Source organism: Panulirus ornatus, chromosome 58 (assembly GCF_036320965.1).
Source record: "Panulirus ornatus isolate Po-2019 chromosome 58, ASM3632096v1, whole genome shotgun sequence".
NCBI lineage: Eukaryota > Metazoa > Arthropoda > Malacostraca > Decapoda > Palinuridae > Panulirus > Panulirus ornatus.
In genome coordinates, this window is record NC_092281.1 from 32,965,791 (window position 1) to 33,037,879 (window position 72,089).

The window sequence follows — 72,089 nt, forward strand, 5'->3', positions numbered from 1 at the left end:
ACAGGCGTCACTAACCCTCCAGATACCCAGGCGGTTAGTACTGGTAATATACCTCCCTGGTTGTTAGCTTCCTACAAACTACTACCTACTCCCATAAATTACACACATCGTAAAGTAAAGAAACCACCTTACACATAACCACTCACCATTGATAGAAATCAGAGATCAAATCAATATTCTTAAATAAATCTATCATTAAACTAATTATATAGAGGCAAACAGAACTGGCACTCCCTCATCAACACAGTGAACCGAAAGACCCACATCACCACTCGTCTCACCAGTCCTCACTCATGAAGCACACCTGACTCATCACAGTAAAATCCATTGTCCCAAAGAACTTACAGACATACTCATGAGACATTTCTCAAAAATTACATACAAACCAATCTCGCCTTTAAAAAGGAAAGTTGTGAAAAATCTACCCAAAATCCATTGAGACAATCGCCCACGTACCCTTCACTCCCACTGATACAAACAGTGCCCTTAAAATCTTAGGGAACTTTCCTCCTACAGACCCTAATAATGTAACAGACTTTCACATGAAACACTACGGTCCATTTGCTAATGGGTTTGGAAGCCTCTCACCAACATGCTCTTGAACTGACCCAAATGCAGCAGTCACACAACCAGTCTTCCACCACTTAAAACAGTGTACACACAGCAAAAAAACTATCGCGCGTTTTTTGTACGAAACAAAATGACGCACCAGACGTGGAATAATGGAACAGTCAACATTTTCCTGTGAGATGGTGGTAGCCCTGATGTCCCTGCCTGTGGGTGTCCTCACCTATCTAATGGCAACGATATATCCTTCCGTATGTAGTACAGTAGATGGCATACGTAAATTGAGCATGTCAATGTAATATTCTGCACAGTAAGGCATATTGAAGTAATCATTATCTCTTGCAAAGTGTCAAATTCGTGGTGTAGAATAATATACTACATGGTAACTACGACACCCTGCTTCATACCGGCGGTGATTTATCTGTCTGCTGGTTTAGATTAATCAGCAACCTCACGTAATATGTAGTATTACCTGTGTGATTGATAACAGTATGTCACAAACCTGGCACCACATCATAGTATTTAGTAAACCAACATGAAAAGTAATGACTCTTTTCATGGATCTGCATTAGTTAACTTCCCTTTAACAGTGAAAATCAGATTTCTATATAACATGACCATAGACATGTTGTTGGAGGTTAAGAAAGTAATCTTTGACTGTAAATTTTATTATTTCAATACTTGGTATAACCTCGTCCCGTTGCCAACACTTCATTGAGCCTTCGAGGCATGGATGCCACTAACGTCTGCGTTAAGTTCCTACCAGAAGGGCTTCGTAGATGTTGCCATGCTTGTAAAGCATCATTTACGACTGTAGCACGACATCGATGTTGTCGGTCAGGCATGCCTTTCTGCATGGCCGCCCATACGTGCTCTATCGGGTTGAGATCAAGCGATTTTGCAGGATGTGGCACACTGTTATACGTGGATGGCGAGCATACCACGCCTTTACAACCCTGGATGTGTGAAGTGGGCTGTCATCTTGGACGAGGTAAAATGGCTCCGGCTCTGGAAACAGCATAGCCCCCACTGAAGGTAGCAGGACCTCTTCCAGTATCTCGACGTATTTAGGTCCGGTCAACTGGCCAGGCCCGACATCCACCAACTCACCGACACCAGCACCATGGATGGATCCAACCAAATAGTCCTGCACTGACGCGCGCGCCCACTCCTCCTGCTGCCCACCACATGTTGTGTCTCGTATCTGGTTATACAAAATGTATAAAATTACATAAGACACACGTGTGTCTTAATCATATTAGTGCAACTGTTGCTGCAATATAGATTAAGATAATAACTAAGTGAATTAAAAAACATTAACTAACTTGATATATAATAATTATTTATTATGATATTACATCGTAAATGGAGATTATTGCTACAGTATTTACATATGCCGTATAAAGTGATCATGATCACTGTTATTCACTTAAAAAATAATGAGTGTGCATAACTCAAATGTAATACTGCAGCACAACAGGACGTTTCAAGCAGCAAACCACTGTGGTGGCCGTGGCACCATGGTTTCAAAGCACTTCCGGAACGGTTGTTCATGTTGGCCTCACCATAAATTGTCATTATAAAATGGAAAATATGTTACATAGCATAACCTCTGTGTGTGTGTGTGTGTGTGTGTGTGTGAGACAGACAGACAGAGAAAGAGCTAACCTGGTGTTAGGATGCCGCCAAACATGTTTGTTTGCAGGGGGACCATCGCTGCAGAAGGTTTTTTCATCACAAAAGATGACGTTCTCCCAAAACTGATGTGGCTTGTCCGCATACTCCAACGCATACTCCACCCTGCTCTCCATGTTTGCCTCACTTAACACAGGTTTTGTTGCTGGTATGCGACCACGTAGCCCCTCAGAGTGATGTCTGTTTCGGACAGTTTGAGGCGTGCACTGCAGACCAAGAGTATCCCGAATGTTGCTAGCGGGCGTGAAGGGGGCAGCAGCAGCAATGACAGCTGCTATGGCCAAGGGAAAGGATGACATATTGCAAATATAACATGTGATGTGGTTGTTTACATAACATCAAGTGGTCCAGTATACCTATATATGCAACATCATTACCTGATCATCTACCGGGGTTGTGCAACGTGGGCGCCCACGCCGATGCCTGTTGTCTGTGTTGCCCAACTCTGCCTGTCGGCGAATCCATCGTGCTACGGTTGACCGGTGAATACCAAGACGTCTGCCAATTTCAGAGTCGCTGTAGCCCTCATTATGAAGCTGTAGAATAGCTTCACGTGTCGCTTGTGAGGTCTTCATAGTAAAAATTGATATACCACAAAAACAACCTTTCCACATTGGCTCGCAGTGAACTATACCCGCGCTGTTTCACTGTTTCATAAATATATCGCATGTCTCATTACATCTCCTGCATGGACACGAAATGGCGGTGTAAGATAACCTTTATGTACTGCCACGAACCCAGATGTGCTATAGAATAATACAATATCAATAGTAAAACATATTCTTCCCAAATTACACCTATACAATATGAAGGTATTGTGTTTACCTGGCATCACATTGAGGTATGCTGCAGCTACCACATGCCCCCGGGGGTTGCCGCATATAGCTGTGTGTGTCTCACAGATATATTACACACACCAATTCAAAAGTAGGGGTTCGTACTGCCTTGTATGATGTAATTTTATTTTTAATAATATAATGCCGCTCTTGTGGCACGTAACTTACATGGGTCTAGCATAGGACTCTGGAAACCTGTGGCTTCCAGGCACGTATACCAACCCTACCGGCATAGTACATCAGGTAGGTCAATGATCATTACACACGTCTTCAGACCCCCTCTGCGCGATAGTTTTTGTGTTGTGTGTACAATATTGATCACTGTATTAGAGTGTACAAAACTTCCTCCGATATTATTGAGCGAAGATGACAACATTGATAGCAATCCTCCCTTATGATGAAGATAACAAGACTTGTAATGGGCGATATGATAGAGGTTTACAACACCAGGTATGTTTACTGATAATGATGATGCTACATCTTACTTACACTGTGGTTGTATACACAACTTCTCTCCTTCTCTTACCTGGATTTATCACAGTGGATGAATATCCCACTGAGTTCCATCTTGTCTTTAAGTTTCCTGTCTTGCGTCTGTGTGTGTGTGTGTGTGTGTGTGTGTGTACAAGTAACTAAAAAACACGATACATACACATAAGGTTAAGAAAACGGGCAACACACATAACAGTCACAAAAGATGAGCTCACACACACACACACACACACACACACACACACACAGAGCGGCGCCAGGCTGGAGGCGGGGCATCGTGACGTCACAGGCAAGTCCCTCCCCCCGCCAGATCCAAACATGTGTTGTGTCTGGTGATGGCGGTTCAAGATTTCCCACATTTATATTGATCTTTATATCATCATCCACTCCCAAAGTCACCTGGCATTCTTGTGTTTCAACAACAGACGTGATATATGCAACACCAGGCAAACATTGTACCATTATCTGATAGGTTAATTGGTGCAGAATCAAGAACCAGTGAATTTCATCGCCGCCATAAGTAAGTAAGGAAGGTGACTTTAATGAAGATGAAAGCCGGCAAGGCAGCAGGTTTGGATGGTATTGCAGTGGAATTTATTAAAAAAGGGGGTGACTGTATTGTTGACTGGTTGGTAAGGTTATTTAATGTATGTATGACTCATGGTGAGGTGCCTGAGGATTGGCGGAATGCGTGCATAGTGCCATTGTACAAAGGCAAAGGGGATAAGAGTGAGTGCTCAAATTACAGAGGTATAAGTTTGTTGAGTATTCCTGGTAAATTATATGGGAGAGTATTGATTGAGAGGGTGAAGGCATGTACAGAGCATCAGATTGGGGAAGAGCAGTGTGGTTTCAGAAGTGGTAGAGGATGTGTGGATCAGGTGTTTGCTTTGAAGAATGTATGCGAGAAATACTTAGAAAAGCAAATGGATTTGTATGTAGCATTTATGGATCTGGAGAAGGCATATGATAGAGTTGATAGAGATGCTCTGTGGAAGGTATTAAGAATATATGGTGTGGGAGGCAAGTTGTTAGAAGCAGTGAAAAGTTTTTATCGAGGATGTAAGGCATGTGTACGTGTAGGAAGAGAGGAAAGTGATTGGTTCTCAGTGAATGTAGGTTTGCGGCAGGGGTGTGTGATGTCTCCATGGTTGTTTAATTTGTTTATGGATGGGGTTGTTAGGGAGGTAAATGCAAGAGTCTTGGAAAGAGGGGCAAGTATGAAGTCTGTTGGGGATGAGAGAGCTTGGGAAGTGAGTCAGTTGTTGTTCGCTGATGATACAGCGCTGGTGGCGGATTCATGTGAGAAACTGCAGAAGCTGGTGACGGAGTTTGGTAAAGTGTGTGGAAGAAGAAAGTTAAGAGTAAATGTGAATAAGAGCAAGGTTATTAGGTACAGTAGGGTTGAGGGTCAAGTCAATTGGGAGGTGAGTTTGAATGGAGAAAAACTGGAGGAAGTGAAGTGTTTTAGATATCTGGGAGTGGATCTGTCAGCGGATGGAACCATGGAAGCGGAAGTGGATCATAGGGTGGGGGAGGGGGCGAAAATTTTGGGAGCCTTGAAAAATGTGTGGAAGTCGAGAGCATTATCCCGGAAAGCAAAAATGGGTATGTTTGAAGGAATAGTAGTTCCAACAATGTTGTATGGTTGCGAGGCGTGGGCTATGGATAGAGTTGTGCGCAGGAGGATGGATGTGCTGGAAATGAGATGTTTGAGGACAATGTGTGGTGTGAGGTGGTTTGATCGAGTAAGTAACGTAAGGGTAAGAGAGATGTGTGGAAATAAAAAGAGCGTGGTTGAGAGAGCAGAAGAGGGTGTTTTGAAATGGTTTGGGCACATGGAGAGAATGAGTGAGGAAAGATTGACCAAGAGGATATATGTGTCGGAGGTGGAGGGAACGAGGAGAAGAGGGAGACCAAATTGGAGGTGGAAAGATGGAGTGAAAAGGATTTTGTGTGATCGGGGCCTGAACATGCAGGAGGGTGAAAGGAGGGCAAGGAATAGAGTGAATTGGAGCGATGTGGTACACAGGGGTTGACGTGGTGTCAGTGGATTGAATCAAGGCATGTGAAGCGTCCGGGGTAAACCATGGAAAGCTGTGTAGGTATGTATATTTGCGTGTGTGGACGTGTGTATGTACATGTGTATGGGGGGGGTTGGGCCATTTCTTTCGTCTGTTTCCTTGCGCTACCTCGCAAACGCGGGAGACAGCGACAAAGTATAAAAAAAAAAAAAAAAAAAAAAAAATACGACCTGGTATGGCTGTGTCTACACACTACCACCATCTGGTCAACCTGGTACGTACGAACCTTAACCTTAAAGTGGCCTACGTAAACGCGAACTTAAAATCTATCCATTTAACTGTCATTCATTAATTAACATTTAAACACGATCTTTTAAAAGTAAACCTTCCACTTGCATTATATTAACAAGTACTCTAAGATACGTCATACAAACACAAGGTTTAAAGCTGAAACTCGAATTTTTAAGTCCGTCAATTTAACACCTACTTTAGAATTAGCAAAAAATGCGAATTTTTAACTCCGCCAAAAAGCAGCTTGTGTATGTAATGCTTCATTTAATTGAACATTTTTAAAGTCAGTTAAATTAATGGTATCCTTTGATGCTCATCATTAAAACATAAACCTATGAACTCTGTCTCTAGAACTAAGCACAAACTTTTACGTTCCATCATAGGAAAGGAAACTTGCAAAATCCATCAAAATTCGTCACATAACGCGAACTTTTCAACCCTTCCATTTACCTGGGCCGCTCTTCCCTGGCTGCCATTCATATTTTGTCCTTTTAAACTATGACTTTATTACACTTTCATTCATTCATCATGACTTTATTACACTTTCGTTCATTCATCATGACTTTATTACACTTTCATTCATTCATCATGACTTTATTACACTTTCATTCATTCATCATGACTTTATTACACTTTCATTCATTCATCATGACTTTATTACACTTTCATTCATTCATCATGACTTTATTACACTTTCATTCATCATTCATCAACTAGTTCGTCTCACTGATATTCCATTCATCAACTTCATTTGTGCATCTCATAGTTTGACCGCCATGTTGCATGTTTCCTTAAGGTTCATAATTCTTTGTGTATTTAATAATAGAAGATTCAGTGATATTTCTGGTGGTACTGGAGTTAGAGTTAATAACTGAGATGGCATTATAATCTCTAACTCCAGTACCACGAGAAATGTCATTGAATCTTCTATCATTAAATACACAAAGAATTATAATCTTGATATAAGTGATTGTCTATACAAATTGCATAAATTTAGTGTTGATAAAATTTGTAAGGAATTCATCTTGTCCACATAATTAGTTTATGATACGCTTGTTGTCTGTCTCGGACAATCACATGTTTACCATATGGCGTCCTAGCTACGTTTCTTCGTTGTATATCAACTGACTGTTATATTTCTCTCTTGTGTCTCCCCTGATGATGTGGCTATTACATGAAAGTGCACTTGGGAACTTGTCATGTTTCATTTTCCCCGTGGACTCATAGGAATATACTTGATCACGCGCAAAATTGTGATCCTTTCCAATATATATATATATATATATATATATATATATATATATATATATATATATATATATATATATATATATATATATATATATACATATATATATATATATATATATATATATATATATATATATATATATATATATATATATATATATATATATATATATTTATATATATATATATATATATGTATATATCCTTCAATATGTTTACTTTCGATAATGAGGAACAGAAGAATAAGCCAAGCAAGTAAATTTCGTCAAAGACATCTCTCTTTTCTAAACGCTGCCTCGCAAAGATTTTCATTAATTCAAATTGAAGAAACAGACGTATTTTTCTATTGTCTGGTTAGCTCAGTGGTAGAGCGTGAGTCTCACACACTCAAGGTCGTGGGTTCGAGACCCACACCAGACATATTTTTTGTCTTTTTCTTTTTTCATTTTGTCCGCATCACATGTGTGCAACATTCAGTATGTTCGTCCAACGTTATAGTGAAGATCTTCACAATAAATTGAGGTTTTCGACCTTATCTGAAAGGGTCAGGTCCACCAAGACGTCCTTGAAATCTTCCAGAAGCTTCTGGCGATCCTCCTCCAACTGCTGGGCACATCAGAGTTAACATGGGCCGGACATCGGTTGTGGAACGACTTAATCTGCTTCCGGTAGTTAGCAGGGATGATAATGAGGGCTCTGACCTCATACCAGGTCAGCTTAGTTCCAGTCTATTGCTTAGTTCCAGTCTATTGCTTAGTTCCAGTCTATTGCAACGACAATAAAAAAGTAAAACATTTCTTCGTGGAAAATTGAGAGGAAAACACGACAGCAACATGGAGATTTACCCTGTGGTTATTTTGCCGGCAAGTCGGCAACGGTCGGTAAAACACTATTTTGCCGTGGTAATCTCAGTACTTCATATAATACTATGTCACAAAATATGTTCTTGGGGGCGTAGCTCAGTGGTAGAGCACTCGCTTGGCATGCGAGAGGACCCGGGTTCAAACCCCGGCGCCTCCATTTTTTATTTGGGAAATTCATTGTTTTCAGTCTTGTGTGTGTGTGTATATATGTATATATATATATATATATATATATATATATATATATATATATATATATATATATATATATATATATATATATATATATATATATATATATATATATATATATATATATATATATATATATATATATACATATATATATATATATATATATATATATATATATATATATATATATATATATATATATATATATATATATATATATATATCGTTCGATTAGTCAAGTTAAGCAGCGTTGGGTCTGGTCTGTACTTGGATGGGTGACCGTCTGGGAACACCAGATGCTGTTATCCCTGGGGACAGGGAAGAAAGAATACTTGCCACGTATTCCCTGCGTGTCGTACAAGGCGACTAAAAGGGGAGGGAGCAGAAGGCCGCAAATCCTGTACTCATTTTCAATTTTTCAAAAGACGGAACAGAGAAGATATAAAGATATTGTAAAGATGTAACTAATATAAGATATAAAAATGAATGGAAGATACGGATGTAGTTCAAACAATGAGTAATGAAGATTAAGGTGCAATGAAAATTATTCTGTAGTGAAGATAAATATATAAGTTGAGATTTTGTATTGAACATCAAGAAGTAATGATGATGATGAGAGTGTAGTGAAGATGAGGGTTTAGTTAGGGAATAGTGACAATTGCCTTTACAATGATAATAAGGGAGTAACACAATGAGGAACACAAACTTTCCAAAGCTACGTTCAAGTCAGACTTTGAACCAAGTTCGGTAAACAGAAGGATGATGTTAAGATGAGAGTGTAGTGAGGAAGAGTATAGTGATGATAAGGATATTGTCCAGATAGCTTGTACTGAAGAAAAGAATGTAGTCAAGGTAAGAACGTAGTAGATATAAGGGTTATCAAGGAGTAAGGTTTACTCAAAATGATTATGTAGTGAAGATAAGAACTATTTTTAGTGAGGATTAGGGAGTGCAATGATGATGGTATTGTAGAATTAACGGTGTAGTGAAGAAGAGAGTATAGCGAAGATATTATTTAGTGAAAATACGTTAGTGGTGAGGATACACGTTAGTGAATATGAAGTTGTAGTGAACTTAACCTTATTGACCTGATCCCCCAAATCCTCCAAACTACGTTCAAGGGAGGATCCAAAGCCGACCGAAGAGGTTATTTCTCTGTGTATTGTTAGTGGTGGTGGTGTGTGTAGGTGTGTGTAATCATCTATCTGACCTCGTGGGGCCCCATGTAAGTACGTTGTTTGTGTGAGCGGGTAAAATCTAAAGCCTTCCTTGAAACCAGCCCAGTCAAGATAAGGTCATATGAAGATGAGGTTGTAGTGAAGATTATAATGAGCCTTGCATAGTGAAGATAAAGGGATTAAGGAGAGGAGATGTAGTAAAGAATTATAGTGAACACAAAAGGATTCAAGCTACGTGCAGAGTCGGCCTACGGGCTTGAACTTACATTTTAGGTCAAAGGCATCACCAGTACACCCTGCCCAGGCTTAAAGTTTATCCTCACACACACACACACACACACACACACACACACACACACACACACAAATATATATATATATATATATATATATATATATATATATATATATATATATATATATATATATATATATTTTTTTTTTTTTTATTTTTTTTTTATTATACTTTGTCGCTGTCTCCCGCGTTTGCGAGGTAGCGCAAGGAAACAGACGAAAGAAATGGCCCAACCTCCCCCCCATACACATGTATATACATACGTCCACGCACGCAAATATACATACCTACACAGCTTTCCATGGTTTACCCCAGACGCTACACATGCCTTGATTCAATCCACTGACAGCACGTCAACCCCGGTATACCACATCGCTCCAATTCACTCTATTCCTTGCCCTCCTTTCACCCTCCTGCATGTTCAGGCCCCGATCACACAAAATCTTTTTCACTCCATCTTTCCACCTCCAATTTGGTCTCCCTCTTCTCCTCGTTCCCTCCACCTCCGACACATATATCCTCTTGGTCAATCTTTCCTCACTCATTCTCTCCATGTGCCCAAACCACTTCAAAACACCCTCTTCTGCTCTCTCAACCACGCTCTTTTTATTTCCACACATCTCTCTTACCCTTACGTTACTCACTCGATCAAACCACCTCACACCACACATTGTCCTCAAACATCTCATTTCCAGCACATCCATCCTCCTGCGCACAACTCTATCCATAGCCCACGCTTCGCAACCATACAACATTGTTGGAACCACTATTCCTTCAAACATACCCATTTTTGCTTTCCGAGATAATGTTCTCGACTTCCACACATTCTTCAAGGCCCCCAGAATTTTCGCCCCCTCCCCCACCCTATGATCCACTTCCGCTTCCATGGTTCCATCCGCTGCCAGATCCACTCCCAGATATCTAAAACACTTCACTTCCTCCAGTTTTTCTCCATTCAAACTCACCTCCCAATTGACTTGACCCTCAACCCTACTGTACCTAATAACCTTGCTCTTATTCACATTTACTCTTAACTTTCTTCTTCCACACACTTTACCAAACTCAGTCACCAGCTTCTGCAGTTTCTCACATGAATCAGCCACCAGCGCTGTATCATCAGCGAACAACAACTGACTCACTTCCCAAGCTCTCTCATCCCCAACAGACTTCATACTTGCCCCTCTTTCCAAAACTCTTGCATTCACCTCCCTAACAACCCCATCCATAAACAAATTAAACAACCATGGAGACATCACACACCCCTGCCGCAAACCTACATTCACTGAGAACCAATCACTTTCCTCTCTTCCTACACGTACACATGCCTTACATCCTCGATAAAAACTTTTCACTGCTTCTAACAACTTTCCTCCCACACCATATATTCTTAATACCTTCCACAGAGCATCTCTATCAACTCTATCATATGCCTTCTCCAGATCCATAAATGCTACATACAAATCCATTTGCTTTTCTAAGTATTTCTCACATACATTCTTCAAAGCAAACACCTGATCCACACATCCTCTACCACTTCTGAAACCACACTGCTCTTCCCCAATCTGATGCTCTGTACATGCCTTCACCCTCTCAATCAATACCCTCCCATATAATTTACCAGGAATACTCAACAAACTTATACCTCTGTAATTTGAGCACTCACTCTTATCCCCTTTGCCTTTGTACAATGGCACTATGCAAGCATTCCGCCAATCCTCAGGCACCTCACCATGAGTCATACATACATTAAATAACCTTACCAACCAGTCAACAATACAGTCACCCCCTTTTTTAATAAATTCCACTGCAATACCATCCAAACCTGCTGCCTTGCCGGCTTTCATCTTCCGCAAAGCTTTTACTACCTCTTCTCTGTTTACCAAATCATTTTCCCTAACCCTCTCACTTTGCACACCACCTCGACCCAAACACCCTATATCTGCCACTCTGTCATCAGACACATTCAACAAACCTTCAAAATACTCATTCCATCTCCTTCTCACATCACCACTACTTGTTATCACCTCCCCATTTACGCCCTTCACTGAAGTTCCCATTTGCTCCCTTGTCTTACGCACCCTATTTACCTCCTTCCAGAACATCTTTTTATTCTCCCTAAAATTTACTGATAGTCTCTCACCCCAACTCTCATTTGCCCTTTTTTTCACCTCTTGCACCTTTCTCTTGACCTCCTGTCTCTTTCTTTTATACTTCTCCCACTCAATTGCATTTTTTCCCTGCAAAAATCGTCCAAATGCCTCTCTCTTCTCTTTCACTAATACTCTTACTTCTTCATCCCACCACTCACTACCCTTTCTAAACAGCCCACCTCCCACTCTTCTCATGCCACAAGCATCTTTTGCGCAAGCTCTCTCATCCCCAACAGACTTCATACTTGCCCCTCTTTCCAAAACTCTTGCATATATATATATATATATATATATATATATATATATATATATATATATATATATATATATATATATATATATATATATATATTTATATATATATATATATATATATATATATATATATATATATATATATGTATGTACATCATACAAACTTCCAACAGCCAGGATCGAGCCCGGGACCCCTGTGGAACAGGCGGAGAAAGAGCGGTGTAGCCACCGTTGCTCACCAACGTGAGACGAAGGGTATTCGAGTACATAGTATTCGAATAGTTATTTCTCTATTAGGGGTGATCATAGCCTAGCGGTAGCGTTCCCGCCTGTTGCACAGGGGTTCCGGGTTCGATCCTGGCTGTTGGAGGTTTGTATGTTTCATGAAAGTGCGCGTTCATAGGCACTTAGTTCGTACATATATATATATATATATTTTTATATATATATATATATATATATATATATATATATATATATATATATATATATATATATATATATATTCCTATGAGTCCACGGAGAAAATGAAACACGATAAGTTCCCAAATGGACTTTCGTTTAATAATGGCAAGTTAGTATGAAAGATAAAGTATGAAAGACAAAGACAGTGGACAAGTGTAATGTGTTCTGTGTCCTTGATAACCATTTGATCTGACTCATTCAGATAAGGTCCAAAACACCAGTTGTGAAGATGTACAAAGGATAATAGAACAGTGTACGTACGTACGTAGTGTGAGTATCTTGACTGATAGAAAGTATTGAAAGCGGCAGGAAGTAGTGAGATATTGTATTGTGCTTCGTACAAGACTGGCGGGCGACTCCGTCCTTCGTGGTGTGCCACACACAGTCTGGTGATTGTCAGGATGTGTAGCCATAATGTTTGATCTTATGACCATTAGTGATGCATCATGTGATGTTTACTATCACAACATCGTCTTCTTCCTCCTCCTCCAGGAGAGTGGCAATCAGGTGGCGGTTATTGTGGTAGCCCGGCACGTGCAACTGTAAGATCTGAAGCAACGTTGTGATAATGAGACACATTATAAAGAGTTCCATAATTTCTCTAATTCTTCCCCAAATTCATGTGGACCTGCAACACTGAAAATGTTGAAATACCGCTGGTGCAGAGGGAGGGAGAGGCAGGCCTGGGATGAGAGTGAGGCTTTGTAGGAGAGAAAGGCTCGGGATGAGAGAGGCTGAACACAAGATGTTTGGCCGGAGAGTGAGGCTTTGAAGGAGAGAGAGGCTTGTATGAGATAGGCTGGGCATGAAAGAGGCTTGGCAGGAGAGTGAGGTTTCGAAGTTGAGAGAAGCTCGGGATGAGAGAAAGCTAAACATGAGAGAGACTTGTGGTGGGAGATGCTGGACACGAGAGACCTTTGATAGAGAGTAAGGCTGTGAAAGAGGAATAAATTTTGTATAAGAGAGGATGAAAAGGAAAGGAAGGCTTGGGATGAAGGTTAGGTTGAACACGAGAGAGAGGCCTGGGATGAGAGAGGCGGGAAAAGAGAGAACCTTCAAGGGAGAGGGAGGCAGTGAACGAGAGAGAGGCTTGGAATGGGAGATGTTGGAAACGAGATAGGTTGGGAGAGAGAGAGAGAGAGAGAGAGAGAGAGAGAGAGAGAGAGAGAGAGAGAGAGAGAGAGAGAGAGAAGGGAGACTGTGTGAGAGAGGCTGGACACGAGAGAGAAAGGCTTTAGATGTGGAAAAAGCTGTGAAGGAAATAGAGGCTTAGGGTAAGACACTGTGACGGAGAAAGATAATTGTCATTATAGTTAGGATGGACTCGAGAGAGAGGGGCTTGGGACGAGAGTCAGGCTGGACAGGAGAGAGAGGCTTGGGACGAGAGTCAGACAGGACAGAAGAGAGAGGCTTTGGACGAGAGTCAGGCAGGACAGGAGAGAGAGGCTTGGGACGAGAGTCAGGCAGGACAGGAGAGAGAGGCTTGGGACGAGAGTCAGGCAGGACAGGAGAGAGAGGCTTGGGACGAGAGTCAGGCAGGACAGGAGAGAGAGGCTTGGGACGAGAGTCAGGCAGGACAGGAGAGAGAGGCTTGGGACGAGAGTCAGGCAGGACAGGAGAGAGAGACTTGAGATGAGAATTAGTGTGGACACGGGAGAGAGGCGTGGGATGAGGGAGAGGATGTGAAAGAGGCTGGAGACGGGAGCAAGATTTGGGCTGAAAGTGAAAGTTTACAAGAATGAAAGAGGCTGGTGATGAGAGCGAGGCTGGACGTGAGAAAAGCTTGGAATGAGAGCGATATTGTTAAGATGAGAGAGAGGCTGATCTTGAGAAAGAAGCCTGGGTTGAGGGTTAAGTTGGATACAAGAGAGAGAGAGAGGCTGTGAAGGTGATGTGGGCTTGGTATGAAGGAGGTTTGACACGGTAGATAGAGACTTGGAATATAAGAGTTAAGGTGGACACGAAACGAAGGCTTGGGGTGAGACAGGCTATACGTGAGAGAGAGAGAGAGAGAGAGAGAGAGAGAGAGAGAGAGAGAGAGAGAGAGAGAGAGAGAGAGAGAGTGGGTGGGTCATGGGTGAGAGTTAGGCAGGACACGAGAAAAAGGCTTGGGATAAGCTTAGCTGGTTCATGAAGCTTAGATGTGAGTCCAGTAATGAGTCACGTGACCACATTGTGTTGACCTTGCCATAATGGACCATTGGATTGACCTGGACATTACAAGCACTCCTAGTTTTCTGCAGGTATTATCAACATATATTAGGCTCACTCAAACGATGGAAATTCTACAGTCCATCATGGATGGACTTACGTTGAAGATGACATTAAACTCTTAAATGAAACATATATCATTTTCTTGTCGCATTAGATGAAGGAATATTTTCCTATTATAATAAGACGATCCATCTTAAATCTACGGGATTTATGAAACTTGATTTATGTCTCACAAGAAATAGGAAATGTCACTCATTCTTCATAACTGCAGGAGTTGTTTAATGTTGTTATTGACAAGTAAGGTTAACATACAGATATATCAGGTCAATAATAGTGAGCTGCAGCCTTATATGATGATGATGATATTGTCATGTGTAACGGGCGGCAGTACCTGCCTGATCTACAAGACACTAGACTCGGTTTATTCAGGTGTGTTGTTAAGAATAAACCACAACTGATATCTCGCACTGCCATGTGTCCGAACTCCGCTCTGGCAATACAATGGACAAAACTACATGATTGATCACGTCTGATATTCAGTTATAAAACAAAAAATATCTAATTGTGAAAATAACGAGGAAAGTATAATACTAAGAAAAATAGAATATGATTATGACCAAAAATCTGCTAAGTAAAGCCATGGTAATGTTTTCGAAGGATGCGCTGCTTCCACTGCCGGGTCCTAGACCTAGCGTTGCCATCAACCGTCACCAGATCATTTTTCCCGTAAGTAAACAACTGTTTCTTGCTTACCTTTGCATCGTAGCAATGGCCTTGATTTCACAAATAACTGTTTAACATTTACAAAAATATACGCTCACTATTTCTTTGAAAAAATAATGAAAAACAAGTAAATTGTGCATGTACAAGTGTGATATATTTTGTGACGTTCTCATACACGATACACTATTTTTCACACGCTTTAGAAGCGTATTTACTGTGTAGTGTTTACATTTGTTTTCTTGTCAATGATAACGATTTTGACTCATGAGGATTATACCCCCACCCCCTCATTCTCACTCATTCCTAATGAATCGTAACAATAATAGAGTTGACAATGGTTCATGAGCAGGGGCGCCATGCCACGTATTTGTAAACTTCTCTTAATTTGGAAGAATTCCCTATTGTGATCATTGTTTGTGCAAGTGTATCATGTGGCAGACTGTGTGCCTCATATTATGAATGTGAGTGTAGACAAGTTACACACAAGCTACAACGTCTGCTGCAGTTATCATTTTGTATCAAGAAATTATGTTACTGGACAGATGACATCCTCCCAACAGAAACAAGATCTTCCTGTTTTGTAAGGTGTTCAGTGGGTGCAGGATTGTGAAACTTACAGTGTAGGTGTATATGTCTGCACTGCTTATGTGCAATGCTATATCATACATCAAAGCTAATCTTTGTTATGCATCATTCATGCAGATGGCGACTGCAAATCCTATTTATATACTGGTGATTGGAAAGGTCTGTGTGTTTAACATGCTCTTATTTGCACTATATTAGATAAATGTGTACCTGTTGTTGATCTATTAGATAATTAAGAAATATTTGAAAGAGAAGAGAAATTGTGAGAAAATAGAAAGAAATATCCAATACATAGATTGCGGATGAGCGAAAAATGATTATGATCATGTTACTGAGCAACCACATACAAGATGATACACGGAGAACAGACAGTTGTGATCAAAATATCTTACATAACATCAGGATGATAAAAATGTATATACTATTATTAACAGATAAATGATAAAGCAAAATGGAAGAAAAGCAAATAGGTTAAATTTCTGCTACGTCAGTTGAATGAAGGGAAGTATAAGAACTTTTACTCCTGTTATTGACCATATGTGTGCTAGGAGAAAATCTGAAGGTGAGATAAACATGACAACTACATAACATCAGGATGAGTGAAACTATATACTGCCGTTTATATTTAATAAAGATTAATATTAGTGACCCATGAACAATAAGGTTATGCGTCATGACTATAGAGGGCGTGAGAGAGAGACCCACAAAGTTGCCAACACGTATTTTGGTCATCCATTTTTGTATTGGTTGGAGCAGTGGCTTTCCTATCATGGTGTATATAGTCATTGCTTGGGACACAGTGGCCAGAACTGCTGCTGCCCCACACGGCCTCCTCAGAGAGCAGCGAGGTGGATAAGATGGCAGTAGGAGAGGTCGGCTCGCACCAGATCACCAAGTGGACGACCCCGGTGCAGGACGTGTGAGGAGGATGAACGGCTGGAGCAGGTCGTGCGGGACGTGTGAGGAGGATGAACGGCTGGAGCAGGTCGTGCAGGACGTGTGAGGAGGATGAACGGCTGGAGCAGGTCGTGCGGGACAGACTCATGAGGTCAGCTCTCCACGTCAGCCACAGCCGCAGTGTCATGCAGGCATCACCAGACGCCGTCTCCAGGAACAACACCTACACTGCCACACTCCTGCTGAGGAAGAGCAACTGAACCAAGCACACAGGCAAGCACGGGCGCCTGGGATCTGCCCTACAACATTTAGGAGTGGGAGAAGGTGACTGGGAAGACGTTATCATGTTTACATATGAAAAATGTTCTCCTCTGTTGAGGTATGTTCAAGACTGTGCTGGAGGCGCCCTCACAATACCCGTTATAGTTCTGAACATATCTGCCAGCTTCAACACTGAGGCAGAGTACAAGGGTCATGTTGGGGATGGAGGTGGAAACCTGGGCCTGGCCAGCTGGTAAGGTCGCTGTAACAGCCAGCAATACAGGGAAATATTAGATGTTCTTCATCCTCCTGTTCGCACCATGACCGTCCCACAGTCAAATGTCATCCAGCTGGTGCAGGATAAGTGCTCAATACACACCAGTAGAGCAATGTGTGGTGGTCTAGTGCCCGCATGGAAATCCAAGTCTTGGACTGGCCCACGAAGGGTGTGACATGATCCCTACAGAGAAGCTGTGGGCAATTATGAGCCGGGAATGGAGGGTGAGTGAGGCCAGGAACCAACAAGACATCATGGACACTGCACGCGAGGTATGGTACAGCCTTCGTCGCCGCCCCCAGTGTCTGCACAAACTTCGTCCATTGTGTTGCCACAAGGTATCACCAGGTTGTTGATGGCCGTGGCTGGGGGATGAAGGTCACATTAAATGTAATTAAGGTTAATCTGTCATGTTACTGCAATAAACTAATGTTCCTGTCCGTCCTGTATGGTATTCTAACCACACAACCCCATCAGGTTCTCTCTCTCTCTCTCTCTCTCTCTCTCTCTCTCTCTCTCTCTCTCTCTCTCTCTCTCTCTCTCTGCTGGAAGCAGTATAACGGATCCTTATAATACTGATGTATGAGGGATATAAACTCAGTCTCCAGTGTTTAGTCTCGATTCCCAGAAACCTTGGAAAGGTAAAGACTCACTCAGTTCCCCGGGGGCCTGGTTCTGTGTTGTTGTGTAAGACAAACGTAAAGTCTATCATTACCTATAGCTATACCGCAGTCATTTTGGCAACACTACTACCATAACCACTTCCCTCCAGGCCGGCTACCTGACACGCACACCTCATTGGTTGTTGCTATTTTGGCCGGCAATTGTATCGTTAATATTTAAATCGATACTGTATCAGTTTTATATCTCTGCGTACACAGTATCATTATATTGCGGTGAACATCTACATTATATTGATTATTTAAGATAACAAGTAGGAGACAAAAAGAAGTATCCAGAGCGAAAAAAAGAAAGTAACACTTGATATTGACAGACTCCAGATTGGAGCGCCCCCCCAGCCGGCCAGGGGGGAAGTGGAGTCGCCAGGTCTAAGCCAACACGAGTGACCAGCGAGAAGTGGAGTCGCCAGGTCTAAGCCAACACGAGTGACCAACGAGAAGTGGAGTCGCCAGGTCTAAGCCAACACGAGTGACCAGCGAGAAGTGGAGTCGCCAGGTCTAAGCCAACACGAGTGACCAACGTTGCTAACATCTCTGCGGGCGGCAGAGTAGCACATAAATAGTCAAGCTCAAGTTGCCTAGTTTTTCTGTTCCTAATCTAACCCTTAACAATTATTTCATTATGTGACACTCTGTGTCCAGGTAGTTGCCATTATAACAATATAATCTGGAAAATAGATAGGCTGGAAACAACCCAAAATCGTGATCTAAATGAGTATTAAGCACCAAACAAGTGTGGCAGTTGTGACTGAACGTCATTAAACCCGTCCAAAATGATGCCATGGGTGATAATTCACTGTTAAGTCCGTAGCCGTCACCTCCACCTTCACCAGAACAGCTATGTTACCACACCGAGGCACCTGGGTTCACTCACTATGAATCATAGGTACGAGATTCACAACGGTTCCCATACCATCATGATTCATAACGGTTCCGATACCATCATGATTCATAACGGTTCCGATACCATCATGATTCACAACGGTTCCCATACCATCATGATTCATAACGGTTCCCATACCATCATGATTCACAACGGTTCCCATACCATCATGATTCACAACGGTTCCCATACCATCATGATTCATAACGGTTCCGATACCATCATGATTCATAACGGTTCCGATACCATCATGATTCACAACGGTTCCCATACCATCATGATTCATAACGGTTCCCATACCATCATGATTCACAACGGTTCCCATACCATCATGATTCACAACGGTTCCCATACCATCATGATTCATAACGGTTCCGATACCATCATGATTCACAACGGTTCCGATACCATCATGATTCATAACGGTTCCCATACCATCATGATTCATAACGGTTCCCATACCATCATGATTCATAACGGTTCCCATACCATCATGATTCATAACGGTTCCCATACCATCATGATTCATAACAGTTCCCATACCATCATGATTCATAACGGTTCCCATACCATCATGATTCATAACGGTTCCCATACCATCATGATTCATAACGGTTCCCATACCATCATGATTCATAACGGTTCCCATACCATCATGATTCATAACGGTTCCCATACCATCATGATTCATAACGGTTCCGATACCATCATGATTCATAACGGTTCCGATACCATCATGATTCACAACGGTTCCCATACCATCATGATTCATAACGGTTCCCATACCATCATGATTCACAACGGTTCCCATACCATCATGATTCACAACGGTTCCCATACCATCATGATTCATAACAGTTCCCATACCATCATGATTCATAACAGTTCCCATACCATCATGATTCATAACGGTTCCCATACCATCATGATTCACAACGGTTCCCATACCATCATGATTCACAACGGTTCCCATACCATCATGATTCATAACGGTTCCGATACCATCATGATTCACAACGGTTCCCATACCATCATGATTCATAACGGTTCCGATACCATCATGATTCATAACGGTTCCCATACCATCATGATTCATAACGGTTCCCATACCATCATGATTCATAACGGTTCCCATACCATCATGATTCATAACGGTTCCCATACCATCATGATTCATAACAGTTCCCATACCATCATGATTCATAACGGTTCCCATACCATCATGATTCATAACGGTTCCCATACCATCATGATTCATAACGGTTCCCATACCATCATGATTCATAACAGTTCCCATACCATCATGATTCACAACGGTTCCCATACCATCATGATTCATAACAGGTTCCCATACCATCATGATTCATAACGGTTCCCATACCATCATGATTCATAACGGTTCCCATACCATCATGATTCATAACAGTTCCCATACCATCATGATTCATAACGGTTCCCATACCATCATGATTCATAACAGTTCCCATACCATCATGATTCATAACAGTTCCCATACCATCATGATTCATAACGGTTCCCATACCATCATGATTCATAACATTCCCATACCATCATGATTCATAACAGTTCCCATACCATCATGATTCATAACGGTTCCCATACCATCATGATTCATAACGGTTCCCATACCATCATGATTCATAACGGTTCCCATACCATCATGATTCATAACGGTTCCCATACCATCATGATTCATAACGGTTCCCATACCATCATGATTCATAACGGTTCCCATACCATCATGATTCATAACGGTTCCCATACCATCATGATTCATAACGGTTCCCATACCATCATGATTCATAACGGTTCCCATACCATCATGATTCATAACAGTTCCCATACCATCATGATTCACAACGGTTCCCATACCATCATGATTCATAACGGTTCCCATACCATCATGATTCACAACGGTTCCCATACCATCATGATTCATAACGGTTCCCATACCATCATGATTCATAACGGTTCCCATACCATCATGATTCATAACGGTTCCCATACCATCATGATTCATAACGGTTCCCATACCATCATGATTCATAACGGTTCCCATACCATCATGATTCATAACGGTTCCCATACCATCATGATTCATAACGGTTCCCATACCATCATGATTCATAACGGTTCCCATACCATCATGATTCATAACGGTTCCCATACCATCATGATTCATAACGGTTCCCATACCATCATGATTCATAACGGTTCCCATACCATCATGATTCATAACGGTTCCCATACCATCATGATTCATAACGGTTCCGATACCATCATGATTCACAACGGTTCCCATACCATCATGATTCATAACGGTTCCCATACCATCATGATTCATAACGGTTCCCATACCATCATGATTCACAACGGTTCCCATACCATCATGATTCATAACGGTTCCCATACCATCATGATTCATAACGGTTCCCATACCATCATGATTCATAACGGTTCCCATACCATCATGATTCATAACGGTTCCCATACCATCATGATTCACAACGGTTCCCATACCATCATGATTCATAACGGTTCCCATACCATCATGATTCATAACGGTTCCGATACCATCATGATTCATAACGGTTCCCATACCATCATGATTCATAACGGTTCCCATACCATCATGATTCATAACGGTTCCCATACCATCATGATTCATAACGGTTCCCATACCATCATGATTCATAACGGTTCCCATACCATCATGATTCATAACGGTTCCCATACCATCATGATTCATAACGGTTCCCATACCATCATGATTCATAACGGTTCCCATACCATCATGATTCATAACGGTTCCCATACCATCATGATTCATAACGGTTCCCATACCATCATGATTCATAACGGTTCCCATACCATCATGATTCATAACGGTTCCCATACCATCATGATTCATAACGGTTCCCATACCATCATGATTCATAACGGTTCCCATACCATCATGATTCATAACGGTTCCCATACCATCATGATTCATAACGGTTCCCATACCATCATGATTCATAACGGTTCCCATACCATCATGATTCATAACGGTTCCCATACCATCATGATTCATAACGGTTCCCATACCATCATGATTCATAACGGTTCCCATACCATCATGATTCATAACGGTTCCCATACCATCATGATTCATAACGGTTCCCATACCATCATGATTCATAACGGTTCCCATACCATCATGATTCATAACGGTTCCCATACCATCATGATTCATAACGGTTCCCATACCATCATGATTCATAACGGTTCCCATACCATCATGATTCATAACGGTTCCCATACCATCATGATTCATAACGGTTCCCATACCATCATGATTCATAACGGTTCCCATACCATCATGATTCATAACGGTTCCCATACCATCATGATTCATAACGGTTCCCATACCATCATGATTCACAACGGTTCCCATACCATCATGATTCATAACGGTTCCCATACCATCATGATTCATAACGGTTCCCATACCATCATGATTCATAACGGTTCCCATACCATCATGATTCATAACGGTTCCCATACCATCATGATTCATAACGGTTCCCATACCATCATGATTCATAACGGTTCCCATACCATCATGATTCATAACGGTTCCCATACCATCATGATTCATAACGGTTCCCATACCATCATGATTCATAACGGTTCCCATACCATCATGATTCATAACGGTTCCCATACCATCATGATTCATAACGGTTCCCATACCATCATGATTCATAACGGTTCCCATACCATCATGATTCATAACGGTTCCCATACCATCATGATTCATAACGGTTCCCATACCATCATGATTCATAACGGTTCCCATACCATCATGATTCATAACGGTTCCCATACCATCATGATTCATAACGGTTCCCATACCATCATGATTCATAACGGTTCCCATACCATCATGATTCATAACGGTTCCCATACCATCATGATTCATAACGGTTCCCATACCATCATGATTCATAACGGTTCCCATACCATCATGATTCATAACGGTTCCCATACCATCATGATTCATAACGGTTCCCATACCATCATGATTCATAACGGTTCCCATACCATCATGATTCATAACGGTTCCCATACCATCATGATTCATAACGGTTCCCATACCATCATGATTCATAACGGTTCCCATACCATCATGATTCATAACGGTTCCCATACCATCATGATTCATAACGGTTCCCATACCATCATGATTCATAACGGTTCCCATACCATCATGATTCATAACGGTTCCCATACCATCATGATTCATAACGGTTCCCATACCATCATGATTCATAACAGTTCCCATACCATCATGATTCATAACGGTTCCCATACCATCATGATTCATAACGGTTCCCATACCATCATGATTCATAACGGTTCCCATACCATCATGATTCATAACGGTTCCCATACCATCATGATTCATAACGGTTCCCATACCATCATGATTCATAACGGTTCCCATACCATCATGATTCATAACGGTTCCCATACCATCATGATTCATAACGGTTCCCATACCATCATGATTCATAACGGTTCCCATACCATCATGATTCATAACGGTTCCCATACCATCATGATTCATAACGGTTCCCATACCATCATGATTCATAACGGTTCCCATACCATCATGATTCATAACGGTTCCCATACCATCATGATTCATAACGGTTCCCATACCATCATGATTCATAACGGTTCCCATACCATCATGATTCATAACGGTTCCCATACCATCATGATTCATAACGGTTCCCATACCATCATGATTCATAACGGTTCCCATACCATCATGATTCATAACGGTTCCCATACCATCATGATTCATAACGGTTCCCATACCATCATGATTCATAACGGTTCCCATACCATCATGATTCATAACGGTTCCCATACCATCATGATTCATAACGGTTCCCATACCATCATGATTCATAACGGTTCCCATACCATCATGATTCATAACAGTTCCCATACCATCATGATTCATAACAGTTCCCATACCATCATGATTCATAACGGTTCCGATACCATCATGATTCATAACGGTTCCCATACCATCATGATTCACAAGAGTTCCGATACCATCATGATTCGAATGCGAGAGGCGTGAGCTCGGCAACAAACCTTCTAGACTTTAATCAATGACTGTACAACATACAGGTGGCTCCGTCACTGTAGACGTCAGTCACCATACATTACTGGTTGTCTGGTACAACATACAGGTGGCTCCGTCACTGTAGACGTCAGTCACCATACATTACTGGTTGTCTGGTACAACATACAGGTGGCTCCGTCACTGTAGACGTCAGTCATCATACATTACTGGTTGTCTGGTACAACATACAGGTGGCTCCGTCACTGTAGACGTCAGTCACCATACATTACTGGTTGTCTGGTACAACATACAGGTGGCTCCGTCACTGTAGACGTCAGTCATCATACATTACTGGTTGTCTGGTACAACATACAGGTGGCTCCGTCACTGTAGACGTCAGTCACCATACATTACTGGTTGTCTGGTACAACATACAGGTGGCTCCGTCACTGTACACGTCAGTCACCATACATTACTGGTTGTCTGGTACAACATACAGGTGGCACCGTCACTGTAGACGTCAGTCACCATACATTACTGGTTGTCTGGTACAACATACAGGTGGCTCCGTCACTGTACACGTCAGTCACCATACATTCTTGGTTGTCTGGTACAACATACAGGTGGCTCCGTCACTGTAGACGTCAGTCACCATACATTACTGGTTGTCTGGTACAACATACAGGTGGCCCCGTCACTGTAGACACTGTAGATTCTTTAGGTTTAACCATAAACCTTAACTAAAGCAATATGGCAACATGAACAAATTTTACGACTGAAATATCAGAGACGATCGAAATTAAGAGTGAATGAGAACGATATAAACACACAGTTTAAAAGGACAAAGTATGAATGGCAGCCAGGGAATAAGAGGCCGGCCAGCTAAATTTAAAAGTTCGCGTTCAGTGGCAGAGTTAAATTAATTGTACAGACTTCCATTGCTCTGGTGGAATTTAAAGGTCATGTGTACCTCTACAGTCAGAACTTAAAGGTTCATATCAAAGTGCAGAATTCCAAGAGTATCATTAAAATAATTCACTTTAAATTCTTTAGTTATGTGAAGCATTTCATACAACAGCTGCAATATGACGGTGTATAAAAGTTCACTGTTGCATGGTAGTATCAAAGTGTTTAATTGACGAGGTTGATTAACCTAACCTAACCTAACCTAACCTAATGACGTATCTAAAAGGACTTTGTTGACATAATGCAGCTGGAAGATTTACGTTCAAGTGATGATGTTTAAATGTTCGTTAATGAATGAGGGAGTTAAATGGATGAATTTTAAGTTCGCGTTTCATGGAGTCGTTTTGAAACAATTTATCAAAATGTCAGAGTTTAAATGATCATATGTACCAGGTTGGCCAGATGGCGGGAGTGTGTAGACACAGCCATAATCATCCGAGGTTTGCATTTAGAAACTGACAGATGTAATATAGCAAGAAATATGAACAAAACAGTGAGTTGGTGACATGTTTCATATATTTGTAATACAACTCTGAAGATAGTTCGTAGATCCTTAAGGGGAATGAATGGTGGATAAATGGTGATAAAATGTGCAAAAACGGGGCTAAGTATTTCAGTCCAAACTAGAATTCTTTTGTTCACTTCTTCGACATTGATCTCAGGACATTTCAATGGCTGAGATTTACATGATACAGAAAATCATCGAACAGGGAAGATAGACAAATATAAGGTTATATGAATAGGTAAACTGATAGATGTAGGTGCAATCAGAGTCGCCTATGATTTCGTTCACAACGAATGAGATGATAAATAGACGAGGCTATAACCATCGTCTATGATTATTGTAAATGACTAATAATGATTAATCTTTATTGTTTTTGTGCGACTGCTGTTAGCCTTTGAAGGTTAATGTTCCCTCAAAGTTGCCCGGACCCTACCACTAGGAGGTCAGCAGTTCGACTTAGGGTCCATTTGTGCCATGTTTATGGCACCCAACAGAATGGATGTATTTTTCTTATTTTTTTTTCATCCTTATGGATGGGACTCACAAACGTTAGGAACTTTTCCTAACGATTTGATCCTTTATGATAACCGCTTCATCCGCACAATAGTCTGACAATAATTTGCAACTGAATGAGAACTTTTGCCATAGGAAGTGTCTTCTGAGGACCAGGTATGACAGGGTCGACTGCTGGAGGAGGAGCAGCTTCTCCAACCTCAGCGACGGGAACTTAAGGTTCAAGGAATATCAGGGATGAATGTTGGTGGTGTGGACTTTAATCTTCAACACGGCCGCTTCAGCTTTAGGGTCGGCTGCTGCTGCAGGTGCTGCTGATCCTCCAGTCGCAGCGACGGACCCATCAGGGTCTTCATCGACGACCAGTACGAGTACGTCGGGATCCACCAGGCCTGATTCATCTCCATAGAAGTAGGGGATCAAGGTCACCAATTCAGTGGTAGGCATCACTTTGCCCCGTTGTTTGGTGGGAGCCAAAGAAACATTGATGGGGATGGCGGCTGCTCCTGTGTCAACTACACCAGTTTCCTCGCTGGGTCCGCCTTCGCACAGGTCATCATCATCTTGATGCCGAGTCTGGATCTTCACCACTACTCTCTCGTGCACGGGTTCGATATCCAGACGTGATCTCTTCCAGGAAGGCCTTTGGCATTCTGGAAGGCACCGCTTTCCTCCCTGGGCCAGGCCCTCACTGCCGGACAACCAGGCAATTCTGGTGTAGGCGTACTCCTGGTGGCGGCCGTTGCGTCCTCCAAGTCTGCGATCTGCCTTGATGCCCCACCGTCCCAGTGTTCTCCCGACGTTCAGGACGGCAGCTTTCTCGTACCCGAACCCTTCGCAGAATTCACAGTATCGCAAATATAGCTCAGTTCGGCTTATACAATCTTTAACAGCCCCGGTTTGCTGGATGTGAGCCTCGAAAAATTCAAGGAAGGATTCCTTGCCAGGGTACCGATGGGCAGCGCGGACGTGAGTCATTTCTGCGATCTGGTGAGATGAGTGATTTACTTGACGAAGTAAACTTTCATAGACCAGCACTTGCAAAAATATAGTGAAGCCACCCAAAAATATAGTCGACTCTTGTTTCCTCATTGATTTGATATCCTAGATGATAGATTAACATAGTGAAGTTGAAGCACTAGTGTAATGAAGATGAAACACCAACATAGTGAAGATGGCAAGTTACGGTAGAGGGTGTACACTGGGCAAAATTGCCTCTAGCGGAGAGTGTAATGTAGCTTGTAGTGGAAATATAATGGTGTGTGTGTGTGTGTGTGTGTGTGTGTGTGTTTACGTAGTGATACAAAGACTATATAAGAAAAACAGGAAAGCAGGAGTAATCTCGCGTGAGCAATGGCTGCTTTAATTGTGCACGTTGTCAACAGCTGGTGGTACTAATTACCCTTGTGCTGTCTGGCTGTCTGTTTGTTGACGAAAACTTTACAGCGAGTTTTCAGTTTGAAAAAAGAAAAAAGAAAATAACCCAAAACTTGTTTTTCATGTTTTTCCCAAGGGTAAAGTATTGTACGCACGACTTTAGACAACTATGAGCAATAACATATATAGGTAACATTAAACACATTGTTAGGGACCAAATCAACTGGACGGTTTCATCAACAATCATGCCATATCAACCAGGACATATTTCATTCTTTAACATTAAAGCAACATATTTACATACATAACCTGTAATTGGTCCACGTAAGCCTAATGATCCTGATGAAGTGATTATGCAGATAAGAGATGATGGGAAATACTCTAACAATAATGAGCTTGAAAACAAAGTTAACTAGGAGTGACTCGTCAATAAGTAAGTTCAAGAATATTTTTTTCTTTAATTACAAAACTGTAGGTATTGGGGAAATATGGTATGTACTTCTTGATATCTAAAAAATTCGCCTTTGTCTTTGTTGAGTTTGTAGAAAAATGTGGTTGTTTGTTATCTACTTGTCTTAGATTTATCCCATCCTACGTTTATATTTATGAATGTCTTACCAATTCCATCACAACAATACCCCTTACGTCTCTTTGTCCTGTGGAAATGTGTGTAAAATGTGATGTGTGGGAGTAGTTTTCCTCCTCTTACATATCACACATAGATAACATCTTTTTCTGCTCATAATCATATATCTGATTAATCTCATGTGAGTTCTACGTACCGAATCATAGACACCATTATCTCTCACCGTCATGTTCACTACAGAGAGAGACACCATTATCTCTCACCATCATGTTCACTGCAGAGAGAGACACCATTATCTCTCACCGTCATGTTCACTATAGAGGGAGACACCATTATCTCTCAATATCATGTTCACTACAGCGGGAGACACCATTATCTCTCACCATCATTAAGTTCTGGCCTGCAAGTAACAGAGATCTGCTACTCAGGACCACCTGGCCATTGTTTGTTTGTGCCAACATTTCCATCTATCGATCGCCAATATAACTAGTCTGTCCCATCTATCGATCACTATAACCAATCTGTCCCATCTATTTAATTTCATTATACACTGTCTGTCCCCATCTATCGATCTTCACTATACCCTGTCTGTCCCCATCTATCGATCTTCACGATACCTTGTCTGTCCCATCTATGGATCTTCACTATACCCTGTCTGTCCCATCTATCGATCTTCACGATACCTTGTCTGTCCTATCTATCGATATTCACTATACCCAGCCTGTCCCATCTATGGATCTTCTCTATACCCTGTCTGTCCCGTCTATCGATCTTCACTATACCCTGTCTGTCCCATCAATCAATTCATTATAATGTGTGTCCCCTCTACACATCTTCACTATGCCCTCTGTCCCATCTATGGATCTTCACTATACCCAGCCTGTCCCATCTATCAATCTTCACTCTACCCTGTCTGTCCCATCAATCAATTCATTATAATGTGTGTCCCGTCTACACATCTTCACTATAACCTCTGTCCCATCTATGGATCTTCCCTATACCCAGCACCCAGCACCCAGCCTGGATCTTCACTATACCCTGTCTGTCCCATCAATCAATTCATTATAATGTGTGTCCCATCTGCACATCTTCACTATACCATCTGTCCCATCTATGGATCTTCACTATACCCAGCCTGTCCCATCTATCAATCTTCACTATACCCTGTCTGTCCCATCTATGGATCTTCACTATACCCTGTCTGTCCCATCTACGAATCTTCACTGTACCCTGTCAGTCCCATGTATGCATCTTCACTACACCCTGTCTGTCCCATCTATGGATATTCACTATACCCTGTCTGTCCCATCTATCAATTTCACTGTACCCAGTCTGTCCCATCTATGGATGTTCACTATACCCTGTCTGTCCCACCTATCGATCTTCACTATATCCAGTCTGTCCCATTCACCTGTACCCCTGGTCACCATGTAACAACCATTAACCCACCTACAATATTTTAGATGGTCTCTACATTCAAAATCGCCGAAGTCGACATGCTTTTGTTTGTATGAAGTCGACTATGCTTTTATTTCTATGTGGGATATTAGAGCATAGGGGTACCTTACTATATTTTTCCATATCAATATAGACTCACTATATTTGTGGACATACAAGGATAACCGAGGTTACTTCGTAAAGTTCACAACGTAATCATAGTATCTTCAACATGGAAGTTTTTGCAAAAAGCTCAGTTGTGGAGGTGGTCGAGCAGCAGCAGGTGCTCTGGGTCGCCCTCCTTGACCAGGCCTACCTGCCTTTCCACGATGAGGAGGATTTGCTGGACCGTCCACCACACGAGACCCGACTCCCACATATAGATGAGTTGGGCTGCGATGATGACGACATACATGTCATCGTGCCCACCAACGAGCAGTTGCAAGGGGTTCTCCAAACCGTCCTGCAGCGGTATACCATCAGGGTCGTCAACGTTCCATACAAAATCTCAAGGACGAACGTCTGGGAATTCTTCAAGCAGTTCGGCGACATCGTTCGCTTCGACATGCAGTCCTACACGACCTACGAGAACCACCGCGGGATTGCCGTCATCCAGTACTCCTGCTATGCCTCCTACAAGAAGGCACTTCTTGCCGACGTGACACCACTCTCCGTCAACGGTCGCTGTGCAAAAGTGAAACCTCACCGTCCCACTGATGCTGACCAAGTGACCTCGCCCACTCAAGTGGCACTGGAGCCCACACTCCCTACCAGACCCACCATCCATGAGGAAATGCAGCCCACCCCACCTGTCAGGCCCACCTTCAGGGAGACATGGCAGGTCTCAAGACCTGTCAGGCCCACCATTCAAGACCGACTTGGTCCCCCAACACACGTCAGGCCCACCATTCAAGACCGACTTGGTCCCCCAACACATGTCAGGCCCAGCGTTCTAGACCGACTGGGACCAATAACACATGACATGCCCTACGTTACAGACCGACTGCACTCCGCACCACGTACGGGCGTTAAAAGGCGTGTCGAGATGACACACGCTCCCCGTGCCAAAAGATTCAGTTGGTGAGGAACCTGAGTTTTTTCTTCCTGCTGGTGCTGCAGGAGAACACGGCCCTAGAGTGGACACTGGAGGTGTGTTTGTGTTTGTGTTTGGGTTATCACTGAGGAACCAACACCAAGACAACTTTCGTTTCGCCTCGCCAAGGATAACGTTAATCTGGCGGAAGTCTGGCTTTCTCCCAGTAGTGGATGAAACATAGTAACTACGTAGGGACGTTGAAAAACAAAGAAAGAAAAAATATGGGAACATTATCCCCCCCCCCAAAAAAAAAAAATACATAAGTTCACGGAGATAATTACCTTCGTCTTCAAAGAAAAAATGAAACTCTTCCGACGCTACCGTGCCTTCCATAAAGCAACCCTCAAAGAAATCACTTTGCGCAAGGACTCGGTTAGCCAATCTTCATATGGCTGGGGCTATTCATCCCTCTCACTGATTCATTTTTCAAGATTAAGGAAAGTTATAATAAAAATATTGTATTGAGTTTCTCCGTTGGCGTCAGGGTAAACACCCATCCCCCCGAAGCTTGGTTACCTTTCCGTGGTGGGGGGGACTTCATGGATTGGGCAGTAGCAACCATTGTTGGTTGCTTCTGTTCAATCCATGAACGAAAAACCAAGCATCTTGAACGTAATTGTCGTATAAATTCACTTGGTGTCAAAACTGACGCGAAAGTGGTTGTCTCAATTTTGTCAGAAATGTTTGTGCGTTTCGGCCTGATGGCGGGAGTCGGTTTGGCGCTGTGGTCATGAGGGAATACGAGGAAGATTGGCAACCGTCCCAGAAGTAGCTACAGTGAGGCCCGGCGGCTGTCCCTAATACTGTGGAAGGCACTCATGTAAGGTGTGCAGTGAGGCGCAGCAGTAACAAGGGAAACGGACAACCAAAACAGCAATCTTGATCATCAGGAGGCTATCCAATGCTCAGAATAGATAAGGACGATTATTGTATGGCTTCGCTCAGAGGATGAAAATCTTAGCCGTGAAAATCAACAAAATAGCTAGTAGTCAGTGGTATTGAAGTGGAATTACCGCATTTCTGTGGTCTTAATAGTAAAACGAAACTTTTCGTTTTCTCCATCAATCTAGAGGTGTTGTAGACCACCATCCTTAAGGTTGTAAGGTAATGGTAACTACAAGGTTATGACCTCAGCAAATTTGTGATGGAAAGTGCAGGAAATGTGGTAATGTATATAATATAAATTATATAGTTGTATGATAAATGTGTATTAAAATTTTGTCTTTTCTGTTTCGGTTCATTAATTCAAATACAGGTAAGTTTTCTCTCTATCGAGGTGGGATAAGCTACGTGCACTCGGCTTATGAATGTGGTGACTTTCACTTCATTACCACAATGTTGTGCTGAACTGAAGATGTAGAATTCCGTAGACGAAACTATGATAGGAAATCAATCTACATCAAAAATTGAAGACGCCGCTCTGTGTGTGTGTGTGTGTGTGTGTGTGTTAGTGTGTGTGTGTGTACTACTTTAATCATTATCACGTGAGTCTTTTGAGAAAGGATTTGTACACTCGTGTTGCCCCGTCTTTTAACCTTGTAAGTGTAAAATATGTTTTCACTCCTGTGTGCATTCACACACACACACACACACACACACACACACACACACACACACACACACACACATAACCTATAATATTATCTAGTATTTACTTCAGACGGATATCTTACACCTTAATTATAAAAGCCAAAGAAAAATTTATAAAAACATACATATATTTACACACGTGTAGATATATATTATGTATTGAAATGTGGCGGTAAAATTCCTTATATATTAACAAACGTGATTGAGGACGTAAAGATTCTGGTACAAATATAATGGTTATTGTGATAAATGATTTGTTTATGATAAATATGTATTGTGTTGCATTATAATGGTTGTTCAGAACTAAGGTCTTTAAACCCGAATCAGTGAAATACTATCAGAAATAGAAAACCTGTTAAACATGAACATTTATGTTGATTAACCACAGAATATATTTTCCTCTGGGTATGTAAAATAAAATACAGTACAGGGAGCTAGTTTGAGGAAGAGTATTTCATATTTTAACAAAATATTTACCTCTAATAGCGTCCCTTATCTTTCGTCATCATTTCTTATGTTTACTATCAAGAAATGTCTTTTATCTAACATAAAAATTCTGTCTAGGTATTTGATTAATGTTGTCCAAGGATGAGCTACATGCCACACGTGGTCAGGTCACAGTGGTGGTGGTCAGGTCAGTGGGCGGTGTGTGTGTGTGTGTGTGTGTGTGTGTGTGTGTAGCCCCTGGGTTCATGTTGGCCACAGCCACCCACCGGCCGGTGGTCAGGTCAGTGGGCGGTGTGTGTGTGTGTGTGTGTGTGTGTGTGTGTGTGTGTGTGTGTGTGTAGTCCCTGGGTTCATGTTGGCCACAGCCACCCACCGGCCGGTGGTCAGGTCAGTGGGCGGTGTGTGTGTGTGTGTGTGTGTGTGTAGCCCCTGGGTTCATGTTGGCCACAGCTACCCACCGGCCGGTGGTCAGGTCAGTGGGCGGTGTGTAGCCCCTGGGTTCATGTTGGCTACAGCCACCCACCGGCCAGCCGGGCGGTAGTTTATAACTAAGACTGGTAGTTTCACATGCCACTTAGAGTGTCCCTCACTACAGAACTTGAGCAGCTCTTATCCTGAGGTGGAGCAGTTGATCCTCTCCACCAGGCTGGTACACTTGGTCTGCACCAGGTGGCTCCCTCCTGGTCATCCTGAGTGGTTGGTTGCTGTGTGGGATTTAATGACCACTGACTTGTGAAGGTCATTAGGCCAGCCATCATTTGATCATCTGATAAAACATGAAGCAACGCCAAATATTACATGATCCACCTAAACTATTGAGAATGATGAAGTCTGATATTGTTACGTTACGTCATACAGTCTTGCCACTCACATGTTACGGTAATCACGACTACATACATAGTGTTGTTACGACTGATATTACTGTATGTACTGTAGTAAAGTACTGTGGTTATGTGGACACCAGACGAGACCATCATTATGATGTGTCACCAACATATATCTATAATACTTCTATAACCAGCATGATCAAGAAGGTTATAACAACATTATCCTTGTGTCACCAACATGTATCTATAATACTTCTATAACCAGCATGATCAAGAAGGTTATAACAACATTATCCTTGTGTCACCAACATGTATCTATAATACTTCTATAACCAGCATGATCAAGAAGGTTATAACAACATTATCCTTGTGTCACCAACATGTATCTATAATACTTCTATAACCAGCATGATCAAGAAGGTTATAACAACATTATCCTTGTGTCACCAACATGTATCTATAATACTTCTATAACCAGCATGATCAAGAAGGTTATAACAACATTATCCTTGTGTCACCAACATGTATCTATAATACTTCTATAACCAGCATGATCAAGAAGGTTATAACAACATTATCCTTGTGTCACCAACATGTATCTATAATACTTCTATAACCAGCATGATCAAGAAGGTTATAACAACATTATCCTTGTGTCACCAACATGTATCTATAATACTTCTATAACCAGCATGATCAAGAAGGTTATAACAACATTATCCTTGTAGTTGTTGGATCAGTGTAGAGCAGAGCAATACCTGGTGAACATTACTTCCTGGTGGCCGCCATAAATACCACCAGTGTTTATAAGCTCACACATCACCAGGGGTTAAGATATGGTGTTAGCCCTCACTGCTCTATATAGCACCAGCCACGGTGGCTGGGCCTCCAGGTTATACCTCACTCCTACTCTTCTATATCCCTAACTTCCTTGTGATCATCTCACTTTGAATAACTAGATCTTCACATAACAGTTGTTTGTTGTTGTTGTTGTTGTTGTTGTTGTTGTTGTTGTTGTTGTTGTTGTTGTTACATGTTGTAGGTTTATGTTCTGCCACTGGACGACTCGTTCTCTGATATTACCCAACAGATAAATGTTTGTGTCGAGACTCGTCAAGTGTTTATCATACGGAGTCTGTAACACGTAAGTCTGTCTATCGTTCACTATACTGGATAGTAACTGGTAAAGGTTATTAAAGATATCTACAACAGAATCTGTGCCACACAACAAAACATACAAATCACGATATTTGCAACATGATAACATGTTTGACTTAATGACCATCAGCAGGTAAGGTCATCAAGCCGCACCATACATACGTCAGACAGTAACATCAGTTGTATAACAGGATATATATATGTTGTTGGATTTAAGGGCTATCACCTAAAGGTCATGAAGCCAGAATGTGAACCATAAGTTCAACATAAAATGATCGTCCAGGTCCAGCAGGTAGCTGCATATGAAGCTATGAATGTCTGTCTTCATTACTGACGACGTAGAGGGAAGGGTTTGGCAGGAAGGGGAGTGTGGTGGAGTTTGCTGGATGGTTCTCGGGAGTGTTGTGAAGAAGAGATAGAAAAACAGACTGAAAGGAGGAGGGTAACAAGTCCTTGGTACTACATTGTCAGTCAAGCAAGACATCTAAAACAATCGCCAGGTTGGTTGGTTATTTGGGCTTGTGGCTCATGGACTGCCAGGGTTAATAAAGTCAACAAGTTAGTCATGATCCCCAACCAAAAATACTTGAACACCTTCACGTGTTGAAGATATTTGTAAGGTCATACACACGCTCACTAAATACTTGGCCATTATAAGTAAGGTTTTCACCCCTTTTGATTGCAAGGGTCATACCTGCGGTAAAGGTCATGTTATAACCATCAATCGAATCATCTTGAACAGTTTTCCCAGAGGTTCAAGATGATTCTGAGACCGTACACGCTCTCACCCTGTTCGTACGACGAATGGTGCATTCTAACGGACAGCGACCTATGGAAGGTCATTAGGTCACTAATCATTTATATGTTCCACTTTAAAGTCACCCAACAATCCTTTCAACGTATTATTGTCTAAATGGTTGGGACATTGAAATATAGGAAGGTGTACGTTGAAGGAAGACATATACAATGACAGAGTTACGTACAGCGATGACATGTAGGGCAGACAAACCTGAGAAATGGTTGTTGGTGATGGTGTGAACAGTATTATTATTATTACCACACATCACCAGCACACCTTTGATGGCGCTCCTACACCTTCGTGGCTGCTGCACCCTACACAGGAGCAGGGGAAGGTAGACATCTTTAAGCAAGAACATTTCCGACGAGACTGTACTATTTCTCTCCGTCCTTTGAGGATGACACAGCCTTGCTAAGGATGACTTGTCACTGGTGGTGACACAGCTGACGGATGGAGTCCTGTTACACCTTGTGAACAATATCTCATGACCAAAACAGTAGACTGGCCAGGTTGACAAGCGTATTGTGCACTTCAACTGACTAATGATATGATAAAGAAAATTACAAACATAAATATCTATTGTAAGGATCAAATCAATGATGAAACAAATATAGTTAGAATGATTAATGAAACCGAGTGTGGGAAGTGACACAGCTTTGTAATGCTTGGTCACTTACAAATGATTAATACGAAAGCGTTAGGTATCGACCCGCAGGAGAACGTGTTTACAGATCTTTATAGAAGACATATCTATGTTAGATAAACGCCATATCAAGGTAATATCTTAACCTGGGACGTGTAACATCTGTGTGGAGAGACACAGCTTTGTAATATATGATCTACTCCACCGGTGAACTTTGACAACAGAGAGTTATACAACGCGTCGCTGGACAATATTCACCTAATACCTATAACAAATTTTTATATGATATACAAGACATTTGTTGGAAGTAAACATAAGAAATAATGATAGGAGATAAGGAGAGGGAAAGTACATATTTTCTTAAATGCTGAATGAATACTGTTTTAACCTAGTTATTTTGCGTTGGATTTTATTTTACATATCCAGAGGATAATATATTCTGGGGCTTATGATTGTTATGCTTTCAACACCTTTTTCAATTTCTTATCATTTTTACTGGCTAAAAGGCCTTGGTTCTGAAGAACCATTTAAATGCATGACACTACATGTTTTTTATAAATCATTTATCACATCAACCATAATATTTGTACTTTATTCTTTAAGTTCTCAGTAACATTCTTAAATATATAACACATTCGTCTGACTCAACTAGATGCATATACCTACATCCACACGTTTAGATTATACATATGGTTCTTAATTTTTTCTCTTTTGATTCCAAGTTTAAGTGATCCTTCTAAAGAAAATACTAATCATTACCTTGGATGACGTACCTGAGTCTTTATAACAGAAATAATGAACAACTCCTGATTGTTGAGGTTGTGTATACAGGTTGAAGACCATTAGTTCACCAATGTTGTACTGGTAATGATAAAAGTCAACATGTATATAACTTTAATGTTGGACATATACTATGGATTCAGGCTTTATGACTGTTCATATGTTTTCAAATATACCAACATTACATTGACCATATACGAAATACTACCATTAAATTGGTCATAAAGGAGATATTCTGATCACTCCAATAATACACATGTATGTTTACCTGGTACAAAGAGATCCGTCATATTGTAAAGCCCTGTGCCAGCCAGGCAGCCAGTCAGCCTCCCTAACAACAAACTACCAGTTAGTCAAGATCAGATAAAGAGCCGGGTTGAGGTGAGGGCCCGTACCAAGCATAGACCTAGCATAGACCTGTCATGGTACAGACCACTCATATGGAGACCTGGTGAATACAACAATTAGAAACATTCCATATTTGAGGAGACCTGGCAGGTCTAACTATGAACCAATTTCATCATGATCGTATGATAAGACCCCGTGCCAATACAGGGACAAATTGTAATATTGAATTGTATATTGATTTCATATTTCGATGGAATTAACAACAAAGATGAGTTGCCATAATTATGAGGAAACATGTCGACATTCACACTCACCAACCCTACCCAGACAACACGAGTCGTATTGATCATTTCTAAATTCATCGGACACATCCGGGAAGATACTTTTTTACCGTGTGTACTTTACTTTAAAGTTACGTTCATAGAAAATAGAGCGAAACTAACTGTCTGTATAACCAACAAAAATCACTATGAGTTATACATATGTATCTACTAATGACGTCACGTCTGATGTCACTCGTAGTAATGAACACAACTGGTGGGCAAACGTTTGACCTCAGATGAGGTGAAGTACTTTATCTTCAATATGATTGTTAACATGGAATAACTTACCAGTTAGAGTGGTTGGAAGCAACATTATAAATACGTTTCACAATAAACTTGATAAATATTTCCCTTCAAGTTCAAGATTAACATTATTTGCGTCTCATCATTAGTCACACTGACAATATACAGGTTTATCTTTAGATTATCTGTATGTCTTCCACTACACTAATGTGTGAGTTCCTGATATCTTCCACTACACTAATGTGTGAGTTCCTGATATCTTCCACTACACTAATGTGTGAGTTCCTGATATCTTCCACTACACTAATGTGTGAGTTCCTGATATCTTCCACTACACTAATGTGTGAGTTCCTGATATCTTCCACTACACTAATGTGTGAGTTCCTGATATCTTCCACTACACTAATGTGTGAGTTCCTGATATCTTCCACTACACTAATGTGTGAGTTCCTGATATCTTCCACTAGACTAATGTGTGAGTTCCTGATATCTTCCACTAGACTAATGTGTGAGTTCCTGATATCTTCCACTACACTAATGTGTGAGTTCCTGATATCTTCCACTATCACCATCAACCTCGAAGTGACCCAGTGGTCCACTGATGTATGAATACCTTTACATTCCTTTGTATAATGGAATGTTTGTAACAACACAGTAATTAATCACATATCGGAGATATGGCACTGTATTAGCTCCACGTCTTATTCATGGGCCATCAAAGAGCTATATGTCTGTGGTCATGTTTGTCTGGATGTGGATGACAGGGGCTTCCTCTCTTATGTGAATGGCTTCTAATCTGTGTAGTCTCCTGCGATCACTACAACTAGTAATGATTTTGATGTTATTCATTATAATCTCCCTCGTTAGTCTCGTTCCATGCTTTTGTTCATGATGATGTTTGATTCCACCTTCTTGTAAGTGGAGCGAGAGTCGGTGGCTCAGGATGCAGGTGTATTGATCACCATCTTGAACTTAAATATGAAGTCTATATAGATGCAAACTGGCTGGCAAGTCAAAAATCTAAATTCTAAACACTAGCGCCTTACAAAGGAGAAACATTTCTTCAAGGGAAGAGAAAGATAAGTAATAACATACTAATATCTGAAGCATGATACCACGTCAGTCTCTCGTTCCCTTACACAAGTCATCAAGTCCAGTCTCTCCTTTGCCACTCCAAACCTCCAGCCTGACCCAACAACACTGTGGTCTGCATGATGGAAGCACACATGAAATATTCACAAGAATTTCCTTCTCTACACTTGCCTCCAGAACTTTCTTTTATGCTTGTAGGTCCAAATGTTTACGCCAGCCCTTAGCACGGACACCATTGAGATCACCAGCCGGTCAAATGTATACTGTAAACACATAATGACAAAGGAAAACATACTTACGGTTACGTACATACATGCACGTATAACCTTAATGGTCAGGTCAAAGGTCAGGCCAACATAATACCTGAAGGTCGCGCCGTCGTGTTCAGCCACAAAGATCTTTCAGAGCTTCATGCCTGAGTACGATACCACATTACCAGCTTCCAATATTATACTACCTTTCCCGCCACACCACACAACAGCCTCACCTTAATATCAGGCAACATCAACATTTATATTTGGTCTCTGACGACAACCCCGCCACCACCAGCAGACCCATGCAGGCCCCCATGTCACTTACGTCACTACAGTTTCCAGGCACCAAGGGTGAAAGAGACTGGTGTAGGGGTTAGGTTGGGTGACCAAAGGGTATCAGCATTGGAGTTTGCCGATGATTTGGTCCTGGTGGCGCAGACGCCCACTGGCCTGCAGCAGGCAATGAACGTGATGGCTGAGACCCTCGCTGTGGGTGGGCTTCATGTTAATCCAGGGAAATGTCGTACCCTCAGCATGGAGGTCGACGGTAAACGCAAGACTTGGTACGTCAATAAAAATAGGACGTTCTAAGTTTTGGGCAGTGCTGTCGGCTCCATGAGTGCTAAGGACGAATATAAGTACCTCGGCGTTCTTGTCGGAGCGAAAGTCCTACGGTGCCCTATTAGAAGAGGGGCTTAATAACATCACTAGAGCCCCTCTAAACCTCAACAGTGGATTGCGTTGCTTGTGGGACATCTGGTGCCCAAGCTCATGCATCGACTGGTGTTGGGGGAAGTTTATAAGACACAGTTAGCACGCATGGACAGGCAAGTGCGAGTGGCGGTTCGCCGCTGGCTGCGCCTAGCCCATGACGTGCCCTGTGCATACTTTCACTCGGCAGCTGGAGATGGTGGGCTGGGTATACCGGACTTTGTCTCAACCGTCCGGCTGAATAAACAAGCGCGGTTCGAGAAATTACTCACCTCGACCGACCCGGTGATTCATGCGGCTGTCCGGGAGCCTGCAGTGTTGAGCAAGCTGCAGCGCTGGACCGGACCCGCATGCATTGCTGGTCGGCAGGCGGGTAATAAACCCGAATGCCTACACGTATGGAGGGCCAATCTGGTCAGCACCGTTGACGGAGCGGGTCTCGCTCCATCTGCTGCCGTGCCTCAGGTTAGCAGATGGGTAAATAGCGGGAACCGGTTCCTGTCCGGTTCTGATTACGTGAAAGCCGTCCAAGTGAGGGTAGGCGCTTTACCCACCCCTGCCAGAGCGTCCAGAGGCCGGCCCGAGATCAACGGCCTCTGCGACACCTGTCAGAAGCCGGGTACGGGGGCACATCGCACAGATGTGCCCCCGTACTCATGGTGGGAGGGTAAAAAGGCACGATAACATCAGTGCCTATTTGGCCAGACGATTGAGGCAGAGGGGTTACGGGGTGTCCTGCGAGCCGCGCTCTCCAGTTGTGGGGTCCTTTCGGAAGCCGGACATCGTGGCTTCCAAAGGTACAGAGGCCTATGTGGTAGATAATCAGGTCTCTGGAGTCCATTTCGCGCTTTCGGCTGCACACCAGTATAAGTGCAGCTACTACGGCACCCCGGAAGTCCTACAAGGCGTACGGGACTTTACCGGTAAAGTCACCGTGCATATAACATCTGCCACATTAAACTGGCGTGGTGCGTGGTGCCAAGAAAGCGCGAGTGCTCTCACTGGGCTAGGGCTGACATACCAGGACCTTGAGGTGTGCAGTGTCAAAGCCCTAACCTGGACCCACTCCCTTTACAGGATGTGGTCCAAGAGCACAGGTTAGCAATCGGGCCTGCCTTGTCCATCTGGTGTCGGCCATCGGGCAGGCGAAGGTCATCTACCCTTTGTTGGCTTGGGGTGTGCGGGATTAGGCTGTTCTCCCGTGGCTCCCGGGCAGGTACCAGTTCCTGAGGTCGGGTTGTCGGGCGGGCGGTGGACGCCTTGGCGGGGTTGCCCATTGCTCCCGTCTGACAGGCCGTTGTGGAAGGTTGAGCGGTGCTGGGAGGTCGGTGTGTCTTTATGTCGGTAAGGTATCTCTCTCTCTCTCTCTCTCTCTCTCTCTCTCTCTCTCTCTCTCTCTCTCTCTCTCTCTCTCTCTCTCTCTCTCTCTCTCTCTCTCTCTCTCTCTCTCTCTCTCTCTCTCTCTCTCTCTCCAGCCAGCCACTATGAATGTAGATTGCGTGACTGAGTGAGAGCGATGAAGTTCTTGCCATATGACGGCGAGCCACTCTGCACCCCACCCACCCAGCACATATCAACTTGCCTGTCGGCTGAGAGAGAGAGAGAGAGAGAGAGAGAGAGAGAGAGAGAGAGAGAGAGAGAGACACTACCTACGATTATTTACGATCACAAAAAATACTGGAAACAAAGGCCCCACCGGGAATCGAATCCGGACCAACTGTTTATGAGGCAGATGTGCTAACCTCTACACCACGGAGCCACTCGTCAGCGGCGGAAAATTCTCTTACATATTAACAAACGTGACTGAAGACTTAAAGAATCTTGTACAAATATAATGGTTATTGTGATAAATGAATTGTTTATGATGAATATGTATTGTGTAGCATTATAATGATTGTTCATAACCAAGATCTTTAAGCCTGAATCCTTAAGATTATATAAGAAATGATAAAAACGTGTTAAGAACATAAACATTTATGATTATAAAGAATAGAATGCATTATCATGCGGGTATCTAACTGAAAATGCATTACAAGGAGCTAGTTTAAGGTAGGAGTATTTCATCTTTTTAACAAAATTTTTACCTCTACATCCTTTATCTTTCATCATAATTTCTTATGTTTACCATCAAGAAATGCCTTTTATCTAACATAAAAATTCTGTATAGGTATTTGATTACTGTTCTCCAACGACGCATTGAATAACTCTTCATTAGTGAAGTTCATTTCGTGTAATAGATCATGTATTACAAAGCTGTGTCTATCCACACAAGTGTTATACATCCCGGGTAAAAATATATTCCAGAGATAACGTACATATAACATATGTAAGTCTTCTGTAAATATTTATATAAAGTTTTCCTGAGGGACAATACCTAAGTATTAAAGTTGATCAGTTGTAAGTGATCAAGCATTACAAAGGTGTGTCCATTGCCACAGGTGCTACTGATCCCGGGTCAAGGTATTTCAACATCTTTGTATCTTTAACCTTTCTAGTTATAGATGTTTCATCCCTGATTCCATCCTCACAATCGATGTATGTGGTTTGTGTTGTCTTTATCCTTAACATATCATTAGTCAGTTGAAGTGGAGAACATTCTTCTGAGCCTAGCCACTCTACTCTGTCTTCCATATGCTATCTAAGAGGTGTTACCGGATTCCGCCTATATGTGTTTACGCTGAGAGTGACAAGTTACTTCCGGACGGCTTTTCCTTTTATTACTTTTGATGACTTGAAAATTTTTTGTAACAATTGAATTTGTGATATTAATGAGATTGTTGAAATTCGCATATCATATTCTTTATTTGTTATTTAATGATCTTTAGTTAATCAGACTTGATTGTTTGTGTCTTGCTGATTTTGACATACATTTTCTCTGAAAGATACTTTGATTTGATTCGTATTGAACATCTAAAAGAAAAACATTGATGATTTTCTCATTAGTGTTCACAAAAGCAAAATAAACAAGTCTCTTTTTCAAAGTATACTTAATGGACCTTACTAAAGTTTTGAAGAATATAAACTCATAACTTGTTTAAGACCTTCTAAACCTTGTGCTGATAATTACTACATTACGTTTCTGTAGACAATATCGTTTTAATGCGTAAAACCCGGATAAAAAACTTGTAATATAAAATTTGATGGAACTATGTTTAGGTTGTTCAAGATATTACTGATGTCTACATGTAAAACATTTCTTTTATCAGCAAAATAGAAATCTTTATGTTAGATATGAATTCTACCGGTTTCATGTTACATACATTTCTGTACCCTGCGCTCCAGAAAAGTTCTGGGATTTTATTTCTTATTGTATAAAATAATTTGCTTAAAATAAATGTCCCACGTACTTTCTACAGAAATCCATAGGAATATACTTGATCACGCGCAAAATTGTGATCCTTTCTAATATATATATATATATATATATATATATATATATATATATATATATATATATATATATATATATATATATATATATATATATATATTTCTTTCAAACTATTCGCCATTTCCCGCGTTAGCGAGGTAGCGTTAAGAACAGAGAACTGGACCTTTGAGGGAATATCCTCACCTGGCCCCCTTCTCTGTTCCTTCTTTTGGAAAATTAAAAAAAAATAATGAGAGGGGAGGATTTCCAGCCCCCCGCTCCCTCCCCTTTTAGTCGCCTTCTACGACACGCAGGGAATACGTGGGAAATATTCTTTCTCCCCTATCCCCAGGGATCAATATATATATATATATATATATATATATATATATATATATATATATATATATATATATATATATATCACATACAAACCTCCAACAGCCAGGATCTAACCCGAGACCCTTGTGCAACAGGCGGGAATGCTACCGCTAGGCCATGAGCCTATCGGTAGCATTCCCTCCTCTTGCACAAGGGTCTCGGGTTCAATCCTGGCTGTTGGAGGTTTGTATGTTCTATGAAGGTGCGCATTCATATGCACTTTGTTCGTATATATATATATATGTATATATATATATATAGGGGATAGGGGATAGGGGAGTAAGAATACTTCCCACGTATTCCCTGCGTGTCGTAGAAGGCGACTAAAAGGGGAGGGAGCGGGGGGCTGGAAACCCTCCCCTCTCAATTTTTTTTAATTTTCCAAAAGAAGGAACAGAGAAGGGGGCCAGGTGAGGATATTCCCTCAATGGCCCAGTCCTCTGTTCTTAACGCTACCTCGCTAACGCGGGAAATGGCGAATAGTTTGAAAAAAAAAAAAAAAGAAAATATATATATATATATATACATATATATATATATATATATATATATATATATATATATATATATATATATATATATATATATATATATATATATTATCCCTGGGGATAGGGGATTAAGAATACTTCCCACGTATTCCCTGCGTGTCGTAGAAGGCGACTAAAAGGGGAGGGAGCGGGGGGCTGGAAATCCTCCCCTCTCGTTTTTTTTTTTAATTTTCCAAAAGAAGGAACAGAGGGGGCCAGGTGAGGATATTCCAAAAAAGGCCCAGTCCTCTGTTCTTAACGCTACCTCGCCAACGCGGGAAATGGCAAATAGTTTAAAAGAAAGAAAGAAAAATATATATATATATCCTTCAGTATGTTTACTTTCGATAATGAGAAAAACAAGCTAAGCAAGTACATTTCGTCAAAGACATCTCTCTTTTCTAAACGCTGCCTCGCAAAGATTTTCATTAATTCAAATTGAAGAAACAGACGTATCTTTCTATTGTCTGGTTAGCTCAGTGGTGGAGCGTGAGTCTCACACACTCAAGGTCGTGGGTTCGAGACCCACACCAGGCATAGTTTTTGTCTTTTTCTTTTTTCATTTAGTCCGCATCACATGTGTGCAACATTCAGTATGTTCGTCCAACGTTATAGTGAAGATCTTCACAATAAATTGAGGTTTTCGACCTTATATGAAAGGGTCAGGTCCACCAAGACGTCCTTGAAATCTTCCAGAAGCTTCTGGCGATCCTCCTCCAACTGCTGGGCACATCAGAGTTAACATGGGCCGGACATCGGTTGTGGAACGACTTAATCTGCTTCCGGTAGTTAGCAGGGATGATAATGAGGGCTCTGACCTCATACCAGGTCAGCTTAGTTCCAGTCTATTGCTTAGTTCCAGTCTATTGCTTAGTTCCAGTCTGTTACTTAGTTCCAGTCTATTACTTAGTTCCAGTCTATTGCTAAGTTCCAGTCTATTGCAACGACAATAAAAAAGTGAAACATTTCTTCGTGGAAAATTGAGAGGAAAACACGACAGCAACATGGAGATTTACCCTGTGGTTATTTTGCCGGCAAGTCGGCAACGGTCGGTCAAACAGTATTTTGCAGTGGTCATCTCAGTACTTCATATAATACTATGTCACAAAATATGTTCTTGGGGGCGTAGCTCAGTGGTAGAGCACTCGCTTGGCATGCGAGAGGACCCGGGTTCAAACCCCGGCGCTTCCATTTTTTATTTGGGAAATTCATTGTTTTCAGTCTTGTGTGTGTGTGTGTGTATATATATATATATATATATATATATATATATATATATATATATATATATCGTTCGATCAGTCAAGTTAAGCAGCGTTGGGTCTGGTCAGTACTTGGATGGGTGACCGTCTGGGAACACCAGATGCTGTTATCCCTGGGGATAGGGAAGAAAGTATACTTGCCACGTATTCCCTGCGTGTCGTACAAGGCGACTAAAAGGGTAGGGAGCAGAAGGCCGGAAATCCTTTACTCTCATTTTCAATTTTTCAAAAGACGGAACAGAGAAGATATAAAGATATTGTAAAGATGTAACTAATATAAGATAGAATGAATGGAAGATACGGATGTAGCTGAAACAAGGAGTAATGAAGATTAAGGTGCAATGAAAATTATTCTGTAGTGAAGATAACTATATATGTTGAGATTTTGTATTGAACATCAAGAAGTAATGATAATGATGAGAGTGTAGCGAAGATGAGAGTTTAGTTAGGGAATAGTGACAATTGCCTTTACAATGATAATAAGGAGGTAACACAATGAGGAACACAAACTTTACAAAGCTACGTTCAAGTCAGACTTTGAACTAAGTTCGGTAAACAGAAGGATGATGTTAAGATGAAAGTGTAGCAAGGAAGAGCATAGTGATGATAAGGATATTGTCGAGATAGGTTGTGGTGAAGAAAAGAATGTAGTGAAGATACGAATGTAGTAGAGATAAGGGTTAGTAAAGAGTGAAGTTTGTTCAAAATGATTATGTAGTGAAGATAAGAACTATTCTTAGTGAACATTAGGGAGTGCAATGATGATGGTATGGTAGAAATAACAGTGTAGTGAAGAAGAGGGTATAGTGAAGATATAATTTATTGAAAACACGCTTGTAGTGAAGATGATGTTGTAGTTTGTGAATATGATGTAATGAACTTAACCTTATTGACCTGATCCCCCAAATCCTCCAAGCTACGTTCAAGGGCGGATCCAAAGCCAACCGATAAGGCTATTTCTCTGTGTATTGTTAGTGGTGGTGGTGTGTGTAGGTGTGGGTAATGATCTATTTGCACTGTATTAGGAGGGAGTTTTACACTCGTGGGGCCTCATGTAAAGACGTTGTTTGTGTGAGCGGGTAAAATCTAAAGCCTTCCTTGAAACCAGCTTAGTCAAGATAAGGTCATATGAAGATGAGGTTGTAGTGAAGATTATAATGAGCCTTGCATAGTGAAGTTAAAGGGATTAAGGAGAGGAGATGTAGTAAAGAAGATTATAGTGAACACAAAAGGATTCAAGCTAGGTGCAGGGTCGACCTATGGGCTTGAACTTACATTTTAGGTCAAAGGCATCACCAGTACACCCTGGCCAGCATTAAAGTTTATCCGTACACACACACACACACACACACACACACACACACACACACACACACACATTTGGTGAAATCTTGTTTCCTCACATTAAATGTTATCCCAGATGTCCAAAATTCTTCTGTCTGCTCTTTCATTTTCTATGTTTTCCACTTGACTTTCTTCAGTCGAAGTGATTTCCCGTTCATGTTTTAGATTAAACTATATTTTTCAATTGACCAATTCCCTCTCCCATCTCATCATGACGCTTCTTATTGTTCTTTGATTTGAATCCTCAGTTTTCACCTCTCCTTCAACATGATAACCTCTGAATCTGTGAGTGTGTCATTACCTATTTTTACTCTGTGAGGAGAGAGTTCTACACTCGCCAGGCCAAATCTCTAGAACATTCCGTACTATTATACAACTTGTAAGATTTATGTATGGTGTCTGCCTTAACCATGACCTCATTCTTCTTATTCCATTCATCAACCACTCTTATATAAACTTTAAAATTACTTCTCTGAATATATTTGAACAATATTGCCCTAATTTCATGCTATGTTCTCTAGGTTTGTTTGTTTGTTTGTGTGTGTGTGTGTGTGTGTGTGTGTGTGTGTATGTTCTCAGAAAGTAACTGTATACTATTCAACAATGATTTCCCAAAAGCCATTTACCTCATATCCTTTTATTTCGATGCTTGAAAATGGCTAAATTTTCGTCAAAGTGTTTTTTGTCTTATTAGTATTCATAATGATTTATTGATTCAAAAAGTATTGGTATTTCGAAACTATCTAGATCCTTCAACATCTCTAGCCATCTTCACTACACTCTCAACACCATTGGCCATCTTGACTATTTCTTCGATACCTTTAGATTTCATCAAATAATTATCGCAGCAAAACTAAATAAATCCGTCTACATATCCGGATTTGTATGGGATTTAATCTGGATAGATCTGGTTATGTGACGTCACATAACCCAGGGGTATATAAGGCCGGCGGCGAGAGAAGTGTAATCATTTGAGGATGGGACTCCGTACCGACAACATCTCCTCTCACAGTCTCCGGCAAGAAGAAAATTTGGTAAGTGCACCTCAGGCCGGAATCAAAATGAGTGTTCCAGTTGTAAAGTTGACCCAGAAGGATGTAAATGACCTGGTGGTCATGAGAGAGGTGGGTCGGGGAGGCAACGCCAAGATTGAAACGGTGTTGTTCCGTGGATCGTGTTGCGTCATCAAAACCCTTCTGGACGGAGTGAGTTCGAAAAGTCTTATGGATGAAGCCGACATTCACAGGAGACTGGCTGGGGCAGGAGGAGCCCCTCTCCTTCGAGCAGTGTGCCGCAACCCCCCACTGATCATCTTAAGCCACACTGGCCAGCCTTATGATAAGTACATGAGAACATGTCGGTCGGACGAGGAACTGGTCGAGTCCGCCATCATGGTCGCTCGTCGGCTGATGGAAATCCATAAGAAAAACATTGTCCATAATGACGTCAAGGTCGAGAATGTGACCGTGACGATGGGTGACAAGCCAGAGTTTCACATCATCGACTTTGGCTTGAGCGTTAAGAAGGGAAGCTGCGTTGAGTACAATGTTCCTGACCTGTGGTTGGCCCCTGAGGTCAGGGAGCGCAAGCCGGTCTCCCCAGCCAGTGACGTCTTCTCTTTTGGGCATCTAATGAGGCACGTGTCCATCCTGGTCAGGAACCAGGGTGTGCGGGAAAGCCTCCAGGATCTTTACCAAACAGCGACCCACAGCCACCCCTCAGAGAGACCAGCTCTGCCACTTATTATTGGTGAGCTGAAGAAGGTGATGAGGTCAGTCCGCCGGAGGCGTACCAGAGGAGGGGGCCAACGGAACCAGAGGAAGGGCAGGAAATGAGGTGCCCTTCCTCAACTATCTACCTCACAATAAGAACTTTGTTTTAGAGGAAATTTTACTTTTAATATAATGGCAAAGAACTTTGTTTTAGAGGAAATTATTATTTTTACATAGCTTAAAACGGGATAGACCTTTATTTTAGAGGAAATTAAAATATTTATTTAAAACGGGAAAAAATTATGGAACTCGACATGCAACCACCTCCTCGTGGTGAGTTCTGGGTGATAAGAGATCAAACATCTCTTATCAGCTAAGAGTTGCATACAAACGTATTTCTTGATAAGTTAAAGACAACTGGATAATGTTCTTATGATCTTAAATGTTCTTAGAGTCTGGCTAGTGTTATCTTGGAGGTCTTCTATCCCCTACAGCTCGGGCTGGACCCAAACTGTATCATGGACAACGATAAAGCATCTTAGACTAGCTATCATGGACAGCGATAAATGATTTAACCTAACCATTATGGACAACGATAAGTGATCTTAGCCTAGCCATCATGGACAACGCTCAATTAGCCTAACCATTATGGACAACGATAAATGATCTTAGCCTAGCCATCAAGGCCCATTTTCAGTCGTCCATCATAAATTTGCATGTTATTCTAATATCATTAGTAGTTTTAACCTTATAAAAGACTGACGTGTCCCAAGCATTTTCAAATGGCATTTGTACTGCTTAACTCTTGATGTTAGTGAAAACATGTGAGATAATCACGATTGAGCAGCTTTCCTGTGTGCTGTGAATTTATTACCTTCCTTTTTCCTCTCTCTCTCTCTCTCTCTCTCTCTCTCTCTCTCTCTCTCTCTCTCTCTCTCTCTCTCTCTCTCTCTCTCTCTCTCTCTCTCTCTCTCTCTCTCTCTCTCTATCAAAATATTCGAAATTATGAAATTCAATGTAGCCAAACTTCTGAGTTTCTTGTTTGTCTTGTAAAGTGGATCGTAGGGTTTTGTTGACATATATATATATATATATATATATATATATATATATATATATATATATATATATATATATATATATATATATATATACTCTATTTATCTATTTTGCTTTGTCGCTGTCTCCAGCGTTAGCGAGGTAGCGCAAGGAAAAAGACGAAAGAATGGCCCAACCCACCCATATACACATGTGTATACATATACGTCAACACACAGCACATATACATACTTATACATCTCAATGTATACATATATATACACACACAGACATATACATATATACCCATGTACATAATTCATACTGTCTGCCTTTATTCATTCCCATCGCCACCCCGCCACACATGGAATAACAACACCCTCCCCCCTCATGTGTGCGAGGTAGCGCTAGGAAAAGACACCAAAGGCCCCATTCGTTCACACTCAGTCTCTAGCTGTCATGTAATAATGCACCGAAACCACAGCTCCCTTTCCATATCCAGGCCCCACACAACTTTCCATGGTTTACCCCAGACGCTTCACATGCCCTGTTTCAATCCATTGACAGCACGTCGACCCCGGCATACCACATCGTTCCAATTCACTCTATTCCCTGCACGCCTTTCACCCTCCTGCATCTTCAGTCCCCGATCACTCAAAATCTTTTTCACTCCATCTTTCTACCTCCAATTTGGTCTCCCACTTCTAGTCGTTCCCTCCACCTCTGACACATATATCCTCTTGGTCAATTTTTCCTCACTCATTCTCTCCATGTGATCAAACCATTTCAAAACACCCTCTTCTGCACTCTCAACCACACTCTTTTTATTTCCACACATCTCTCTTACCCTTACATAACTTACTCGATCAAACCACCTCACACCACATATTGTCCTCAAACATCTCATTTCCAGCACATCCACCCTCCTGCGCACAACTCTATCCATACCCCACGCCTCGCAACCATACGACATTGTTGGAACCACTATTCCTTCAAACATACCCATTTTTGCTTTTCGAGATAATATTCTCGACTTCCACACATTCTTCAAGGCTCCCAGAATTTTCGCCCCCTCCCCCACCCTATGAATTCACTTCCTCTTCCATGGTTCCATCCGCTGCCAGATCCACTCCCAGATATCTAAAACACTTCACTTCCTCCAGTTTTTCTCCATTCAAAGTTACCTCCCAATTGACTTGACCCTCAACCCTACTGTACCTAATAACCTTGCTCTTATTCACATTTACTCTTAAGTTTCTTCTTTCACACACTTTACCAAACTCAGTCACCAGCTTCTGCAGTTTCTTACATGAAATCAGCCACCAGCGCTCTATCATCAGCGAACAACAACTGACTCACTTCCCAAGCTCTCTCATCCAGAACAGATTGCATACTTGCCCCTCTTTCCAAAACTCTTGCATTCACCTCCCTAACAACCCCATCCATAAACAAATTAAACAACCATGGAGACATCACACACCCCTGCCGCAAACCCACATTCACTGAGAACCAAACACTTTCCTATATATATATATATATATATATATATATATATATATATATATATATATATATATATATATATATATATATATATATATATATATATATATATATATATATATATATATATACATATATATATATATATATATATATATATATATATATATATATATATATATATATATATATATATATATATATATATATATATATATATATATATATATATATATTGGGGAGGAAATATCTAGAAACATTTTGGTGTCTCAGATTTTAGATATGAATCAAGGTATATTTACGCCACTGACTAACATTATTACCTTCATTTCCTTCTAGCAGATACAGGTTTTCAGATAATGCAATTATCAATAAATGGACCACTCACGAGCATAGTTAGTTCTGAGTGGAGCTTAACATGTTGTGCTTCTACACAATGACAACAAATATGGATCACTCCCAATTGGTGGTTTAAGTATGATGAGTGAACAGCAGGACACAATCGTCCTGGTCTTACACAAGATATCATACCACCATCACCAATGGTTAATGTGTGTGGATCTTAAGATGGTGACTTTTCTCCTGGGTCAGCAGAGTGGGTACAACAAGTAGCCCAGCTTTATCTGTCTCTGGGCTGGGATAGTAGAGCTGAGGATGAGCACTGGCTGAGAAAACAATGGTGTCTGAGAGAAAACATGTTGGTTGGAGACAAGAATGTAATGGCAGAACCCTTGGTTGACAGAGATAAGATCATTGTACTACCACTGCACATCAAACTAGGTTTAATGAAACACTTTGTGAAGGTTTGGAACAATGAACGACACTCTACTTTGACTACAGAGGCAGAAAATGTCCAGCGCTGATCATGGAGAAGGTGAAGGCAGGTATTGTCGACGGGTCACAAATCATGGAACTCATGAAAGACCCACATTTCCAAGATTCAATGACCAATGTTGAGGCAGAGGCATGGTCTTCGTTCACTGTGGTTGTAAGGAATTGTCTTGGTCACCATAAAGCAGATAACTACCCTGAACTAGTGGAGAACCTGCCAACTTCTTTCCCTCAACTTGGCTGTAAAATGAACATCAAAGTGCATTACCTCCACACCCACTTGGCCAGACAACCTAAATGAGGAACTGGCTCAACCATTCCACCAAGATTTAAGAATCATGGAAGAAAGATACCTGGGACACTGGGATACCCATACCTGGGACACTGGGATACCCATACCTGGGACACTGGGATACCCATACCTGGGACACTGGGATACCCATACCTGGGACACTGGGATACCCATACCTGGGACACTGGGATACCCATACCTGGGACACTGGGATACCCATACCTGGAACACTGGGATACCCATACCTGGGACACTGGGATACCCATACCTGGGACACTGGGATACCCATACCTGGGGCACTGGGATACCCATACCTGGGACACTGGGATACCCATACCTGGGACACTGGGATACCCATACCTGGGACACTGGGATACCCATACCTGGGGCACTGGGATACCCATACATGGGACACTGGGATACCCATACCTGGGACACTGGGATACCCATACCTGGGACACTGGGATACCCATAGGATGGTGGATCACTGCTGGATCATTGCAAGTGATTGTGGTGGGTCAGGTGAGCACAAGACATGTTTGAAACGTGACATGTGTGAGGACGTGGGTCAGGTGAGCACAAGACATGTTTGAAACGTGAAATGTGTGAGGACGTGGGTCAGTTGAGCACAAGACATGTTTGAAACGTGAGATGTGTGAGGACGTGGGTCAGGTGAGCACAAGACATGTTTGAAACGTGAGATGTGTGAGGACGTGGGTCAGGTGAGCACAAGACATGTTTGAAACGTGAGATGTGTGAGGACATGGGTCAGGTGAGCACAAGACATGTTTGAAACGTGAGATGTGTGAGGACGTGAGTCAGGTGAGCACAAACGTGAGTGTGAGGACGTGGGTCAGGTGAGCACAAGACATGTTTGAAACGTGACATGTGTGAGGACGTGGGTCAGGTGAGCACAAACGTGAGATGTGTGAGGACGTGGGTCAGGTGAGCACAAACGTGAGATGTGTGAGGACGTGGGTCAGGTGAGCACAAACGTGAGATGTGTGAGGACATGAACCATAATGATATATAACTTTCTAGGTTGTGCTCGTCACCACCATTATCTGATTGTGTGGATGTCATCATTTAATCCTAAATAAACAAATGCTACTTGTAGGAAGCCATTTCTCTTGATGCAACAATAATGATGGTAGAGGATGGTTGTATGTTGTATGTGACACAGCAATTATATCATCATATCTCGATCACCAGAGATGAGAGAGAACAACGGAGGAGGCCATATTTAGAATCAGCCACCAAACCTGACCTGATCAACACAAGACTACCACCACATCATGACGTCACTAAGTGTCATGTGGTGGTGTTGACGTCATCACTGATGACATCATGATGATGATGACGTCACCAAGTGTCATGTGGTGGTGTTGACGTCATCACTGATGACATCATGATGATGACGTCAGCAAGTGTCATGTGGTGGGGTATGCAGGTGTTGACGTCCTCAGTGATGACATGATGATGATGATGACGTCAGCGAGTGTGATGTGTTGACGTCATCATCAGTGATGACATGAGCAAGTCTGGATTCAGGACATATGTTCAGTGGGGTTCACGTCAGGGAGGGGATGTGGGCAACATTCCCCAGTGAGGCTCAAACCACACCCTAACAGCCCGACCGACCGACACCTGTGGATGGGGCAGTTGTCGTGCACGACGAGGTCAAATGGCTCCGGCTCAGGGTAGAGCATTGTGGCCCAACCTGACCTGCTGCTGTACGGGGCGTCAGTAGAGAACGTTTTCTCATCACAGAAAACGACCATATATATATATATATATATATATATATATATATATATATATATATATATATATATATATATATATATATATATATATATATATATATATATATATTTTTTTTTATATATATATATATATATATATATATATATATATATATATATATATATATATATATATATATATATATATATATATATATATATATATATATATATATATATATATGTATATGTAAGATGCACACTACCATCAATTTTTCATTAGGTATTTGTTATTATCATTTTACTGTGAGTTACATAGAGTTAGATGCATGTTGCCACGGGCTCACTGTTCCCACGGGCTACTGTTAATCAGGATGTTTGAACACGTAAGAGCTGATCTGTTATTTGAACACGTTGTTGAATGGGTGTTGACGGACTCCCATACAACCCCTGCCAGTGTGACCTGAGGAGACACACTGGCCAGCATCGTCACACTGTTCACTAGAGTGTGTCGTAGTGTGTCATAAGACTTTAGCCCAGAGTACTACACATGTACGTACATAATTTTGTGATAAATCTACAAAGGCCGCCTGATCTTCATATAGTACCACAGACGAAGAAGACCTGATTTCCTTCCTATCAACTCAACCTTACATGTTTGAAAGAATAGTTGCTCCTACAATGTTATATGGTTGCGAGGCGTTGGCTATGAATAGGGTTGTGCGGAAGTGGGTGGATGTGTTAGAAATGAAATGTTTGAGGACAATATGTGGCGTGATGTGGTTTGATCTATTAGATAGTGAAAGGGTAAGAGATGTGTGGTAATAAAAAGAGTGTGGTTGAGAGAGCAGAAGAGGGTGTTTTGAAATGGTTTGATCACATGGAGAGAATGAGTGAGGAAAGATTAACAAAGAGGATATATGTGTCAGAGGTGGAAGGAACGAGGAGAAGTGGGAGACCAAACTGGAGGTGGAAAGATGGAGTGAAAAAAATTTTAAAGCGATCAGGGCCTGAACATACAGGAGGGTGAAAGGCATGCAAGGAATAAAGTGAATTGGAACAATATAGTATACCGGGGTCAATGGAATGAACCAGCGCATTGAAGCGTCTCGGGTAAACCATGGAATGTTCTGTGGGACCTGGATGTGGTAAGGGAGCTGTGGGTTCGGTGCATTACACATGACAGCTAGAGACTGAGTGTGAACGAATGTGGCCTTTGTAGTCTTTGTAGTCTTTTCCTAGCGCTACCTCGTGCGCGCCGGGGAAGGGTGGGTGGCTTGGGGTTTGGGGGGGGGGGTGCCATTTCATGTGTGGCTGGGTGGAGACGGGAATGGATGAAGGGTAAGGAATGTATGTACATGTGTATATTTGTATATGTCTGTGTATGTATATGTATGCATACGTTGAAATGGATCTGGAGAAGGCATATGATAGAGTTGATAGAGATGCTCTGTGGAAGGTATTAAGAATATATGGTGTGGGAGGCAAGTTGTTAGAAGCAGTGAAAAGTTTTTATCGAGGATGTAAGGCATGTGTACGTGTAGGAAGAGAGGAAAGTGATTGGTTCTCAGTGAATGTAGGTTTGCGGCAGGGGTGTGTGATGTCTCCATGGTTGTTTAATTTGTTTATGGATGGGGTTGTTAGGGAGGTAAATGCAAGAGTTTTGGAAAGAGGGGCAAGTATGAAGTCTGTTGGGGATGAGAGAGCTTGGGAAGTGAGTCAGTTGTTGTTCGCTGATGATACAGCGCTGGTGGCGGATTCATGTGAGAAACTGCAGAAGCTGGTGACGGAGTTTGGTAAAGTGTGTGGAAGAAGAAAGTTAAGAGTAAATGTCAATAAGAGCAAGGTTATTAGGTACAGTAGGGTTGAGGGTCAAGTCAATTGGGAGGTGAGTTTGAATGGTGAGAGGCTGGAGGAAGTGAAGTGTTTTAGATATCTGGGAGTGGATCTGTCAGCGGATGGAACCATGGAAGCGGAAGTGGATCATAGGGTGGGGGAGGGGGCGAAAATTTTGGGAGCCTTGAAAAATGTGTGGAAGTCGAGAACATTATCCCGGAAAGCAAAAATGGGTATGTTTGAAGGAATAGTAGTTCCAACAATGTTGTATGGTTGCGAGGCGTGGGCTATGGATAGAGTTGTGCGCAGGAGGATGGATGTGCTGGAAATGAGATGTTTGAGGACAATGTGTGGTGTGAGGTGGTTTGATCGAGTAAGCAACGTAAGGGTAAGAGAGATGTGTGGAAATAAAAAGAGCGTGGTTGAGAGAGCAGAAGAGGGTGTTTTGAAATGGTTTGGGCACATGGAGAGAATGAGTGAGGAAAGATTGACCAAGAGGATATATGTGTCGGAGGTGGAGGGAACGAGGAGAAGAGGGAGACCAAATTGGAGGTGGAAAGATGGAGTGAAAAGGATTTTGTGTGATCGGGGCCTGAACATGCAGGAGGGTGAAAGGAGGGCAAGGAATAGAGTGAATTGGAGCGATGTGGTATACAGGGGTTGACGTGCTGTCAGTGGATTGAATCAAGGCATGTGAAGCGTCTGGGGTAAACCATGGAAGGCTGTGTAGGTATGTATATTTGCGTGTGTGGACGTGTGTATGTACATGTGTATGGGGGGGGTTGGGCCATTTCTTTCGTCTGTTTCCTTGCGCTACCTCGCAAACGCGGGAGACAGCGACAAAGTATAAAAAAAAAAAAAAAAAAAAAAAAAAAAAAAAAAAACGTTGAAATGTATAGGTATGTATATGTGCGCATGTGGGCGGTTATGTATATACATGTGTAAGTGGATGGGTAGGGCTTTTCTTTCGACCGCTTCCTTGCGCTGCCTCACCAACGCGGGAGACAGCGACAAAGCATAATGGCAATACCGACATATTGGAGGAACCGGATTTTGGACTATTGCTATAATCGATCAAGGAATGAATGCAATATGCTACAAACGAAACTAGACTGTAAGTAGGACCATCTTATCAAAAACAGCGACTGGACTAAGAACACAAACCCATCTTTTGTGATAAACCTGTCTAATAAACAACTAGATAAAGATTCCTTGTGTGCCTTAGGCTATGGATTAAGTTTTGTGTGCTCTAACAGGGAAGCCAGCTGTGTTGATGTCTCGAAGTCTTTTTGCAATTTAGAGAAATATAGTAATTTAACTAATGACGAAATTATTATCTGTAAGGGTTTACTGTATGCCAGTTTGTCAAATCCATTGGAACCTAATTGCCCTAAAAGATTTATAAGAGCTATGAACACCTAAAAAAAGACAAAAATATACATATTACTGAAGCGGATAAGGCTAACACTGTTGTGATTTTAGACAAAAGTAAATATTTATCTAAAGATCATGATCTTATAAATGATGACACAACGTATTCTAAACTCAGTAAGAATCCCCTAAAAGCAGTTAATTCCCATTTCAATAAAGAAATGAAGTTGTTGATGAAAGGTAATAGTTCTCTTATCTAAAGTTGGTCATCTTTGTCCCCCTAATTGCCATATATGTATGGACTTATGAAAACACATAAACAAAATTTTCCAGCAAGACCTATAGTGAGTTCAGTAGACTCCATCACATATAAACTGTCAAAATGGTTAGTTTTTTTATTGAGCCCTTTAGTGGGTAAGATATCAAATTCTAATATAATGAACAATGTAGATTTAGTCAAAAAGCTTAACAATATCAATGTTAATTTTTATTTCAAACTAGTTAGCTTTGATGTTTCCTCACTTTTCACAAAAGTTTCAGTTGATGACCTTTGAGAATATTTGTTTGATATATATGTATGGGAAGAGAGCACGGCATAATGTAACAATAAACTTGAAGATGAATGAAAGCTTTCGCGCTGTGGTGGTTAGTAGCGTTGCTGACTATGGACCACACATGGGCCCGTCCCACCCTCGTGGCTGGTCGATAAATGGATGCCTGGCGTAGCTTGACGTTTACATGATAACATAGAGAGGTTATGGTACAGCCAGTCATATGATTAGGGCTTTCAGTTTCCCGTGCCGTCTCAGCTACCATGAGAAAGATAACGGGGAAATAAAAGATCAGATAAGCGGGGCCAGTGAGAGCAGGTCTATCAAAGATGGCGACCTTTCGCCCGTAAGGAAGGAGAAGAGTCGTGTCGTCAGCTATCCCCATCCCTCGTCTATCCCACACCTTCCCATTGGTATCGGGGATGTCGTCTCTCTACCCCACCATGGGTTGTGTGGGCTGGGGGCATAACGGCCACGTACAACATACAACCTTCACCATCAGACACCACAAGTTGTAGAGTCGCTTCTCATGTGACGCTGAGGGACGACAGGTGGTTGTGTCGGTCGCTCTACCTCTGCCGTCGTTTCACCGTCGGCTTACTGGAACTAGTTATAAAATTGTCGATTATAATGTAAAGATCAATATATATGAGGGAAGTGTTGAACCTCCCTCACCAGACACAACAACTGTTTGGATCTGGCGGGTGGAGGGAACTCCCTATGACGTCACGATGTCCCGCCTCCAGCCTGGCGCAGGTGTGTGTGTGTGTGTGTGTGTGTGTGTGTGTGTGTGTACTACCTTTATGATTGCTATGTGTGTCGTACGAGAAGAGAGTTCTGGTGTTGCCTCATTTCTTAACCTTTTGAATGTTCTTGTTTTCATGTGGAAGGTTCCGGTCACGGACACAAAGCCCACATCAAGGCCGGGCCTTAGTTGAAATACATAGAGAATAATGAAAGGGAAAAATAAAGAGAAGGGAAAGTATTTACGAATTTTGGAGGAAGTGAAGGACCTCTCTCACTCTTGAAATGTATGCACACACACACACACACACACACACACACACACAGGTAAGCCAGGAAACATAAAGATAAGGTGGAACTCAGTGGGATATTCATGCAATGTGATAAATCCAGGTAAGAGAGGGAGAGAAGTTGTGTATACAGTCACATACACACACATGAGAGGCCACATGAGGCAAGATAATGTGTCAGCAGGGCAGAGATGGCAGGAGTGTTGGCTGGCTGGCTGGCTGGCACGTGTGGCGCTCTGATGATCATACCAGACCTGTGGCCCTCCCTCCTGACACATCTTCACAAGGAAGAAGAGGACCCTGACCCAGCACCCACTTCCAAAGGCACAGCAGAGTGGAGTCTGGCAGGGATGGGTGGGTTCACACGTCGTATTGACTGCCTTGGTAGACAGATTAAGATGTGGAAGCGCCAGATGGTCAGCATCATAGCTACCGTCACAGCTATACAGCGCCAACTGCAGCAGGTGGCTACCTCTGGTGGCAGAGCCTCCTCTGCCTCAAGAGGTAGGTGCCCAACCAGGCCTAAACTCCTGACGAGGGAGCTGGAGAGTCCCACAAGCCTGGCAAGATCCTGAGTGACTATGAGATCCTGGAGTGGGTGTAGGACCTCAATATACAGGGAAGGCAGCCACTGTGAAACAGGTAAAAGATTCCTTAGAGAATAACACGGTTGATATGGTAAAGAAGTCCCTGTTGTGCTACGTTCTTGATAACGTGAATGAAGGGATCCAACTTCTGCACAAGCTCTCTGGGCACATTCAACAGTACGGACTGTGATTACCGCAGAATACACATGGTAAAAGTGTATTTATTTAGTAGATTTCTATTGAAATACAAGGGATATCGTATCTATGTTAATCATTTCATACGATAATGAAAAAGTTCCATAACTTTTCTGGAACACAGGATACAGAAATGTATCTAAAGTGAAACCGATAGTACTAACATATCTAACATAAAGATTTCTATTTTGCAGATAACATAAATATTTTACATGTAGAAATCAGTAATATCTTCAACAATATAAACAAACTGGCATCGAATCTTGCAGACTTTTCATCGAAGTTTTACACATTAAAGAAAACATTACGTAGAGAAAATATTTAGTGTAATTTATTATCATCATCACAAGTTGCCAGACGACGCCAGACCTGCCTCAACCCGACACATATTACCATAATAAATCATCTAATTCTTTGTTAATATAGTTTTCACCAAATATGAATATAACTGCCTTCGTGTTTTGCCTTTAGATAATTATAATGTTCGATAACGAGTAAGTAGATCCGTTCTGGAAAATAATCCCGTGTCTCCAACTAGCGGTGCCGTCAACCGTGTCATGAATTATTCTTTATAGAAAATTGATATTATTTAAAGGTAAAAATTTAAAAAAATATAAGAAAACACTTTATGTCTGAGTTTATATTCATTATTCTATTAAAAGTGTAAGGCAATGATATTCATATTAGATTAAAACTACATAAACCAAGACTTGGTGATCTATTATGGCAATGTGTGATGGAGGGTTAGTAAACCAAGACTTGGTGATCTATTATGGCAATGTGTGATGGAGGGTTAGTAAACCAAGACTTGGTGATCTATTATGGCAATGTGTGATGGAGGGTTAGTAAACCAAGACTTGGTGATCTATTATGGCAATGTGTGATGGAGGGTTAGTAAACCAAGACTTGGTGATCTATTATGGCAATGTGTGATGGAGGGTTAGTAAACCAAGACTTGGTGGTCTATTATGGCAATGTGTGATGGAGGGTTAGTAAACCAAGACTTGGTGATCTATTATGGCAATGTGTGATGGAGGGTTAGTAAACCAAGACTTGGTGATCTATTATGGCAATGTGTGATGGAGGGTTAGTAAACCAAGACTTGGTGATCTATTATGGCAATGTGTGATGGAGGGTTAGTAAACCAAGACTTGGTGATCTATTATGGCAATGTGTGATGGAGGGTTAGTGTGGGGGTTCAGCTGGCCTCAGGCTCAGGCCTGGTCATCCTGGCTTCAATATGGTCAGTTAGCAGGAAGCGTCGTCGGTCACAGTAATATTACCTAAGTGATAGATATATGATAATGTGGGTTTGCATGTGTTTCCCATGGTCCTTTGTGACCAAGTTGGTGTTCCTATGTGAAGTGAACTGTGGGGTGGTATTTTGTGTGTGAAATACTGGCAAAAATACTTAAGTACGTATATGTTCACTTATAATCATGATAATCTTACACTTTACATCCCAAAGAAGTTATGAAATATATTTGTAATTTAAATCTCTAAGAATATTCATTTAGGAGCTAATTCTTATATACCAGAGTGCCTCTGATATTAGATGTATCGGCTGCTAGTAAATTTCTTAACTTTTGTATGGCGTAAACTAAGATTACACATTACTGCCATAAAGTGTCCGTCATTTTGATTTAGTAACATGTAATTACTTAAGATTTAATTGAATTATTCGTGATATATATATATATTATATATATATATATATATATATATGTATATATATATATATATATTATATATATATATATATATATATATATATATATATATATATATATATATATATATATATATATATATATATATATATATATATATATATATATATATATATATATATATATATATATATATATATATGAAACACGATAAGTTTGTCTTGGGCGATCGCATGTTTACCAAATGGCGTCCTAGCTATGTCTCTTCATTGTATATCAAATGACTGTTATATTTCTTTCTTGTGTCTCCCATGATTATGTGATTATTACACGAAAGTGCACTCGGGAACTTATCGTGTTTCATTATTCCCGTGGACTCTTAATAATATACTTGATCACGTGCAAAATTGTGATCCTTTCCAATGTATATATATATGTATACATATATAATTCCTAAGAGTCCATTTTTCCGTGAATTCTTAGGAACCTACTTGATCATGCGCAAAATTGTGATCCTTTCGAATATACATATATAAATAGAAATTCCCAGTGCATTTTCGTGCAATGATCACGTCGCCAGGGGTGATACAAGAACGAGATAGATGACGTAGAACAGTCAAGTGATATACAAAAAAGAGATGTTGCTAAGACGCCATTGTCTGCTTGCTTGTTTTTTATTTCCTTGCCTGTTTGCTTGCCTGCGTTTTTGTCAATTTTTTTCATGTTTACTTGGCTTTTTGCTTGATTGCCTGCCTCCCTATTTTTTCATTGACTGCTTGCCTGCGTTTGCCTACCTGATTGCTTGCCTTCCTGCCTTTTTTCTGCGTGCCTGCCTGCCTGCACATTTGTCTACATTCCTTTTTGCCTGCTTGCCTGCTTGATTGCTGTGTCACTTGTCTGCCAGCTTTTAAGTTGCCTCTCTGCCTTTCGCAGAAATATAAATGTCTGCGGGCTTTCCAGTGTACGTTTCACTAACATGGGAAGTGTAGGGGTTTGGGAGCCTGCAGTTTTACGTGACAAAAGAAGATATTTACATAAATTTGATAAGGAGGAAGGCTACAGACGTACCAACCCATACTTCAGTAGTACAATCGAATGTGTGTATCACTAGAGGCTCTCAAACCCACTTTAAACACAAGAAAAGTTTGTGTACTTGGCCAGCAACCCACAATAACAACAAAATGTCCATAAATTCATAGGTCGTCAGTTCTGAGAAGTAGCTCTTGTCTTCTCATTCACTCTTGATATAATGCATATTTTCCCCATAGGTCTGCTCCTGCGGGCATTAGAAAAGGGAGCCGTGTAGTCAGGTTGGCTCCCACACTTAAGGTGACCAATGTCTTTGATCTGAAGCATGAACGGGCGTGACCATTACCACCATATATTGGACGGGGTCACTACGTTCCCCGCACCAAGCGAATCTCTCACATTTATGATCATTTTCACTTGTCTTTTATCCTCATGTTCTGTCATTAGTATCTGTTGTTATTGTTATACTAAGCACTGTGGACATCATATCTGCAAGAGATTTGATAATAAGATGAAAATAGTCTCGGAGTCGTAAGAGAAAGATATATTTAGGATACCTTTCTTGGTTCTACTTTCTGTTTTCTTATGGTATAATGTTAAACAGAATGTTTACATAAGTAACAAGGAACTAATGAGGTTCTTGAAGAAAGGGGAGAGCCAGTTAAGAAGACTTCTGCACGCACCTGGTTGCGAAGTTCACAAATGTTTTGACTTTTTTTTGTGGTGGTGGTTGGGGGTGTAGGTGGTGGTGGTGGTGGCGTTGGTGATGGTGGTGGTGTTGGTGATGGTGGTGGTGGTGGTGATGGTGGTGGTGTTGGTAATTGTGGTGGTGTTGGTAATGGTGGTGGTGTTGGTGGTTGTGGTGGTGGTGTTGCCCAGGTGCATATGCACCAATAATCACCCATCTCTCTCCATCCACTTTCAGTTTTACCCATATCAATCTAGACTTTACTTTCTTACACTCTATCTCAGACTCCCACAACTGTTTCAGGAGTAGTGCTACTCCTTCCCTTGCTCTTGTCCTCTTACTACCCCCTGACTTTACTCCCAAGACATTCCCAAACAACTCTTCCCCTTTACTCTTGAGCTTCGTTTCACTCAGAGCCAAAACATCCAGGTTCCTTTCCTCAAACATACTACCTATCTTTCCTTTTTTCTCATCTTAGTTACATCAACGCACATTTAAACACCTCAGCCTGAGCCTTCGTGGGGGATGAGCACTTCCCGCGTGACTCCTTCTTCTGTTTCCCATTTTAAAAAGTTAAGATACAAGGAGGGGAGGGTTTCCAGCCCTCTCTCCCGTCTCCTTTAGTCGCCTTCTGCGACACGTGAGGAGTGTGTGGGAAGTATTCTTTCTCCCCTATCCCCAGGAAAATTCATACTTGCTGCCTATATTGTCTTTGATATCAATACAGACTATATATTATCTTTCATCTTAGTACATACGATACATTGGATTTGTACTGATATAGTTTTACTAAACATTTTTTTGTTTTTCTTTATCTCAACGGCCGATGTTCGAGCAACCATTACGTCTGAAATGGTGTTGTTCAAGAAGGCCTAAAATTCTGCGTGTAATCTAATCAATTAAATTTATGCAACTGGATTTTTCTCATCTACAGACTTTCTTCTTGAACTGCATGTTACATGATGAAAACAAGGTCTGGTTTATTATTGTCATGAAGGAACTGAAATAGCAGCAAAATATATAAAGAAATTCATTCGATGATTGCAGTTAGAAAGTGACAGATGTAATATAGCAAGAAATATTCACAAAACAGTGAGTTGGTGACATGTTTAATATATTTGTAATACAACTCTGAAGTTAGTTCGTAAATCGTTACGGGGAATAAATGGTGGACAAATGGTGAAGGAAGGTGCAAAAACGGGGCTATTTCGGTCCAAACTAGAATTCATTTGTTCACTACGACATTGATCTCAGGACATTTCAATGGCTGAGATTTACATGATACAGAAAATCTTCAAACAAGGACGATAGATAGATAGATAGATGGTTGAATAAATAGGTAAACTTGATAGATGTAGGCGGAATCAGAGTCGCCTATGATTTCGTTCACAGCGAATGAGATGATAAGTGGGCGAGGGTATAACCATCGTTTGTGATTATTGTAAATGACTAAAAATGATTAATTTTTATTACTTTTGTGCGACTGCTGTTAGCCTTTGAGGGTTAATGTTCCCTCAAAGTTGCCCGGACCCTACCACTAGGAGGTCAGCAGTTCGACTTAGGGTCCATTTGTGCCATGTTTATGGCCCCCAACAGAATGAATGTATTTTTCTTATATTTTTTTCATCCCTATGGATGGGACTCATAAATGTTAGGAACTTTTCCTAACGATTTGATCCTTTATGATAACCGCTTCATCCGCACAATAGTTTGACAATAATTTGCAACTGAATGAGAACTTTTGCCATAGGAAGTGTCTTCTGAGGACCGGGTATAACAGGGTCGACTGCTGGAGAAGGAGGAGATTCTCCAATCTCAACGACGGGAACTTAAGGTTCAAGGGATTTCAGGGATGAATGTTGGTGGTGTGGACTTTAATCTTCAACACGGCCGCTTCAGCTTTAGGGTCGGCTGCTGCTGCAGGTGCTGCTGATCCTCCAGTCGCAGCGACGGACCCATCAGGGTCTTCATCGAAGACCAGTACGAGTACGTCGGGATCCACCAGGCCTGATTCATCCCCATAGAAGTAGGGGATCAAGGTCACCAATTCAGTGGTAGGCATCACTTTGCCCCGTTGTTTGGTGGGAGCCAAAGAAACATTGATGGGGATGGCGGCTGTTCCTGTGTCAACTACACCAGTTTCCTCGCTGGGTCCGCCTTCGCACAGGTCATCATCATCTTGATGCCGAGTCTGGATCTTCACCACTACTCTCTCGTGCACGGGTTCGATATCCAGACGTGATCTCTTCCTGGAAGGCCTTTGGCATTCTGGAAGGCACCGCTTTCCTCCCTGGGCCAGGCCCTCACTGCTGAACAACCAGGCAATTCTGGTGTAGGCGTACTCCTGGTGGCGGCCGTTGCGTCCTCCAAGTCTGCGATCTGCCTTGATGCCCCACCGTCCCAGTGTTCTCCCGACGTTCAGGACGGCAGCTTTCTCGTACCCGAACCCTTCGCAGAATTCACAGTATCGCAAATATAGCTCAGTTCGGCTTATACAATCTTTAACAGCCCCGGTTTGCTGGATGTGAGCCTCGAAAAATTCAAGGAAGGATTCCTTGCCAGGGTACCGATGGGCAGCGCGGACGTGAGTCATTTCTGCGATCTGGTGAGATGAGTGATTTACTTGACGAAGTAAACTTTCATAGACCAGCACTTGCAAAAATATAGTGAAGCCACACAAAAATATAGTAGACTCTCGTTTCCTCATTGATCTGATATCCTAGATGATAGATTAACATAGTGAAGTTGAAGCACCAGCGTAGTGAAGATGAAACATCAATATAGTGAAGATGGCAGGTTACGGTAGAGGGTGTACACTGGGCAGAATTGCCTCTAGTGGAGAGTGTAATGTAGCTTGTAGTGGAAACATAATGACATCAATGATGGTGTGTGTGTGTGTGTGTGTGTGTGTGTGTGTGTTTGTGTGTGTTTGTGTGTAGCGATACAAAGACTATATAAGAAAGACAGGAAAGCAGGAGTAATCTCGCGTGAGCAATGGCGGCTTAATTGTGCACGTTGTCAACAACTGGTGGTACTAATTACCCTTGTGCTGTTTAGCTGTCTGTTTGTTGACGAGAACTTTACAGCGAGTTTTCAGTTTGAAAAAAAGAAAAAAGAAAATAATCCAAAACTTGTTTTTCATGTTTTTCCCAAGGATAAAGTATTGTACAGACGACTTGAGACAACTATGAACAATAACATATATAGGTAACATTAAACACAATGTTAGGGACCAAATCAACTGGACGGTTTCATCAACAATCATGCCATATCAACCAGGACATATTTCATTCTTTAACATTAAAGAAACATATTTACATACATAACCTGTAATTGGTCCACGTAAGCCTAATGATCCTGATGAAGTAATTATGCAGATAAGAGATGATGGGAAATACTCTAACAATAATGAGCTTGAAAACAAAGTTAATTAGCATAAGTGACTCGTCAATAAGTAAGCTCAAGAATATTTTTTTCTTTAATTAAAAAACTGTAGGTATTGGAGAAATATAGTATGTACCTCCTGATATCTAAAACCTTCGCCTTTATCTTTGCTGAGTTTGTAGAAAAATGTGGTTGTTTGTTATCTATTTCTCTTGGATTTATCCCATCCTTGTTTTGCTGCAACATTATTTGATGTCTTACTTTATATTTGAATGTTAGTGCTTGTTCTATTGGTGTCATTAACTACATAATCTTATATAAGTATACACTTTATTCATAATTTGCATATATTATTTTCTTTGCCTTTTATCTAATAATGTAAGATGTAAAATCTATGATTTTTATCTCCTATTATACGTTAATCTGTTGTTGGATTGACAGCCTAGTCTATATGTCATTTTCATATATGAAAACTTCAATATTTTCTAGTTCTCTTTCTCTTTTCTTTACTTATATTATCTTAGCCTTGCATTTTCTTCATTGTATTTTATGGTTTTTGTGTGATATTTTTATATCACATATTGCATGGGCAACATCTTTGGTTTGTTTCATCTTTGTGTTACGGGAATTTTGTTGTGTGTATATATTGTTATACTCGTCTGGTATTTAGTTTTGTTTATTCTTTATTTTCACACCAAGTTAAGAGAAATTTCCCCCATTTACCCATTACTCACCAGTACCATCAGTTCAGTATATTAATATTAAACACAGACCACCACTACGCCATACCGTGTTGTGATGAGACCTGAGGTCAGGTTAGCCTCGCCCTAATTATTGGAATAATGATTCATCTCTGATGATGATGCGTCCCTCACTCACACTGTCTGAAAACACACTTCACTCCAAGGACTGACACACACACACACACACACACACACACACACACACACACACACACACACATACACAAATATACACCAGCTTCTGAGTGACTTAAACATGGAGAAGAGAAGGCAATATGAACGTGAATATTGTGATAATGATACTGGCTTCTGGGATCACGTTGTCTTGTGTGACGAAAACACGTTTACTTCTGACTGACGCTTCCAGAAATACTGGAGTGTGGCGGTTAACATACTCTCTCTCTCTCTCTCTCTCTCTCTCTCTCTCTCTCTCTCTCTCTCTCTCTCTCTCTCTCTCTCTCTCTCTCTCTCTCTCTCTCTCTCTCTCTCTCTCTCTCTCTCTCTCTCTCTCTCTCTGTATTAGACATTCCCACCGCACTGGTGCAGGTTTAGGTTATTAATTAAGAATATGATCAATTCTTTATCAATAACAGATTATTGCCCTGTATCTTAGGTCAGGTTTTTCTATTCATTATGTAGACAGTTCAGCATAATGTAGCGCATGTGTAATATTGTCCCACACAGGGATAACTCATCCCTCCATACCAGGATGATATGTCTCATCAATCATCATTCTGTATCATGCCAGATATGAAGCCGCACATGTGGCTGGAACCCGGGGAAGTGGCACACCTGGCACAGGATGGCTTCACGCAGGTGGTGTTGCTGGCAGGTGTTGGTCCAGGACGGTTCACAGCAGCCAGGAAATATATAGAGGGACTGGAGGAGGTCCTGCTGCCTCCTTCAGTGAACGCTTACTCTACCCTGACCACACGCCAGTCCTCCTCGTGCAAGACATCTCGTCCACACACACACACACACACACACACACACACACATGTGTTGTAAACACTGGGTTTCACAACCGTCCACACACTAGGCTCGTGCCACATCCTGCCATATCATGGCTGGAGTGTGTGGACTGCACTTGTCAGGGAAGCTCAGCCCCACAACATGGCCAGCCGTAGCCGAGCACGGGTATCGCTCACGTGAGCCAAGATGGCATCATGGCAAGATATGAAGGGCCTCGCTGGACAGGCTTTAACCCTGAATGTGTGAGCGTCCATGACTGACAGCTTATATTGTGTCATAACAACAGCGGCTGCTTACACGAAGTATTGATGGAAATATAAGTCAATTCACCGCTGGCTAAACGTGTTCACCTTCTCTAACATACAATAAACCATTACACCAGCACATGAACCCATACTATATAATAGCAACCTTGTAATATGGATCTGAGAATTCACTGATTGCAAGTCGTGTGATTACTTAAATACTATTGTATTGATATACCTCCTCCTCCATCTGTCATGAAGGTCAACCTTGTATTGTACTCCAACACTTGCTGATCATATCATACCACCATAAAGCCACTCACTACCCTGCTATCACACATTATCTTTTCTAACACGTGACGTGGTGCTGACGTCAGCTACACTGCTATAATGATACACATTATCTTGTTGTAAACATCACTTGGATATGATGCTTCGGGTTTTCATTTCTTATGATAATATAACTATATAGTTCATACTGCTTTATTTGTGTGGTTAAGCACATTGTGTAGAGAGATACACTGAAACACGTTCTGGTAATCACAAGGTACAGAATAACTGGCAGTTCAGGAGGCCAGGGTCGAGTGTGTCATAACATGGTAGAGATTCAGAATAATCTTTTAGCAACTGTACATATCTTGTAGTATCGTTTAGTAGTTTGTCTACACGGATATCATAATAAACTTTAAATTCAGATAAATGATATAAAACATGTATATATAGACTTGTAGATATATCTATATGTATCTAAATGAGGCAGATGAATGTGTTATGTACTTAAGAATGCCACTGAAAGATTAAAGATTCCGGTAAAAAACATAATGACTGTTGTGATAAATTTCTTTATTTTTGTAATAAGTAAATATTGTGCTGCATTTTGTGGCCGTCACACAGCCAAGATCGTCCAGCCAAAATCCATAAAGGTCTGGAAGAAGTGATGAAAAGCTTTGAGAATATATATATATATATATATATATATATATATATATATATATATATATATATATATATGTATATACATGTGTATGGGGGGGGGGTTGGGCCATTTCTTTAGTCTGTTTCCTTGCGCTACCTCGCAAACGCGGGAGACAGCGACAAAGTATAATAAAAAAAAAAATATATATATATAAATATATATATATGTATATATATATATATATATATATATATATATATATATATATATATATATATATATATATATATATATATATATATATATATATATATATATATGTATATATTAATGATAACAAAACACAGACTATGTTCTCCTCTTGGTGTCTAAAAGATGACCCTACACAAGACGACTACTTTAAGATAAAAGTTTCTAGACATTTAACAAATTATTTACTATTACGTCCCTTTCCTCAGCATCATTTTTCTGGTTTACTTCGAAAAACTGCCATATATTACCTAATATGATCATGCAGTATAGATGTACTACCTAATATGATCATTCACTATAGATGTTTCCTGTATGATCTTCAACAACGTGTTGTATAACTCTGTTGTTATTATTTCGTGTAATGGATCAAACATTACAAAGTTCTGTCCATCCACACAGGTGTTACACGTCCCAAGTAGAGATAATTCCTAGATATGGCGTCTGTCTAACATAGATATATTATCTGTTAATATTGGTATAATATTCCCCTGCTGGACGGTACTTAAGACTCTCGTATTAAAGTTGATCAGTTGTAAGTGATCAAGCATTACAAAGGTGTGTCCATTGCCACAGGTGCTACTGATCCCGGGTAAAGGTATTTCACCATCTTTGTATCTTTAACCCTTCCAGTTATAGATGTTTCATCCTTGATTCCAGCCTTACAATCGATTTTTCCTCCTTATCCTTATCATATAATTAGTCAGTTGAAGTGCAGAACACGTTTTTCAGTCCAGCCACTTTACTGTGTTTCTCAAATGATACCATTGAAATGGTGTTACCGGACTCCAACTGTAAGTAGTTACACCTGGAGTGACAAGTCACCATCGGCAAGGCAAGTAATCCACGAGTAACTGAATATGTCTTGGCTGTGACTTGCTCTTCCATTATTTATATATATTAAAATCTGACAGTAAGAGTCAAAAGCCAGAGGAGGAGGAGCAGTACACATTTCTCATGATGTTTATGTATTGGCTTTACATCTTGACTAATAATTACACCTACTACTTTCATCCTTCCTTGATAGTTCTATTTCTAAATTTTATGATGATCCTCTAATTTACCTGCTATGTGCACACTGTACATCATTATGCGTATACCTACAGTGAATATCACTGGCCACCATTGTACACTGTACAACGAGACGCTGGTCATCTTTCTGCAGTCGTCTTGCGTCATCGTACCATTTGATAATGTTGGCTGATTTTGCCATCGTGAAATTGCTTTTAGTAATCAGTGTCTCTTATAGATATCAGATATGAGGAAAATCTATGAAACTCGTAAACACAATTTGACTGCATGTGCGAAAAATCGGATATAAGATTCAAAGATTTTTCTGAAGAGAAGTATAGAACATGCACATATCATATCTATTGTATCACATATCAGTTCACCAGCTAGATATACCATTATAACATATTATGAAACTAATATTTCTCCTGATTCATGTACAAGGACCATCTTCTACACATGACCAATATTTCACAACCATCACAAAATGATTCACTGATAAAGCCAGTGTATGTAATGTCCTTCCTTTTCCTCAGCTCATTAGGCATTTTCCGTGAGCCAACCTATATGTTATTTGTCCCCTCATTTGTGACCTTGTAGTTGTTGTACGGTGGAGTAATGCTTGACTTGCTATACTGAGGGACAGACACACTGACACAAGCCATTATTGGATAAATTGACAAAAATGAAGAGATAAATGTCTTGAAATATATGTCAAGTGTAATGATACATCGATTTATGTACATTTTAGGAATCATTTACAAATTCAAAACATAGAATTCATATGATGGCAAAGTGTGTTTAGATAGATTTCTAACTCTTAATGTTCTTATCAGTTCAGTCCAAGGAAAAAAAAACGTGACAAATAAAGCCAGATAAGAGTGTGTCATAAGACCAGAGCCCCTGCCAAGCTGGGACTTGGCCAAACATAAACAACCACTTTCTTATAGACGATTAGTCAAGGTTCTGGGTCGAGCACCAGGATCTATTGACCTCCGACATAATATATTTTCTCTGATCCTTCATCATCACCACCACACTCCCGGCACCCATCAATAAACCCTTCCCAAATTCCTCACTTCCTTATAAACTCGTCCCTGTAGTCAACATAGTCAACAATAATGAGCTTGAAAACAAAGTTAACTAGCATAAGTGACTCGTCAATAAGTAAGCTCAAGAATATTTTTTTCTTTAATTACAAAACTGTAGGTATTGGGGAAATATGGTATGTACTTCCTCATATCTAAAACCTTCGCCTTTATCTTTGCTGAGTTTGTAGAAAAATGTGGTTGTTTGTTATCTATTTGTCTTGGATTTATCCCATCCTTGTTTTGCTGCAACATAATTTGATGTCTTACTTTATGTTTCCATAGATTATTATATTTTTGAATGTTAGTGCTTGTTCTATTGGTGTCATTAACTACATAATCTTATATAAGTATACACTTTATTCATAATTTGCATATATTAATTTCTTTGCCTTTTATCTAATAATGTAAGATGTAAAATCTATGATTTTAATCTCCTATTATACGTTAATCTGTTGTTGGATGGACAGCCTAGTCTATATGTCTTTTTCATGTATGAGAACTTCAATATTTTCTAGTTCTCTTTCTCTTTTCTTTACTTATATTATCTTAGCCTTGCATTTTCTTCATTGTATTTTATTGTTTTTGTGTGAT